Source organism: Eleutherodactylus coqui, chromosome 13 (assembly GCF_035609145.1).
Source record: "Eleutherodactylus coqui strain aEleCoq1 chromosome 13, aEleCoq1.hap1, whole genome shotgun sequence".
NCBI classification, from domain to species: domain Eukaryota; kingdom Metazoa; phylum Chordata; class Amphibia; order Anura; family Eleutherodactylidae; genus Eleutherodactylus; species Eleutherodactylus coqui.
This window is the reverse complement of record NC_089849.1, coordinates 31315146-31387234: the sequence shown is the minus strand read 5'-3', so window position 1 is coordinate 31387234 and position 72089 is coordinate 31315146. Positions and strand designations below refer to the sequence as shown.

At 47.4% G+C, this 72089-nt stretch overlaps 1 protein-coding gene across 3 annotated transcripts; it reads left to right on the top strand.

The window, feature by feature from the left end:
* The first annotated feature begins 14990 nt into the window (after nt 1–14990).
* On the top strand, nt 14991–58007 carry SPOP (speckle type BTB/POZ protein). Of its 3 annotated transcripts, none has more exons than XM_066587581.1 (11): nt 14991–15115; nt 16617–16712; nt 20161–20291; nt 20374–20495; nt 21176–21327; nt 21416–21543; nt 23676–23853; nt 36138–36193; nt 45038–45160; nt 53839–53981; nt 54246–58007. In XM_066587581.1, exons 3-11 carry the CDS (start codon nt 20214–20216, stop codon nt 54388–54390), a joined length of 1125 nt encoding a protein of 374 aa, XP_066443678.1. In that variant the 5' UTR covers nt 14991–15115; nt 16617–16712; nt 20161–20213; the 3' UTR covers nt 54391–58007. The 3 variants fall into 3 exon arrangements, with proteins under 3 accessions (XP_066443678.1, XP_066443676.1, XP_066443679.1); XM_066587579.1 differs by lacking the exon at nt 14991–15115 and adding an exon at nt 15347–15639; XM_066587582.1 differs by lacking the exon at nt 14991–15115 and adding an exon at nt 15392–15416.
* The last annotated feature ends 14082 nt before the right edge of the window (nt 58008–72089 follow it).

Below are 72089 nucleotides of genomic sequence, written 5' to 3'. Positions count from 1 at the left end.
GATGGTTGGGTTTAATTTATGTTCGGCCTTTGTGCTGAACACAATAGCGCCACATATACACGAAAAATAATTCCCCACGACTGGTCTAGTCTTTAGCGGGTGCAACAAGCCGAGATTGTCCCAAATCTCCGCCAGTCAATATTCAGACCGTGCAGATTGCGCCCCACTGGATGAGGCCTCTGAATGGGGCGTCCTTTGAAAAGTGCGTTCGCACAGCGAAATCGGATACAGAATTTTCCTTTGTGGATTCCGCCCGTAAAAGCCACAACAGAAATCTGCGTCTATACCCACGGATCCGCACGTGGATTTAGCCATTTTTAGGCCGGATTCACACAAGCATGTGCGTATTTATGTAAGCACTTGCGAAGTGATTTTTGCAAACATTTGCGCGTGTTTTACTGTACTATTCGTGCGTGCAAACTATGCTCATTTGCGTGCACAAAAAAACACGCAACCACGCTCCCATTCATTGAAATGGGCAATTAAGCAATTAAGTTAATTAGTTCAATATGCGCTATTTTTGAGCACGAAGCCTATTTTTTTTGCGCAAATGAAATGTCTAGGAAAATAGATGAAGCTGCGTATTTTTTTCGCGAACGAATTGTGCGCGCCCAACATGCGGTGTGAATGAACTATTGAAACCAACAACATGCAGCTTCTTTATTTTTCGCATGTGGATTTGAAATCCACGTGCGAAAAAAAAAACACGTGGTACTGACTATGGAGTGGATTCGCATATAGTAATGGGACACAGATTTGCCGTGGAATTCCGCAAAATTCCTCTGTGTGAACATAAACTTACGTGACCTACACACGGACGAGTACGATTTCAGGCCGAGGAACTCGGACCGACGTTCGCTTACTGGCGCCAATGTGAGGCATTTTTCTGTCAGAAACACCTCCCATTACTTTAATAAAGTAGCGATCCTTCGGGCGTGACTTTCATCCGCGTCGGACGATCAGCAAGTGTTTTCGATAGGAAACCTCGCACACCATGCGTTATTTTACGGCCCCATTGAAAACAATGGGCGATGCCTTCCGAGGATCACAAAGAGGTGGGCCGTGCATCGCTCATGTATATAACTCTCGCAGGGCACAAATCTTGCGCGAGTTTCTCGGCCGTGGGGCTCACTGACATGAGCATAATTCGCACTAAATGCGCTAAAACCCTATGGACTTACACCGGTGGGCCATTCAGACCTACGGTTTTCATACGCGTGTTTTATGAGCGTGAACAAAAATGACAATATCCCTTATTTTGGTGCAAACTAGCCTATTGAAATCAACGGAGATGCGCAAATACGCAGTTGATACGTATGATACTTGTATATTCACTGCGTATTTGTACAGGACATCCGCGGGGCATTCTTGCGAAGGAAGTAGGGTTTTTGTGCGCAAAAATAGATGCAATGCTCAGGGAATATGCATCATTCAGTCACGTAAATATGCTGCGCATTTACGCATCCAAAATACGCAATCCGCCCGTGTGAGTACGCCCTAACGCTCCCCTCCTATGTTGAAGGAGAGTACACCGAGCGTCCAGGCAGCTTCACATCTATCCATCACATGGCGGTGTAACCAGGAGACGGAGTACAGCGCCATAAACCTCTATGGAAGAAGACGAGTCCTTCATTATACCCACAAGCATGAGCTGCAGGGCGGGCAAAGAAAAACTAGCCAGCGCCGCACACTTATGAGAGCTGCCGGAAAGAAAATCTGTCTTTGTTGCCCGTAGCAACCAATCACAGCGCGGCTTTTATTCCTTAAACTGCTGAGGTAAAATGTAAGCTGCGCTGTGATTGGTTGTTATGGGCAACAAAGGCAGATTTTCTTTAAGGCTGCCTGTCCACGGGGGAGTTTTTGAATTGCGTTCCCCGCGGCGATAAACCGGACACGGGGAACGCAATGCACGCTTTCCATAGCAATTCTCCGCTCGTGGGCGGCAAATCGGAGCATGCTGCGAATTGCCGCGATTCTCTGTGGTCAGCCTCTCTGTCCGATAGGCTGACCGCGAAGATCCATCTGCAGGTTCCTGCTTCCGGGTGGCAGCTCCCGCGCAGGATACCGCAACGCCCGTGGACAGGCAGCCTAAGACAGCTTTCATGTGGTGCTGTATATATAAAAGATTCCACACGAGCGTATATAGGCTGCCTTTTTCATGGCTGACCGATATACGCTACAATCTGATTCATTGGATTCCAATGCACCACATCACATGGTTGTATTCCTGCGGCGTAAAAACGCCCAGCCGGCCAATATAACGACAGGCGCTTTCACGGCAGCCCGTAAAGATAGTCCTGGAATTATCTTTTGGGCCAGAATACGCAAACAGCTGGGGGGAGGAGAGAGGAAGTGAGGCGGCCTCGGTGTTTATGCGCCAGGGCTGTGGTGTCTGAACATGCGCACAAACGTTAGATTTGTGCGCCTGTTCCTGTGTTTTTACGGTGCCGGCGGGCGCACGTACAAATGCCTACGGCCGCGTGAGTGAGCCCTCAGGCTGTACTGGAATATGCTACACTCTTTGTGAAGAAAAAAAAATCCACTTGCTAGAAGCAGTTGCCATTTTGCCACAAAGCTCGCCCTGCAGTTCCATCTTGGGCAGATCTGTAAATGATGAGAGTTGTGGTGATTAGATGAACGGTCTTGCCACCTGAGGCTCTAAAAGTAGTTCCCCCCTTGGCCTATAAAAGGCTCTCGGAGGCTCCTTGTGTGTAGTAACCTCTTCTTCTGCTTGTGTAGAGCTTGTTGACCACTAGACGCCTCTACGACTCAGAGAAGAGATTTCACCCCTTACCAGAGGGGGGCGCATTATTGGGATGTAAGAAGCTGGATGGTCGTATCCATGAATTGTCCCCCACTGGCCGTTCTGACCAGACTGTTAGGAGGTGTTGGGACCAGTGGATGTGTGAGGGCACACAAGGTGACCGGGCTCAGGACCCTCCGACAGACCACCAGTAGAGAGGAGCATCTGATCATCCAACAAGCAAAAGCAGCTCCAACTGTTTCATTGTCCACCATCAGGAGACAGGTGGCACCATCATTACACCCCTGTGTCTGTTGGAAGTATTTCCAGGCACTTGGCTGAAGGACATTTGGTCTCACGGGCCCATTTACATGTATTTCTGTCGCCTCCGTCTGCAGTGGTGTCGTGAATGATGAAACTGGACGCTACGAAGTGGAACCAGGTTGTCTTCAGCGATTAATCCAGGATTAGTTTGGGTGCTGACAATGGCCTGTTTGTGTCTGGAGACCTCAGGGTGAGCGCCTTGCAGCGTCCAAGGAGTGGGCCCACAGCCAAGGAGACAGCAGGGTAGACCAGGGCCTTGTCATGGGGCTCTACCATCTCCTTCCTTTGGGGTAGCAGGTACCCTGTCCGAGTTACCACTGGGGGAGTTTCATATGGGAAAAGCCTTTGTTGCGGTTTACCTTAAAGTCCTGTCACTCATGACGCCATCGTTCCTTCCTCTGCGGCGAATCCAGACGGTAGAAAAATAAGTAGTCCACACACAGAGAAACGTTTAAAGCAAAGCCGGGAACGGTCGGCAGTGCTCCTTTATTTGATAAATTAGTTACAGGCCCGCAAGCAAATAATGCAAAACACTATGTGGTGCGACAGGGAGGAAATCACAGGACATCAGAAGAATCCACAGTCCATGTCATCTGCGGGGTTCTGCTCCCGGTAAGAACTCCCTCACTCTCTCCAGCTCTCTAAGAGTCGGCACACACATTCAGCAGACAGGCACTCCACACTCTATGGCGGTTCTACTCTCTCTTCTCCTCACAGTGCCCAGGGCCAACACTGGCATCTCTTGGGTAAAGCAGGCCCTGGGTAGGCTGGTGGATACCTCTCAGCCTCTTTCATTCCAGCCCACACAGAACTGATGGTGTCTGTGTGGCTTACTTGCTACACTCCAAACGCTCCTCTCTCTTGCAAGACCAAACTAGAACTCCTTGCAAAATACCTTGAAATCATATATATGAAGCATGATCACATGACATACAAAAAGATACATTTTCCAGACATCTCACATACCAGACAGTTAACCCAATCAGTGCTACAGCTATGCAATACACACCATATTGATGCAACATAAAAGATACTGACAACACATAGGCACAAGACAAATGCGTTCATACATTATGGAGGGGCCCCATTAACTACGGGCCACTACAGCCTCAATCCTGCCTTTGCTGTGGAACGGCACACTGCCCCCTGCTTGTGTGATGGTCTGGGGGGCCATCGCATACAACAGTTGGTCACCCCCAGTAGTGGTACGAGGGACGATGACCGCTCAGCGATATGTTCAGGACATCCTGCAGCCACATGTGTTCCTCTCATGGCGGCTTCCAAGGGGGTTCCAGCAGGATAATGCTCGGCCGCACACACAAGGGGGTCACAGGAATGTCCCCACAACATCCATACATATCACACTTCCATAGCTGCCCGGTCACCAGATTTATCACCAATAGAACATGTATGGGACCATCTGCCAACTTTGATAGTTTAGGAGTTTGCATGATCTAGAGGCTCAGTTACAGCAAATGTGGAGCGATATGCCGCAGGATTCCATACAGAACCTGTATGCCTCCATGCCGGCTCATATCACATCATGTATTCAAGTTTGGTGTAGTCCAAATTAGCTTGAACCAAACGGGAACTTTACCAGTACCCCTAAAAGTGGTGTATAACACTGTCCACGGCCGCAAAAAAATTGCGTTAGATTTGTGCATTGCGATGTGCACACAAGTGCGATGCAATGTTTCACACTAAAAACAATGAGAAACACTTGCCGATCCTCCAGCGCGGCTAATCTCTACTTCCCTGAATTGATGGGTGGCGTGTTTGATATGAAGACACCTTGCACCTGCAGAGACATCGCATGTTCCCGAGGGCGATATCGGGCCGAGTTTCACAGCCCAATATCACACTCGCCTGTGTAAAATTACCTAAGAGCCATAATAGTCCTGTGTAACACTCCTAGGTCACGTAAGAGTGTAGCTACGTTCTCTTGAGGTGTGCTTAAAGGCAAAGGTGATGTATAAAAAGAAGAAAATAGAAAAAAAAGGAAAAAGATTCTTTTAGCCGTTTTAGCCAAGACAAATAGCCCAAGTTTTGCGTTCTTGCTGAACCGAACTTTTAGCAAAGTTCGACTTGAAACAGGGTTCGACTGTTTTGGTTCACTGAACACTAATGAAGACCCTCCAGGGCTTCTGCCCCCTAAATTTCTTTGAGGAAGATAATGCAGCATAGAAGAGGGTGAGGGGGTAACGGCCTAGTGTTTTTTTAGATTTTGTTCTGATGTTGGTGTTTCTTTTAAGGGGTTGTCCTATCTAAACAACCCACATCTATCAGGTGCTTTGGAACGCGGGTTAATGATACTGGGCAATAAAATTGGTGGGGGTCCTATCACACCTCCGTGACCCTATCACAGCCACACATGGAAGTGGCCATGCTGCCAGAGCATGCTGCAATTTTTCCAACGCTCGCGGAATATGCAATATGTATCCGCGAATGTGAAGGAGAAAGCAAAATTACATACCTTACAATGCGTGCAATTTGCTGCAAATCCTCCGCGCGGACTCAGATCGCGGATTCCACAATAGGAATGCAGTCATGTAAAGCCAGCTTAGAGTAACCGTAAGACTTCGTATTGCCGAGAAGAACTGTCATGAACAGAGGAGATCCAGGATGGCTGTCTAATCGCACTACCAAACATTAGACCCCAGTTGTACCACATCAACTTGACGAATAGCAAAACTTCCTAACGTACTGCCTAGCTTATATGCAGCCAGTTCCCCGGGACCACCCCTGAGGAACCAACACCTGACCAATACCCAATGACTGTTCAGATAAATTATTAAATTGGGGCAACCATACCACCGAACGGCCCCAGAACCAACGTGACCTCTCTGTAACTGCCATGACAAAGCCCATCAGCCCTTATACCACTACCAACAATACCACCCTATACAGGATGGGCAGGCTACTTGCTGGTCCATGCTCCCAGAGGGCATAGTGAACTCCTCCTAACTTCCAGGAGATTCCCCTTTCCTTCTTTTCTCCCCACCTATCAGATTAAACCATCACCAAACCAACTCCTTCACATGACCTCACTAATTTTTTAACCACTTAATGTCCCATCCACAGCTCCCTTCAAACCCTGCCATAATGGGCCTGCACTATGTTGCGCCTGTTCTGGCCCTAACTCCCTTGCTATACTTACCTGTTCCCACCTGCTTGGATAGAGGGTGTCTGGTAAAATTAGCCTGCAGGCCAACAAGGTGAATGGAGGGGCAGGGAGCCAAAGGTTTTATAGCACCCACCAGTCTACTGGCTCTTGGTTGTGATTGTTACAACCTCATCCGAAGAACCAGTCCGGTCAGGGTGGGTGATGGTGGCCACCTAGGTCCCCAAGGTGGTCCTTGCTTAAAGGAGGGTGCTTAACCCTTTCCAATCCACTGTCTGACATCTAAAGACATTCTGATTGAAGGCTGTACGGCTCCGATGTCGGAAGACGTCCAGCAGGGTATTCTTACTGTGGTTTACTGGCTGCTCTGTTGTCAGGGGGCCACTCTAGCATGTCACATATCGCAGTACTGGCTCTAGCCAGCAGATGGCGCCATTGTATAATGGCAGAAAGAAAGCCCCCTAGGAAACCCTGAATCCAAAATTGGATTGCAAAGGGTTAAATTCCTCTCCTGACTAGTAGGATTACCATTTCCTGGACCTTCAGTGATCGTTGGAGGGCAATGAGAAACTGGGCAGTTCAGATAGGATAACCTTTCCATTTTGAAGTTGATAAACCTTTTAATCACACCTTCAAGTAGGGAGATCCGGAGACCACGCCGTCCTATGAGTGGATCCGCTAAATGGATGACGGCGCCTCTGACAGGCGAAGACTGTGCTCTAATGACTGCGACTTGCTAAATGTTCCCTTTCAAGTCAGAGCGAAGTGACCTAATGACAAGGATATTGTTCTCATCTCTCTTGTGAATATGACACACAGGACCGGAGAGAAGTCACCGTGACGTATTTATCAAGACTCGCTGTTCTGTTAACGATCAGTCGAGGAAATGGCTATTTATCTTTGTTTGTCTCTATTAAACATTGCGCTTGCCACATATTGATGCCGCTTCTGGGCACGGTAATTGACCCTGGGGGCAACGTCGCTTTGATCAATGTGAGAGATAACTGGTGAAATGTCATTTGAATACCATTATCTAGACTAAGGGACGATAGCGACTGCTCGGAGATTTACGGAGGAGATTAAAGGGCTATTCTGGGGTTTTAACTACTGATGATCTCTCCTGGTCATGAATAGTTGATCGACAGGGGCGCACCGCTCCGGATCCCCGCTAATCAGCTGATCGTTCAGCGCAGCGGGACAGAAGTTGTGTAATAAGGTACTTTTGCAGTCGCTCGAGTCATCGCGCTAAAGAATAATTACAGGCAACGGTTGTCCCGCGTAAATACGGGATCCGACAGAGCAAGTATCGCTCACTTGTCAGAGTCGATTGGTTTCCAATCCACCTAAAAACAAGGCGAACTTCAGCCACAGCCGGATAACAAAAGGATTGGGGTCTGAAATTCAGCATTCGGACCCTCGCTAATTGCGAGAACAGGGGTCCATAAATGGAGCAGCCCTTATACTGCTACCACCAATACCACCCTATACAGGATGGGCAGGCTACTTGCTGGTCCATGCTCCCAGAGGACATAATGAACTCCTCCCAACTTCCAGGAGATACCCCCGGCATGCACACAGTCCCTCCATTCATTTCGGCTATCTCTGGCAGTCCCACTGTAAGGAATGGAGCTGTGGTGTGCATGCTTCATGGTAGCTTATCCCCTTTGTGACCAGCCTATTGTGTACCTTAAAGGGAACCTGTTACCAGCCTAAGGCTTGGTTCACACAAGACGGATTAGCTGCGAAATTTCCGTGCGGGATGTCCTGAAGTTTCCGTTAGTACTAATTTGGAATACATACGACTTCTTGATCGATTTTTTTTTCATTGCGTTTTTTCTGGGAGACAGGGGAACTGAAAAAGTGCATTTCTGGCGTTCTTTTTTGGACGACGTTCACCGTGCGTGGTAAATAATGTGCTACTTTGATAGATCAATCTTTTACGGACGCGGCGATACCAAATATGTATTTTTATTTTATTATTTAGACTTTTTAATTACAGATATGGCAAAAGGGGGGCGATTTAAACTTTTACTACTTTTTTTTTACAATTAAAAAAACTTTATTGCTCTTTTTTCTACTTTACTTTTAAGTCCTCCTGGGGGACTACAATATGCGATACTTTGATCGCTCCAGTATGACGCAATAGCATTACGTCATACTGCATTCTGATAGGCAGTCTCCCAAGGCAGCCCTGGGGGCTTTCAGAAGGCCCCCGGCTGCCATGACACCTACACAGCTCCCTCGATCTCACAGCGGGGGGGGGCGTACGGGACCACCGAACAGCGCTCGGAGGCTTTAAATGCCGCTGTCAGAATTGACAGCAGCATTTAAAGGGTTAATAGCCGCAGCTATTGCCCGCGGGTGTCAGCTGTAATAAACAGCTGACGCCCGCGCTGTACGGCGGCCGTTAAGGGGCTTTATTCCGATGCGCCGTCTTTTAACCGTGGCTGCATCAGAAGCCTGGCACGGTCTGCTGTGCCAGGAGGAGCAGGTGCTCAGCTGTTGCATTACAGCCTGGCACCTGCCTAAACAGCAAGGACCAGAGAAGCTTTTGATCCCCGCTGTTTAACTCTTCCCATGCCGCGGTCTGTGTGACTGTGACATGTAAAAAGGCTGACAGAGGAGAAAAACATCCAGAAATTCTACCATGTTTTGGGGTTTTGTTTTTACGGCGTTCACCATTTTGGTAAAAGTAACACAATTTAATAAGACAACTTTCTTATCTGGATTAGCAGGATTACTGTGATACCAAGTTAAGGCCGGCGGCACATGACCGGGTCGGATTCTGTATGTGGGAGCCCACAGCATGATCCGATCCTGTGAGCAGCTGACGTCCGCGTGTACCTGACATCCTTCTCCTCCTGTACTGCGGATGGTCCGCATGGCGAGCCGTCGGACATGCGGGGTACAGTTTTTTGTTTTTTCTAAATCCCTGCTTTTCCCCTGTCACAGCTGTGTCAGGAGAGCGCAATTCTCTCCCTATGTATTCAATGCGGCTAGCGCTGCTGCCGCCGGCCCCATTGAAAGCAATGGGATAGAATCGCAGACCCCTGCCATAGCTATGACAGGGCATTCCTTCATCCCTGCGGTCCCCGCGGGGATGAGAGAATCCCCTGCCTTAGCTGTGTCAGGGGAGCGCAATGTACTCCCTATGTTTTCATTAGAGCTAGCGCTACCGCCGCCGGCCCCATTAAAAAAAACAATTGGCGATATCACAGATTCTTCTTTGCGATGCGAGGTTACAGTGAAAACATCGCTAATGAGAATGAAACCATTGAAAATCATTGGTTTCATTATCATGCGTTTTCACTCACCCTCGCATCGCAAGGATGTCGTATCGCCAGTGGGTGTTCGCCCTTATAGAGATTTTTTTTATATTTTTTACAACTTTTTTATGCTAAAAGCACATTTCCCCCCCCAAAAAAATTGAAATTGCATTGCCACATTCTAAGGCCTCCTACACACGGGCGAATTTTTGCTGCGAAATCCGCAGCAGTCGTCCACACTGTGGATCCTCAGCAAATACCGTCCATAGCATGCTATGGAAAAACGCTTTTTCCTGCACACTTACTTAAACCAATTCCGGTTTCTGCAAGTGGAAAAAAAAAAAACGCAGCATGCTATATTTTTGCGCGGATAGCTTTCATTGAAGTCAATGGAAGCCGTCTGACCCGCGGCCTGTCTGCAATTAACATTGTGAACAGGTTGTGGATTCCGCGCCATCGCCTATCGGTGGCATGTGAAAAAATACCGATGCTGTCGGGGTCGGATTCTGCTGCAGGCTCCCGCATGTGGAGTCCGGCTTTGCCGTGTGCCGGCGGCCTAAGGGTCTGTTTACACCAAACGTTGTGTTTTTAATTTTTGACTAGTTCTTCGATAAGTGATCGGCTGGAGCCTTGGCCGATGAGCTGATAGGGCACCCATTGTCAGCACCACTTACAGGGGTACGAGGCATTTAGCTGCTATCCCTGTGCAGTGCTTGGCACTCAGGCAGTTGTCATTGATTTTAACCCCTTAGTGACCAAGCCTGTTTGCGCCAAAATTTTGGAAATCTGACGTGTCACTTTAACATAGAATAACTCCGTAAAGGCTTTGCATTTCCAAGTGAGGCCTCCCGCATACAGGCGTTACGGTGAGTGATGCTGCGGCCGATGCTGGCTTTTAGCGCTCCTCATCATTGATGAAACGCTCAAAAATAGAACAGACTTAGCTTGAAAGTCGTGGTGCTGAAAAGCGCTGCGATCGAGTGGCTGTCTGAGCGGCTCCCATTGAAAGCAATACTGAAAGCACTGCGCTAATCGAGGGAGGCCTAATTCTGACATTGTTGTTTCGCCATGTATTGTACTTCATTTAGGTGGTAAAAATAGACCGATAGAATTTGTGTTTATTTATTAAAAGTGACAAAATTGGGAAATTTTTGAAAAAAAAATGCAATGTTTCCCGTTTTCAACCGCAACATCTCAAATATGTGCAAACATACTGTACAAATTTTTAATCTGCTATATATTTCCATCAGTTTACTTTATTCTGGACGCACATTGGAAAAACTTCAGTTTTTTTAACCATTTAGGAGACGTAGAAATTTAACATTAATTATTAACATTTTGAGGAACATTTTGTTTTTCTGCACCAAGCCAAGATTGCAAAGGCTCATAGGTGTCAGAATGATAGATACCCCCACAAATGAACCCATTGTAAATACTACACTCTTAATGTATTCACTGAGGGGGTCAGGAGTATTTTGACCCCACAGTTTTTTTCAAGGACAATGAAATTTAGAGGAGAAAAACTAAAATGTCATATTTTTGCAAATATGTCATTTTGAAGGCAGTTTTTTTTCTATAGTGCACATGAAAATGAGGATTTACACCCCAAAATGGATCCCCTGTTTGTCCCGTGTTTAGAAACATACCTATTGTGGCCCTAATCTTATGTCTGGATGCACAACAGGGTCCAAACTGAAAGGAGTAGTCGGTGGCTTTCAGATCAGACATTTCGTTTGAAAGTATTTGAGACCCCAATTGCCAACTTGTAGAGCCTTAAGCGGCCAAAATAATGGAGAACCCCCACAAATAACCTTATTTTAAAAACTAGACCCCTTAACAAGTTCATCTAGGGGTGTACTGTGTATTTTGACCCCACAGTTTTTGAATGAATCTAAGCAAAGTAGGGAAAAAATTACGAGTTTCATTTTTTTGGTAATTGTGTCATTTTAAAACCATTTTTTGTACAGTGTACATAGGAATGAAGACTTTCACCCCAAAATAGATCCCCCTGTTCGTCCTGTGTTCAGAAACATACCTACTGTCGCTCTTATCTGCTTACAGGACACATGGCTAGGCCTATAATGGAGGGAACACCTACTAAATTCCAGGGGACAACTGAATAAATTCCAGGCCCCATTGCTCACTTGTGCAGAAAAGAAATTGACTCCCTAAAAATAATCCCCCCCCCCCATCATTTTTTGGCGTTCCTCAAATCTTATATAAAAGTAATAGTGTAAACTGTGTGGTTTGTCCAAATACAGCAGTAATTACGGAGGCTGCTTGGGATGGGCACATGGGGCAATAAAACTGTGTATCCCCCCTCCTCCCATGCTTTTTTGGGGGGTATTTCTTGACCTCAGCGGCAGGGATGGGGTGTAGGGAGTGTCGCTCTGAGTCTCTGTAAGCTTGCTGAGGTGCGGCAGTCTCACACAGAAGGCGCTCAACAAGCTGCTCCTGGAACTGCAGGAAGACGAACGTTCTCGGGGCTTCTTGTAAATTACGTATTACAGGCAGCGGTCTGAATAATGCCGGGCTCTCACGGCCGGATGTGGAATCTGCTAGCGGAGGCCCGCAGCGGATCCCAGCTGTGAGCCCGGCGGTGGCCTGTGTATAACTGCCTACTCACACAGGCGGTCATGCGCAGTACACCGTTTTTTGTTTGCATTTCCCGCACCGTCGCTTAGCGATGACGTACCTGCAGCCCGTACATAATGTAGTTGCGTATGGGCTGCAGGTATATCCGTGACCATGGAGCACAACGGGCTCTATGTTGTAGATATCTACTGTAAAATAGAACCTGCTGCGTTCTCTTTTCTGCGGGTGGATTATGTAATTCCGACCCGCTAATGTGAGCGAAATTGTGTAATCCAATGCGATTGATCTGCGTATTACCGGGGATCAGACTCATGCGGAATCCGTAATTCCTATCCGGTCATGTGATACCGGCCTAAGATAGATCGCTACTAGAGATGAGCGAGCGTACTCGGTTCGGGTGTTTTCGCACTCGAGCACCGCTTTTTCAGATTCGGGGGGCGGCGTGGTGGAGCGGGGGTAGCAGTGGGGGACAGGGGGGAGCCCCCCAAATCTTTTTGTCCGAGTAGTCAGTTACTCGGAAAAAGCGGTGCTCGAGTGCGAAAACACCCGAACCGAGTATGCTCGCTCATCTCTAATCGCTACCTTTTTATCATGTGACCAGCGACCGCTCCACAAGGCCACCAGCTCCTGCTCTAGGATCTTGGCCACCGTTGTTGGCCGGGAACAAGGAGATTTTAAATTTCCCGGGCTCCCCGGCTGCTGCGGATGTGTCCGCCATTTTGCTAGTGGAGGATGATCACGTTGGGTTTCAAATATGGAGGCCTCCGGGAAGATGTTTCATCTCCTCTCACCGATCGCATCGGTGAGGGGAGATTAAACTTTACTTTTTTTCCACTTTTACGTGATCGCCATTATCCATTGGATAGCGGCGATCATGTGACCGGGGCCCGCTCACCGCGGCCCTTGGTCACTGCTCCAGGCTCTCCGCTACCTTTAGTTATCTATGAGCAAGGAGATTTTAAATTTCCCGGGCCCTCCCCAGATTCTGCGCTTGTGTCTGCCGTTTTGCCGACGGGCATATGCCTTAAAGCTGGGAAGAGGTCCGCAAGATCCAGTTGGGGGACATTGCCGGAGGCCTTAGGTAAGTGATTTCACCACCCTCACGGATCGCATCTGTGACGGGAGGTGAAAGTAACTTTTTTTTAACTTTTACATCCATTGGATAATGGCGATCACATGACCAGGGACTGCTTAACGCAGCTCCCCATGCTCTCAGCTACGTTCAGTAGCCAGAAGCAGGGAGATTTCAAATTATCCTGACAATCCGTGGCTTTTGCGCATGCGTCCACCATTTTGGCGTTTGGCACGTGCGCAGAAGCCGGGGTACAGTCCACGAATAAATCAAAGGGACTTTAAATCTTCCGGGCGCTCAGACCTTCTGCGCATGCGACTGATGTTTTACATCTTGTATGCATACGCAGACAATGGTGTCAGGTCCTGGAAGGACCAGAACTCCGCGGTCCATCACAGAGGACGGAGGTGAGCACGTTCAGCTCTCCTCATGGATCCGATCGCTATGGCGAGCTGAAACGCCGACCGTTCATGTTCTGCCGTGCACTTTCATGGGGTCGCCGATATCTGTTAGATATCGGCGATCAGATGACTGGAGACTGCAAACTGCCGCCCTTAGTGTGCCCCAGACTCCCACCTACCATCAGAGCTGTGACACCCCACACCCCGGGGCTTTATTCCACAGTGAGGCCGTCAAAAAGGCGTGTCGGTGGTCATGAAGGGGTTAATGGGACCCCAGCCTGCAGTTATCAGCGCTGACACAGGCGATCTGCTTCCACTCCATGCCTTGTGTTGTGGCGCAGGGACCCTATCAGCTGATTGGCTGGGGTCATCAATAGTATTAGCCCAGAAAACCCCTTTTATAGCCCCTTCAGGCCTCCTTCACACAAGCATTTTGGCGCGGCTATTTAGCTACGTCGGCCAAAAATCGTGCGAAGCGCTGGATTTCAATTCATTCACATGAGCGATTTTCGGGCACGTGAAAAAAAAAACCGCACGCCATCAGAAAGAGAACATTGGCGACCGTTTTCGGTCGCCGAGTTCTCACGCCGCAGGGATTGGCCTTGACCTATCTTTTGCCAAAAACCGCTGGCAGCTCCCATAGACTACTAAGGGATCTGAGAAAAAAAGGACGGGGGCGGCGATGGAGGAGAAAACGCTAATTAAGCGCTCATGACTAGTCTTCATTGATGCGATTTTCGCCCGCGATGCGACCAGCGTGAAAACACATACGCTGGTGTGAACGAGACCTAAAAGGGATGATACACAATCTAGCGCCGCCTAATATCTCCCGCCCGACCAGAAGCAAACCGTTAGAGATTAATAACAATATATAAGAAAATGCTAAAAGTGCAATTCCCTATATATTTTTTTTAACCCTTTCCAATCCAATTTTGGATTCAGGGTTTCCTAAAAGGCTTTCTCTTTTTGCTGTTATACAACGGTGCGATCTGCTGGCTAAAGCCAGTGTGTGTGTGCATCAGAGAGGCTCTGACAGCTGAGTGGCTGGCAATAGACGGTAAGAATACCCTGTCGGACGTCTTCTGACATTGGAGATGTACAAGCTTCAATCAAAATGTAGGAAGACGTCAGACAGTGGATTTGAAAGGGTTAAAGGTACTTAAATCAAGCCCCCATTGTAACCCATAATCCTCTCTGTTTCATTCTTCATAGCTCCTCTATATTCTTAAAGGGCTGTAACACCCCTCTCTCCTATTCTCCATTATGACAGGCAGCCGCCTTCTATACTCCCTATATTCTATCCCTCGGCAGCCGGGACTAATGACTAAACATCAGTGACGTGCGGATGATGTCATCACAGAGAATTGCTGGAAGAAGCACTAAAACTGTGGAAAAAGTCAGCGCGCATGCGCACTCCTCATTGCGGGCTCGAGCATGGTGCGCGATGACGTCACTAGCCCTCCACGTCCCTTCTATTATGTGTGGCGCCCGATAGAGGCTGTGAGGTAAAACCTTCGTTCCGTTCGCGGAGACGAACCGGCGCCTTTGCCGGTCGCCCGCGTTCGGAGAGACAATTGCAACAATTTCGAACCGGTAGGTGTCGCCCCCATAAGCTTATAACGCGCATGTGCTTCCCCCCCCTTCATAGAGTATTACGCATGCCCCCACCTTCTAATCACCTACAGCGCAGGCGCGCTCCCCCGCCTCTCCGTGCTCAAACTGCGCATGCGTAGCGTCTTACCTATTTTTTTTTCTCCCCATATGGAGGAAACAGCGATAATCGTCTGCGCAAGCGCATTACCGCCTATCGGCTTACGCCTGCGCAGTGCGCCTCTGCAGGGTTTCTCTTTTGCCAGATAGTGAGCATTCCAAGCTCCCCATATGCTGCCATATTGTGAGCCGCCTTTCCTGTTGACGTTCTGGGGGACCTTTAGCAGTGGGCACTAGAGGGAGCTGTCGATTACCCGGGTATTGGTACCGTGTAGCTCGAAGGGGAGTCCATTGGGGGCCCCTGGGAACCTGAAGGGGGAGGGGCTACGAACCAGGAACTGACAGCTGATTAACACTTGGGATGAACACTTCCTGTGGGGTGATCTGTATATACTGTCCTGCCTGAGGTATAGTGCCTGTGTGTGTATATGGCGTGTCTGTATCTGTCACTAGTTACATTGTGTCACCTTATATCCCCTGAAGTAGCTGATACTTCCCGGCGCCGGTGTGTGTTTATATATATACCGATCGGCTGCCGATGCCTAAATGTCACGTTTTTTCCACCCATAGACGATTGCCCGTACCTGGCGCCGCGCAGTAGAGGCCGTGGGAGGAGTTAGAACACAGCGGACGCGTTGTGATCCGTCCGTCCTTTCCGTATTTTGTATTCTCTCACCTTCGTATTGCAATTTCTTTATTATTCGCCCCATATCAATCGGCGTACTAATATGTACTAATATGCGATATATTAAACCGTGTCCAGATTGGGCGCTTTCCTGCTCCGGCAATCCCCACAGCGCCGATCGGACCGCTTCGCCTATAATGGGGTCCGTCCGTTTTCTTCTGGTATCTTGAGTCGGATCTACGACGGACCTCCGCCGGGGGTCCCAACGCCGGTGTGAGACCGGCCATATTTGAGGATAGTTTGGGCCCCGTTTCCGGCCTGCAACAGCAGCGTCATGTCTTTCCTCCGCTGCTCATCAAAGGGGTATTCCAGGCATTCATCATTGATGACCTATCCTCAGGATTGCTTATCCACAGTTGATCGGCCAGGTCTGCTGCTCCGGATCACTGCCGATCAACTGATCCATCGGCTCGCTGTCAGTGCAGCGGGGTCGGAAGTGTAATGGAAGGCATCACTCCCGTTGATTTCACTACGAGGGTAGCCATCTATTATATTTCTGGCCCTGACCACCAATAACAATGCTAACCTCGCTGTTATTACAGCGGCAGACCCCACCGATCAACTATTAATGACTGATCCTGAGGATCGGTCATCAATAGTAAATGCCTGGATACCCCTTTAATGGATGGGGTGACATAAGTGGCGTTTTCAGGGTAATCCGTTTCACATGACCGTCACTAACTTGATCCTTTTTCTCAGGTGATCGCTGTCATTGAAGACTCGGCTTGGAATTTAATCGTCGGGAGGACAACCGCTTGGAAGGTGGCTGCTCCGAGTTTTCTGCAGTATTGAAAGGTGAGTTGGAAGGAGGTTGATCAAAAAAGTGGTCCGCTGGGGCGCACGGACTGCAGCGTCGTATGGGACAAGCCCAGAAAAGCGTGTCGCCATCTGGTGACTGCGTCCGGGCTCGGTCTACACAGTTTTTGTAGGTAGATTATTTAGGGCTCGCTAGACTATGAAATGCGCGTTGCGCAAAAGAGGACTTGTGTGATCCAGGCGCCCGCTGATAGTGCTGTGGCACTCTGCAGAGGACTTGTACCCTCGTGGGTTCTGACGGCTTCATTTGGGGGGTGACGACTGTGAGGGGTCTTCTACGCCGGGCGAAATTTGCGGCACTGTTCACAGCGGAAATTCCACAATGCAAAATCCACGTCGTTTTGATGCGGAATTGACCCCCTCGTTTAAAGGGATAGGACCTGCACTGCAGATCCGCTGCAGCTAATTGACATGTTGGAAATCGCTTGTCCATGTCTGCCCGGATTTCCTCCACAGCGTGTTAACTCAACTATGACCCTGTCGTTGCTACTGTAAATGCGGACGGTCCGCATGGAAAATCCACCGTAAACCCGTCCCGTGCTGACGTACCCTAAAGCCGGCTTCACATGGATGCAAGCGTAACTGCGTGCGCCTCCATGCAATGTTTTTTGTATCAACGACGCTGTTTTTTATTTTTTGCTTGTATGTCAATGTATTTCACTGCACTTCTTCTGCCCCCGTGGCATGCTAATTTGCGCACGCCAAACAAACGCACCAATTGAAGTGGCTCATTAGTTCCAGATGTGTTCTATGGCCAGTGCAATTGCGCAATGTTTCTCGCGTCTCCTTGTTTATTGCGTGCGTATTTGCACACCCCCAACGACTTCTATGGGGAACTTTGGCGTGCAAAAAACGTAGAAAGATGGAACATGTTCTGTCTTTTTTTTTATGTTTTGTTTTTGTGTAGCCGAAATGTGGACGCAAAATCCGCTTATGAGAACGAAGCGGCCTAAGGGTTACTCTACACAAGACAACTGTCACTCCTGTGCGATCATTTAGGAGTAGAGATGAGCGAGCGTACTCGGAAAAGCACTACTCGCTCGAGTAATTTGCTTTATCCGAGTATCGCTGTGCTCTGGTCTAAAGATTCGGGTGCTGCTGCGGCTGACAGGTGAGTCGCAGCGGGGAGCAGGGGAGAGCGGGCGGGAGAGAGGGAGAGAAAGATCTCCCCTCCGTTCCTCCCCGCTCTCCCCTGCAGCTCCCCGCTCCGTGCCGGCACCCGAATCTTCAGGGACGAGCACAGCGATACTCGGATAAAGCCAATTACTCGAGCGAGTAGTGCTTATCCGAGTACGCTCGCTCATCCCTATTTAGGAGTGATGGGTCTTATTGAATAAAGACGGAGCGTGCCGGAAATCTCTTACAACCACTGGCTCCATTCACTGTGAACAGGCAGTCATTCGAAGATGAAGCTGCTTCGTATCCGTGAGCGACTAGTGACAGCCGAGTGATTTGTCGCGCAGCACCCTGTTGGGTCCTGCGTTTACATGGGCCAACTATTGCTCGTTTGAACAATTTTTCAGCCACTAGTTGCCCCATGAGAAGTATGGGACTTGTCTTCTCTCCCATGAGGAGCTGACTGGGCAATGGCAAGTATTCTGCAGAGCATCGCAGCCCTGTCATCAATGGTGGTCACAAATAAGATTGTGTTAGATTCGAACCCTATGACACGTCGGGGATCTTTTATACTGTCCAATAAACTTTTTAAAGCAAAACAAAGCAAAAAACTTTGACCCCCTGCTAATTGCTGAAATCAAGGGGCTGCAGCGCTCAGCAACCGCTCTGCCCCTTTGGCTGTCGTTGCTTGTAAGCAGCCGAAGACGGATGCACAGAAGTCTACGTGACCGTCTTCAGCTGCTGAGAAGAGTGGACAAGTAGCAATCGCAGCGCCCGGCTGAGTGCTTCTGACTCTTAATTTCCGCCATGGCAGAAGGTCGCAGCTTCCGGACGATCACTGATCAAAACCTTTGACGTGTTGCTGTGACATATCAAAGCTGTCCCATGTCTGAAAGAAGAGGAGAGGTGCAGAAGACAAGAACAGCTACCAATGGGGCACACTGTAGCCATCTCTGGGTCTCCCAGGAGAATGGGCACTCTTCACCACTGTTGAGCCTTCCAGTAAGGAGTATATCGTTGTACTTATGGGAGTTGTGAAGCGCTAGGCTGCTAGTATAACACCCATAATCTACAATGGCGAGAACCACATGCATGTAATCTCCACCTCTCCAGAGTGCTTAGGGGACAGCGGGACCCCATTCTCCCGATAGGTCCGGGTTCCACTCCTAGGACTTTCACCTACCGTGTTTCCCTGAAAAAAAAGACCCTGTCTTATATTAATTTTTGCCCCAAAAGAGGCACTTGGTCTTATTTTGGGGGCATGTCTTATCAAGCTTACCTAGCAGGCTCAGTCAGGGTCCTCCCGCTGCTCTCTGGAGCTCCAGCACGCTTGCTGCAATCCTTGGCCACCCACAGAAAACTGCTTCCTGGTTATAGAATTTATAAATCCCGCCTCCAGGAAGCGATGGCTGTGATTGGTTCTCGATTGCTGCTCAACCAATCAATGCAGCGCTCGATGAACCATTCACATCCATCGTGTTGTGCAGGCGGGATTTATAAATTGTCTGAGCTGCGGCATTGATTGGCCAACTCATAACTCCACAACGCAATGGGTGTGGTTTTGTTCTCAAGCGCTGCATTGATTGGTTGAGCAGCGCTCGAGAAATAATCACAGCCATCACTTCCCGGAGGCAGGAAGTGATCTTCTGTGGGCGGCCGAGAACTGCAGTGCTGGAGCTCCGGAGAGCAGCGGGAGGACCCTGACTGAGCCTGCTAGGTAATGTATTGTTTGTTTTTTTTCCAAAATTTAAATATAATGCAGCTAGGGCTTATTTTTGGGGCAGGGCTTATATTTCAAGCCTCTCTGAAAATCTTGAAAAATCAGGGTAGGGCTTATTTTTGGGGAAACAGGCTATCAGAAATGTATGACATATACTATTGATATGCTTTAAATGTCTCAGATGTTAAGACCCTTTAGGTTTTATTGCAGCCCCTGGGAGTGTTTGATATAAGAATGTGGCCCTCCAAGCAAAAAAGTTTGTGCACCCCTGCTATAAAGGGGTATTCTCATCTTGTAAATTGATAGCATATGTCACAGATACACCGTCCCTTTATGACGGGTGATGATTCAATCTCTGAGACTCCCATCGGATTGTCTGTATTCTGATATATTCTCCCCTGGAAATATTGCTGCAAGAGGAGACCATCTCTGTAATACGAGACGTGACTCCATTTTTTTTTTTATGCGCTTCTCCCAAATTTTGTAAGAAATTGCAGGCAATGAGAGGTACAGTATATACTCCTAGACTCTGAGGCCGCCGTATAACGGATACATAACATGACCTACAGACTATGCATTCCTTCCTTTCAGGAGAAGGCCCTTTGGGCTCCTTCCTCCGCTTCACAAACTCTTCCAAGCTGGCGATGTCGCGAGTTCCAAGTCCCCCTCCCCCGGCTGAGATGTCCAGTGGTCCCGTGGCTGAAAGCTGGTGTTATACTCAGGTGGGTGTCAGACCGCACTCCCGTAAAGCCATCCTCTTCATCACTGAGGCCGCTCATCGCTCTCCTGTATTTATCACCACAGATAAAAGTCGTGAAGTTTTCCTACATGTGGACAATCAATAACTTCAGCTTCTGCCGAGAGGAAATGGGCGAGGTGATAAAAAGCTCTACGTTCTCATCAGGAGCCAATGATAAACTGAAATGGTAAGAGAGCGCCCCTCGGCAGTCTATGTACACCAGCAGACATGTGACAACTACTTATTCTGTATAGCAACTTCCTGAACTACATATTAATATCTAAATCTCCAACTTAAGGGGACCCAAATGCCGTCTTAAAGGAGTATTCACAGTACTGAAAAATGGCGTTTTGTGCAATTTCCTATATTAGTGTAGTAAATGCATACATTTATACATAAATATGTTGGGCTGGGTGGCCACGCCCCCTCCCAACAAGCCCTGCCCACTTTTTACAAAAGTGATGAGGCCAATGCAAAAGGCTAAAAAGGTGCAAGTGGGACTAAACATTTTTATCAATGCCCCCATAATGCTCTGTATATGTTAGCATACTAGTGTGCTATACATGCTTAGTGATTGGCTAGCGCTGGTCACATGATCAGGGCTGTTAAGTCACAGAGCAATGCATAGCCTAGTTGGATCATGGCGGCAGCCTTTTTGGCCGCATAAAAGCGGGAGTGGAATCGGTGCAACGGAGGTGAAGATCAAGGGTAGGTGATCTCCACCCTCCGAATTTTGTCCCTATACTGGAGGGTTGCGTTACCACCAACAATGGCTATGGATGCACAATGAATGTGTGATTATTGGGGTCTGACCTGAGTTTCCCCCTGATCAGCACTATATCATATCTCATTCTCCTTTATCTGCAGGTGCCTACGAGTTAATCCTAAAGGTTTGGATGAAGAGAGTAAGGACTATTTGTCTCTCTATCTGCTGCTAGTGAGTTGTCCAAAGAGCGAGGTCCGCGCCAAATTTAAGTTTTCCATCCTCAATGCCAAGGGGGAAGAGACCAAGGCGATGGGTAAGTGGTTTGTCTGTTCCTCTCCGTTTTATCCCCACCTTCCTCTCCTGGTCTCCTTGTCACCTTACTGCCATGTGTTCTCTTTCAGAGAGTCAGCGGGCATACCGCTTCGTCCAGGGGAAGGACTGGGGTTTTAAGAAGTTCATTCGTAGGGATTTCCTGCTCGACGAGGCCAATGGTTTACTACCGGATGACAAGCTGACACTGTTTTGCGAGGTATGGAATTATCCTGAGCCTGGCCCCTTATATAGAGGCTGCTTTCAGTAAAAGGGGTATGTCTTAAATGTAGGGTCTCATAGTGTGAGCTTATAACATGTAATGCGTAGGCTCAATGGGGTGATACTGCAGGGGTTCTGAATACCAGGTTCCTCCATAGATTACATCAAGGCTTGGGGGTCTCAACAGTAGGACCACCTGAGATCTTCACATTGTCAATGCACCCACCTGACAAAAAAAGGGATGGTCCAAAGGGGACAACTAATTTAAAGACCTCTCTAGCTTATATGCCACGTTAGAGCTCATTAATATCATAGCGCCGGACCCTCTATGAGTTGGAACGGAGACCACTCTGTAAGAGAGTTTCTGGTCCGGGCAGTGTGTGATGTTACGACTAGAGCTGAGCGAGCGTACTCGCTAAGGCAAATTACTCGAGTGAGTATTACCATTTTCGAGTACATGCCCGCTCGTCTCAAAAGATTCGGGGGCTGGTGGGGCGGCGGGGGAGAGCAGGGAGGAATGGGGGGGAGATCTCTCTCTGCCCTTCCCCCGCTCCCCCATGCTCACTCCTGCAACTCACCGCTCACCCTCGCCGGCCCCTGAATCTTTTGAGACGAGCGGGCATGTACTCGAAAATGGCAATCCTCGCTCGAGTAATTTGCCTTAGCGGAGTACGCTCGCTCATCTCTAGTTACGACCCCTTTTAATGGTTATTACAGATTGTGTAATGAAAGTTTTGTTAAATGTTATGTAAGTGTTTATAATACACTTGTTTTTCAGTTCCTCACCGTTTTCAACATCTCTGCTTGTTGTTTCCTATGGGAAAAAAAAATTCCAGAGACTCAGGACTTATGCAGACCTAATACCTCTCACAGCTGAGGCTTTGCTGCAGTTGCATTCCGTCCAGGCATTTGTGTCAGCTAACTATATCAGCAGCACAAACCTCTCCTGTTCTGAAAGTTTGTAACAATGTATCGGTGCAGATAAATGTGTTACGCTGGCCGATTGTTGGGCACAAGCTTTCATTTCCCCAATAATTAGGCCGCCTGCAGACGGGCGGAAATCCCGCGGGAAATCCCACACTGAAAGTCTGCATAGGAGTGCATTACAATACGCACTCCTATGCAGACGGCCGCGGTTTGGCCGCGCGAAATCTCGCGCGGCAAACAAACCGCGGCATGTCCTATTTTTGTGCGGGGCACGCACTCACCCGGCCGCCGGCTCCGGTCTGCACATGCGCCGGCTGCGCCGCAGCCGGCACATGAAAGAGCCGGGGCCGCCAGGCGCGGGTGAGTACGCGCTCGTCACTGCAGGCTCTCGGGTCGGGTCCCGCGGCGAGAATTCTCGCCGCCGGATCCGACCCGCTCGTCTGCAGGCGGCCTTAGTCTGTGAAAAAGATGAGCTGATAAACACGCAAATGCTTTTTTTACCGGCTGATCTGTTCATATATGCCAGCATAACAATGCGCTCTGATCGGCTATACATGTACCAGTGTGAACAGCAGGCAAGTGAAAGCTATATCGGGACGAAAGATCATATTACCGATCTTTCATACCCATGAAGCCAATCATCTGCTGTGTGTGAAACGAGCGCCGATCGACGTGATTTGTCGATCAGAGCTCTTTACATTGGGCCATCTCACGGCCTGTGTAAACGGGCCTTCACTATGGAGTCCGGGTTGTTTATGTCACAGATGAGTGCGTAGACCACTTGCAATTGTATTTAAGCCTCAGCTGTGCTATATACAGATGTAGCAAAGTTTAGCATGACGTTTAATGTGTTGTGGCACAGTTTTCCTTTTTAACTGCTTTACAATGGCTTTTGTTGTGTTAAAATAACAATAGCTTTGTAATGTCTTAAGATAAGAAAACTTGTCACAGAAAGTTATTACAGTCAAGTTAAGCTCTGCTAGATCCGTACCGCAGTGTTCAGCCTCCGGAATAACAAAGGATTTCATTCACTGACAAGCAAGCGGAGATCTGAAAATGGTGAAGCCATGTAGCGAAAAGTATATTGGAAAGTTGTATGAATTGCATGGACAACTGCTTTAGTCAGTTATTGACCCCCTTTATAACTGTAGCCCCCTTCCCCAGGGGTCTGATGGGTGATATAACCGGTCTCTTACTCCGCAGGTCAGCGTGGTACAGGACTCTGTCAACATTTCTGGTCAGAACACAATGAACATGGTGAAAGTACCAGAATGTCGCCTCGCTGATGAGCTTGGAGGGTTATGGGAGAACTCTCGCTTCACGGACTGCTGCCTGTGCGTGGCCGGTCAGGAATTCCAGGCGCACAAAGCCATACTTGCAGGTCAGTCCAGGGCAAGTGCAGTGATCCTTCTTGTTTTACCTCCTTGTCGTTCCTGCGACCTGTCGTAATACTACATCCAGGTGAATGCCCCATCCTACAGGAAATCTGCATCGGCCGTCTCCTTACAAGCCTTATGATTAGAGAAAACTCCACAGAAGTGATGTTAAAGGGCCCTATATAGAGGGTGTATACATGCCCCTTTGGCACTACTTAGAGGTTTCTAGTAATCTGACATCGCCATTGATTTGAATGGACCTTTTGATTAGACTATTGTTAGATTGTCAGTAACAGAAACCTTTTAAGGGGAACCTGCCAATACGTCTGAGCAGGTTAGACCAGCTACAGAACAATATAACAGAGCTCTTTCCAAATCTTCTCTTGTCATGGTGCCTGAAGCCAGCATACCTTGAAGAGAAAAATGAAAAAAAAAAAAGTACGTTTTTTTTTTTTTTAAAGTTTGCTGGCTTAAGTGAAATGCTGTAACAAGATAAGACGTGGGGAGGGATCTACTGTGTTAGTCTGCTGCTGACAGGTTCACTTTAAAGGGATCAAAATATACTATGGAGGACTTCTCTTCAAGATAGGTCATCAATAGTTGACTGGCCAATGTTTGACATCCGGGACCCGGGCGATCAGCTGATTTGGCGCCAGCTATAAGCACCATAATACACAGGGGTCTGAGTGCAAGCCCCTGCTATAAACCCTGTGTAGGGGCCAGTGCGTGTAACTGAATACGCAGCTGCCATTGATTTCAATGAGACTTCAAGCTGCCAGCCCCAGGGCCAGCGCTACATGGGTCAGATAAGTGGCTTCTGCTGTTACGGCAAGCGATCAGTTGATTGGCTGGCGTCCGCCTGCTGGTACCCCTGCCAATCAATTATTGATTACCTATCCTGAGGATAGGTCATCAATAGTACTTTCCTGAAAACCTCTTTTTTTTTCTGGAAGTGAGTTAAGCTTCGAGATCTTAGAATTCACTGGTCTCCTCGTGTATCTATGACCTGTCAGAGGGTAATTTTCTCTGGACTTCTTTCTCTTTTTCAACCTGGGGGGGTGGCGCCACTTGTTATGCCTACTGTTTTCTGGCCTGCTGTCAGTGCAGACAACTATGTATGTAGATAGCGCTGTCTGTATCGTAGTGGGCCAGATTGGTATTGCAGGCACAGCTTCCATATTCCTGACAATAGGTCATCAATAGCATGTTGACCATTTCTGGATGTCCATTTCTGTGCACACAACCGCAGGTAAACTGCATGATCTCTGCTGTTACATATGTTGAGCCACAAGTACTTGTGTAGCATTCAGTAGAGAAGAGGTTTTTTGTTTTTTTTTTACTCCTGCATCATTTTATTCCCTGTGCAAGAAGAGGTTGTATTCACATGAGCGACTTTCCCGCGTGACTTCTGTCCAAAATGGACAGAACTAGAAAAATGACCCATCCATTTCAATGGGTTAATTCACATAAGCAATTTTTCTCTCAGACCAATAATCCAAGTTTGAAAAGTCACGCACGTCCTGTTTTTGTGCGATTCTTATTCAAGAATTGTTTATTATTTTCGATGGGAGTGTTAAAAAATTGGAATGCAGCGACATGCTATGTGAGTGCATATAGTGGAATCTGTATTTAACGCAATTTACTATGGGGACCGCATGGAAAACGGAAGGACAGAGAAGCAATAACGAGCGTAAAAAGGATGCCAATCACACATGAAAATCCTAGGAAAATGGTCAGTGTTTCACTGGCCAAAATTGCCCCCTCTTGTGTGAGCCCGGCCCAAGGGTCCTTTTACATGGCTCCATTTGAGCCAGTTGACAAGCATATCTGCGCTCCGTTAATGGGCATTTACACAGGCCAATGCAAATTCAACGGGGGACGAATGATTGTTAATGCGATCGTTGATCCCCCATAAACTTTCACTGTTGTCGGCAGCACATCCCTTGTTTATAGAGGAAATGTGCTGCTGATAATGATTGTCTTGGTGCCGCATAAAAGGCTCTTCTCTGTCAGCTGATTGCGGACAACTTCCCATGGGGTCATTTTTGTGGGACAGAACATTGATTAATTGATGGATTAGTTCTCATTCATTGGCTTGTGTAAAACGGCCTGTAGGTGATCCTGGCTTGACCAGCTAGTTTAATTTTCAGCCCATTAACTGTTTCCAATCCAAGTCGTATTCTGGTTTTCCTAGGGGGCTTACTCTTTTTCTGCTGTTATACAACGGCGCTATCTGCTGGCTAAAGCCAGTACTGCATGAGGTGACACGTTGGATAGGCTCCAACAGCAGAGAGGCTGGCAATATACAGTAAGAGAACCCCGACGGACGTCTTCCAACATCGGAGCTGTACAGCCTTAAATCATAATGTCTTGAGAGGGCAGACAGTGGATTGGAAAGGGTTAAATCATAATGTCTTTAGACAGTGGATTGAAGAGGGTTAAGGCCAGTCACAAACCAGAGTATTCATAGTGCCTACAAGTGTCTTGGCCTGACCCAATCTCGGAGCATTATAGGGATCTGTGATGCTCGGGGTTTGGGTCAGGATGGGACACCTGTCCGTATCACGGATGCATAAATGCGGAGAGGGTATACTGGATTGTCACTGGCCTAAGGGGGAACGGTTTCCCTCATTGAGCAGGTTTAGTGATCGTGATCTAGAACTGAGGCTGATAACATATAACAGGACATTCCTTTTAAACCAGCGTTTGATAATCCAGATTATTACCCGCACATTAATTCAACATGATTTGGGATTGCAGAAGAACGATCAGCGAGCTGCTATTAGGAAATTGCTAGAACGTGGCGATGTTAGCAGGTTCTCTGTCCTTACAGGGCGGTTTAATAGTTTAATATACTTTTCTGTTACTATCTGATAAATCCAGAATATCGGACATCCCAGCGCTAATCTGCTCTCATTGCTGTTTGGCTATTTTGCTCTCTTTTCACAGACCTCTTATCGGCCCGGTATCCTGTAAATCGATGGGTTGGTTTAGATATTTGTGACGTTTATTTTAAAGCAATTGCAGGCATTAAAGGGATTGTGCAAAGATATAAAGTTATCCTCAGGATAGGGGCCCGAAGGCCCCCATATGAATGGGACAGAAGTCACGCATGTGCACCGCTGCTCCATTTACTTTAATGGAAGGGCCAGGGATTGCCATCCATTTTGGGACCTCCATTATCTCCCAGCGGTCGGCCCTCATCGATCATAAAGTTATCCCCTTTCCTATGGATACGGGATGACTATATATCTTGGCACATCTAGCCGGAGGGGCCCCTCAGGATTAGCTATCCCGCAGGGTACCCTGGCAATGCCTTCGTGTTGAGCTCTACAGTACAGCCTGTACAATCCAGATTGAGTGTTACAACTGCCGTCTCTTGCTGGTCCCTTGAGAAAAGTTTTCCACAAAGTTTTCCCCCGTGTCTGTTCCTGCCGTCTGATTGGCTGGCCCCTGATTTCCTTTTTAATTAAATCTACGCAGTGCTAAATTATTCCATCATTATACAGAAAAGTAAGTGCTAGATGAACTGATAGGAACGGCGGCGAGGTCTCAGATCCTCCGCTTTGTTCTCTTAAATTGCAGCGTTAAAATAGCCAAGCGTCCCCCATTCTTCATAGCAGGTAATTAATTATACGTTTATAATCAGGAGGTGCCATATTCATACGTCGGGCTTGGAAACTGTTAAGTCGTATCTTGGATTAAATGGGTTGTACAGGCTTAGAAAAAGAAATGTCCACTTTCTTCCAAAAATAGCGCCACATCCGACCACAGGTTGTGTGTGTTACTGCACTGCCACAGACCAACTCACTTTAAAGTGGTATTCCCCAGATAGGATAGGTGATAAAAGTGTGATTGGTGGGGATCATACCAAAGAGACCCCTTCCGATCCTTGTTTATCCTCTCCTTTTCACTACCCCCCTCCCCCTGAAGTGAGGGCGAGATTGAAGGGAGCGGCGGTCACGCATGCCCATTGTCGCTCCATTTAGCTTCAATGGGGTTGCTAGAGACAGCTGAGTGCTTGTACTTTGCTGTTTCCATCTACCCCTTTGAAATAAATGGGATGACGCAGCGCACACACTCTTCAGTCTGACGTCATTGCAGACGGGTGCAGCGAGCCGGACATGGGACCCCAGTTCTCGGGATTGGTGGGAGTCTCGCTTGTGAGATCCCTAGCAATCAGACTTTTGGCCCCTATCCATATGATAAGAGCCCATCTTGGGTTAACCCCTTTAGTAGATCTGAACTGCAATACCAGATACAACCAGTGGGCAGGTGTGGCGCTGTTTCTAGAAAAAAACAGCTGTGTTTTTGGAATCCTGTGTGACCACTAATGGCCACCGTTACTGTGGCTTGTAAGGGGGCCGAGGAAGCCGGATGGCATATACATCTGTAGTATATACATATGTTGTGTGCATTTCAGGCTCTGTGGAAAGCTGGATGACAACTATAGCTTACAAGGAGAATATGCTCACGTCCAGTCTTAACCGCGGTGAAGCCTCTCGTTGATGTGGCACACACTCCCAGACTGGGGCTAGTTTGCAGCCTTTTGACCTACAAGCATTTTTTGGGCTGTGGGCAGAAGGGTCGGAGCCCCGAGGGAGCAGTATACAGGCTCTATGCAGAGGCTGATAATAGAGACCGGGTAATGACTGATCACATGGAAATGGAGAGGATGTCGGAGCTGCAGTCCCTTTCTTCGATTTCCTTGCACATCTACAGAAAAAATACCCTACTGGTTTACAGACGTGAAGTAAGGCCTACACGGCGGTTTCGGTTGCAGAGTTGCAGGATGCCATTACGTGTCATGACTGTCAACGGGGTCGCATTGCATCCTGCAGACTAACATGAGTGTAATACGACAGTCTTAAAAAAATTCCAAATTTTTGGATTCTTGGTTGCACGTGGCTTTGCTATTGTAGATTACAATGTAAAGCGCATGCGACTGCAACTTACCGGTTCTTGCCAATTGGTAGTGTTGTGTGTTTAAAAAAATAAATCCGCTCTAAAATAGCTGCACAATTTTAATTTTTTTTTGGTCTCGTGACTTTTCAGGGACCTGATGTCACATGACCAGAGTCTCCGTTTGGCCCTAGCCTAAAGAAGTTTTCTGAGATTGAAAAAAAAAAATCGTATGAGCGGAGAACGGGTTACAATGAAATAAAGCCACCATACCCACTGGTCAGATGTAACAACCCCCCCCCCCTTCCAGCATAAGAGCTACGGTCCCCACCGGTCGGATCCTGGAAGAAGGTGCAGCGGTCATGTGCTGTTCCTTGTACATGTGATCCCTATCTTCAGCGGTCATGTGCTGTTCCTTGTACATGTGATCCCTAGCTTCAGTGGTCATGTGATGTTCATGGCCGTATCAGCTGATTGGTTGAGCGTTCATGTGTATAATGAACTGCATGTGACTGCTGCAGCTTCTTCTGGGACTGGACCGGCGGGGATCGGGGCTCCTGTGCTGGACTAGCGGTTGGGAGTGACCTCTGACTGGTATGGCTTCTTTTTTATTTTAACCCATTCCCTGCCCACACAGGTTTTTTTGGTAAACTCTCTTTAAAGGGGTATTCCACCCACAGACTGACATTTTAAAATCGAACGTGCATTATCAACAAGTTATTTTGTAATAGCTTGACTGCACCCGGTCTAGCAACGTTCATCATTTTCTGTGTCATGTGACCCTCTGTCTGAAAAATATTACTACTTCCTCCCCTGTCCATGGTCCCCAACATCCTGTGAGCAGTGCATGATGGGAGGACAGGGGTGGAATCACTGCGCTGTATTGCTCATGCAGAGTATCGGAAGCCCCTCTCTGTCGGCTCCACCCGCCTCTCTCTGGCCCCCTTAGTGAGAGGCAGGTTGGTGCTAGTAAGTTGTAGGACCTGCGAGCTGTGGGCGGAGCTACAGCGCTGGCTGGTAAGCGAGCTCCATGCATGCTGGGAGTTGTAGTAACACTCTGCTGCTGTGTTTACTGTGGAAGTGATGCATGTAAACCCAGCGGCTGCACGGGATGAAGAAGAGCGTCCAGAGCGGCAGATAAATGATACAGGCTGCCGCTAGTTGGCTGCGCCTCCTAAATTTCAGCATTTTCAGAATTTCCAGTTTGTGCCCGGAAGACCCCTTTAACTGTGTGAATTCTGCTGGCTCTACCCCTTTTATACCACTTCCTGACTTCTGTCTTGGCTGATCAGTCTTGTCACAGGGACCTTGTAAGGCCTCATGTCCACTAGCTAAATGGAATTGCGGATTCCTCAGCGGATTTTGCCCATAGGGAATCATTGGCCATCTGCGGTCCATTAAATTGATTTTTGCACTCGCGGATGGCATTTTAAAAGAATTGCGTTTTTCACGTGCGGGAGAAAAAACGCGGCATGCTCCATTCTGCTGCGGATCGGCAACATTGCTATCACATTGATTGCAATGTTTGCGTATATCTGCATGCAAAAAAATAGCATTTAAAGCAAATCCGCACGGAAATCCGCGGCAGATTCTGCGCGGATTGTATTTTTCAAGCGGACATGAGGCCTAAAGATTCAAATATCTCCCCGTTTCCTAACAGAGCTTTGTAGGGGTTTCCTGGCCTACGCTATAGATGACTTCTAGGATAGGTAATCGATAGTTAATCAGTGGGAATCCCCAACAATCGGTTGATCGAAGAGGCTGCTGCTCTGTGGCCTCTTCTCAGGCCTGTGACGTCACATTCGTTGGTCACATGGCCTGGTAGCCGCCCGATCCTGTTGAAATGAATGGGACTACTCTGCAATGTCGGGCACAGCTGCTATATAATGTACGGCGCTGTGCTTGGTGTGGACTGAAACCGCCGTAGTGTTCACCCGTCACTTCAATCAGCTGATCGGCCGGGATCCTGACACCCGCTGCTCAACTATTGATGACCGGTCCTAAAGATAGTCCTGGGAAGCAATTTTTTTAAAGCGCGGAGTGTCTGAACGCTGAGACCACTGACTGGAATGGAGTTCCTAAGACCCCCAGACCTCTTCACTGATGCCTTCCCAGTCCGTGTTTATAGATCTTACGGCTAAGTATGGCGCTTGGCTGTTCCTGCCATAGATATTGAATAGAGCGGCTGGACGCTTGAGCGTCACAGTGAGGAGGAACGGTGGACCTGGCACCCCCATTCTTGTGATCAGGAGGTCCCCTAGATGATCCACAGGATCAGGGATACATGTCTGAACTGTGAGGCGGCGATTGACTAATTTGGACAGGACCACCTGACTAGAGTGAAGCGTGAGGAAGGAAGTGTTGTCATGGGGGCACAGAAGCTCTTCTAACAGCCATCCTCTAATCACAAACACCTTGGTATAGAAAGGTTTTCTATTTTATTTCCGACACACAAAAGGGGCTTTTATGTAGAACTGAGATCATCTTCTAAGACGAGACGGGGAACATTCATCACAGGAAGCGGAACGGGAACGTCTCTGGTTTTCGAAATTGTTGAGTCGGCGTTTGCATGTCTTTTAGATGTTCAGATGCTTTAATGTGGACTTCTAATCCTGACTGGTTGTGTGGATGAGTAAGTTAGAACCAATTCGGGGGCCACGATGCCTCCTTCAGGCGTGTCACCCAGCTTTCCTGGTCTCCAGAGCGGCAGCGATCCGTCCCCCTCCCCACCGGGTAGAGACAGATATGCTTTTAGCTTTGCTGCCGTTTTGCATCTATTGTAAGAGGCGGAGGTTTTCCTTCTAATTCTGGCATTGTTTGTCTGTAGAGCGTTTTCTCACCTTTTCCTCTTGGGTTTCGATCCGGGGGGAATAACGACGCAAGAAAGTGTTGGCAACGTACTTCTACCACCTGTGTCAGATCTGCTCTCTCCTCTGAAGAAAAAGAATAGCGTTCAGGATTAGAAAAGAAAGCGCCAACATGTTTTGTTTTTATCCCAGAAACGGCGCCACTCTTGTCTATAAGGCCATGCCTGGTATTGCAGCTCATCCCCATTTAACTTGAGGGGGTTTTCCCCACAAATATTATTGATGACCTATCCTCGGGCCGTCCTCATCTGAAAAGACAGTTTCAACTGGCAGTCTGTTGGAAGAACACTCCCAGAATGGTCTTTCATCCGTCGGGCAATGAACATGCCCGGCCAATTATGACCCTGGTGGCCAGTATGGACTAAAACGTGTACGTCTGCGTCGCCCGACGATCGATGGCTCATTCAATGGCTGTTCATTTAGCAACCTACTTGACTTAGCCACCTGTCTGATTGTGTACGGTCAGTAGAGGGGTTGTCCGGTGACTACAGGGTGGCCACGGAAAAGTAGCCCGGTACTAGTTGCAATACTAGTCGCAGTCTACAGACAAGAGTGGTGCTGTGTCTACGAACAAAGACTGCAGTACAAATAAGTATATCTATATTTTTATTAAACCATCTTTTTAGTCCCAAACTCCCCGCCGCTCGCCGTTCCCGGAGCGGTATAATGTTGCACCTGTGTATCGGCGCTTTATGCCATAAAAATATCATTTTCATTGAAATTGGAGCAGTTTTGCAGCTGGCGCTTTCAGTCACTTTATGGAGGGAATTGTCATTAAATGTGGGGACATGTAGGATTAGCATATTACACGAGGCGCATCCTGAGTGCAGGTTGATTTGGGGGAGGGGGACATTACATACTATTGTCTTTACCCCCGTAGAGAAGGTAGATGAGATTTAAGCTTCCATATACAGTCTAGAAATGAAGAAGCATCCGATTCCTGTAGGAGGGTTCTTAAAGGGAACCTGCCGCCACCATCTCATCCGTAAAACCAGCCGGCAGAGAATGAACAATCGGCCACTTTTAATGCCTTCTCTTTTCCTAATGAGCCTATGTGCCTCCATAATTAGGTGCCAAAGATGGGGGGGGGGGGGGGGGAACGATTATCATTCAAAGGAGTGAAAGTGAACCATGATCGTTCAGTCTAAATGCGAGCCATTGACTGAACGACGAATGAGAATCGGTTCATCTTAAAGGCCCCTTTTTCCACGCTGTGTGCAAATCTGCTGAGTCATCCGGCCGAGAAGAGTTACGCTGATTCTTGAGCCGCTCGGGTAACCACGCCCCCTTTCTCTGGCCACCATCCATACAGCCTGCGAGAAACCTGTCCTAGGCTGGGAGGCGGCATCTATAGACTGAAGGAGGCGGGATGGGGGAGGAGCTTAACACTGTAATTTATTCCCATTAGTCTGAATGGCAGCCCTGAAAGGAATGAACAGTGTGGTGGTAAGCTTCATTCATTCCGCAGTCTTGCCCCTTTACCATTCAGTCCAGACATGCAATCCTGCATCGTTAGATGGGTTTTACACAGGTTGCATTATTGGCGGCCATTTAGGCGAATTCCTTGACAGCCCCTTTAATAGGGTTGTCTTGTTGAGGTAACCCTAATCTGTATATCCTGTTAAGGAATATGGGCATCATAGACGGGACATCCCCCTCTTGGAAGCCCCTCTATGAGACAGAACCAATAGTCACATTAAGCATCTCCCAATCTGGCAGACTCCAGCCGGCCTTATATTTACGGTTACTCATCTTAATGGTGCCATGCATTGGTATGTTCCCGCTACAGGGGAAATGTCTGGTTGGTTGCTGTTTGCCGGAGTGTTGGGAACGGGACTTGAGGTGACCAGGTATGCTATCCTACCAAAAGTAATTGGACCCCCTAGCAATATTCAAAAAACTGTATTTCCATATGTTAGTACTTGGTGAACTCCTTTGGCCCTAATGACATTGGATACTCCCTGTGGTCTACTTTCTACTAATGTCTGATACACTTCAGCTGGTATTTCCCTCCATTCATCCTGCAAACGTCTAGCGAGTTCTCTCAAAGAAGATGGACGCTGTTCATATTTTCTGACCTGACATCCCAGTTTATCCCAGAGATGCTCAGTAGGATCAGGTCGGACTCTGAGCAGCCGGTCCAATCATGGAGCATCCATATCCTCAAACCAACATAAAACAGCGTTGCATTTGTGACAAGGCGCGTTGTCTTGTTGGAAGTATGGCCGACCATTCCCAGAGTATTACCACATTGTCAGCAGCACATTATTATCTAGGATGTCAGGGTACGCCTCTGTGTTCACGGTTCTTGCCACTACAACCAATGACTACAACCAAGTAAGACATCATCAGACCATAATGGAGCCTCCACCATACTTAAGGCAAAAGGCTTTCCCCAGTCTGGTTACATGGCTAAAGACCGCATGGTGACCCTGCAACATATTATCCTCATGTAAGTCAATGAGTTGTGTTACAATGACCAACAATTGCAAAGTATCCATTGAGTCGCCTTGTACCCCGAGCCCGACTCCTTCATGTGGCTGTAGCTTTCAGCTGATGCGCAGCTCTGTATCCTCCCCATGCACTCACTTTCTTTTACAAGTCGTCCGGTTACTTCTGCTCGAAGGAAATTCCCCACTTGTTTTCTTAAATCCCAGTTTGACAAAGTTTGTGAATGACTCAGTGTGTGCTCTGGTGTCGGCCATCGCTGTGGCTGTGGAGTATAGCTGCTGACCCTGAAACGCGTCAACAGTACAACATTATGACTATTGCTTTCCATGGAGAGTTCAACATCCCAGCAAGCACGCACTTATTACATGACTAATAATCCCGGCCTTGACTTTATATTCCGTGAAATAACGGGTTGAGAGATGGTCGCTCTGAGTTCAGTGACCCATAGGTGGTCTGTCTCAGCCCTAACGTCGTTGACTGCACTATTCTGTGCTCCAAAGAAAGAAGAAAAAACAGGAACCTCGTAAAGAGGGATCCCATTTATAATAGAAGTGAGTCGTAACTTTTTGTTTCTGTTCAGGGATTCCGTCACAGCGCGGTTTTCTCCAACTGTCATGCAACCTTCCCGAGGGCAGGCAAACAACTTGTACAAGTAGTCTGTGTGAGCGCTCCCTAGGTGATATGCAGTACCGGGCAAAAATGCTGCAAAGTAAGAATGTTTTTAAAAGCGTTACGTTTATTTTTGTCAGGTAGCAAAATAGAAAGTGAGTGAACAAAAGAGAAATCTAAATCGCAACGATATTTGGTGTGACGCCCTTTACCTTCATAACCACAGCGGTACGTTTAGGTGCACTCGCCCAAAGTCAGGGATTTTGTAGGATTACGGTCAGGTGTAGCATTAACCAATTATACAGGTGATAATGACCGTCATCTTCATATGTAGGTTAAAATACAGTCATTAACTGAAACAGCTGTGTAGGAGGCTTAAAACTGGGGGAGGAACAGCCAAACTCTGCTACAAAGGTGAGGTAATGGAAGACAGTCGTGTCACATGACATATACCATGGCAAGACAGAGCACAGCAACAAAACACAACATGGTTACATCAGCAAGGTCTCTCCCAGACAGATTTCAAAGCAGACTGGAGTTTCAGGATGCGCTGTTCTTTTGAGGAAGCACAAAGAGACGGGCAACGTTGAGGCCAGGAGACACAATGTGGGCCGCAGTGCAGCCGATGAGACAGATTGCGCCGATTAACACTTCTATTTTTGAAAGTATTCTTACTAGAGATGAGCGAATATACTCGTTTCGAGTAATTACTCAATCGAGCACCGCAATTTTTGAGTACTTCCGTACTCGGATGAAAAGATTCGGGGGGAGGCGTGGCGGAACGGGAGGTAGCAGCGGGGAATAGGGGGAGCCCTCTCTTTCTCCCTCTCCCCCCACTCCCCACTGCAACCCCCCACTCACCCCCGGCGCCCCCCGAATCTTTTCGCTCGAGTACGGAAGTACTCGAAAATCGCGGTGCTCGGGCGAAAAAGGGGCGTGGCCGAGTAGGTTCGCTCATCTCTAATTCTTACTCTACAGCATTTTTTGCACAGTGCAGTACATAATATTTTTTATTTCGGCCCGGGTCCTTTAAATCTCCAGATGATGCCGACCACCGATGTGACTTTCACTCCATAAACTTTTATTCGTATGATGCAGGCAGCAAAACTCATAAAAAGCGTCGTAATCCTGAAGTGGGTGTGGATGAGAGAGATAGTAGCCAGCTATCTGATTATGGCTGCCGCTTCCAAATGAGAGAACCAATAATTCAGCTGCCTTGGACCGCCGCCACTGAATCTCCTCAGTCTGGCTTCACACGGGCAACTAATAAGAATCATCAATTTGGCTTCGGGCAAAGCATCAGCCTTCTGTTTTCTTAATATAGATATACACAGACATGCTTGGCCAAGTAGAACTGCACCTATGTTAATTAGCTTAGTCAGTGCATTGAATGTGTAATGGATGATGATGATCAGCGGAGGAGCGTCTTATATATACGTTTTTTTTCTTCTTCCCTGTAGCTCGGTCTCCTGTATTCAGCGCTATGTTTGAGCACGAGATGGAAGAGAGTAAGAAGGTACTGTATTGTCTTTTTTTTTAAGATTTGGTCCTGTTAATTGTTCCCCTCTTTCGCTGACACTGTCGGCCGCGTTCCAGAAGCTTGTCCAGTTAAATTGTTGTTACCGATCTTTGCTGACGCTATAGGCGGTGTCCTCATCGCTATTTATCAAGACCACAGAAAAGTCTGCCCAAAGTATACATCCTTTAAAGTGGAAGAAGCACTGAAATTTTTTTATAGTGTCTCCCCCCCCCCCCCCTTCCCCCTTAAGGTCAGTCTTTTCGGAAGTGGAAAAAATTAAAGGGGTTGTCTGGGTATCTGACAATACTGCCCCTCTAGCTCCAACTGTTGAGTAACAAAAGGAGCAGTACTTACCTGTCCTCTGTCGCTGCAAACCAGAGCTGTAGCCTTATAGTAGTCCCGGTATTTGTTGTTGCCGATGATGTCATCGGAATCCACCTGACCACTGCAGTCAATCGGAGGCTGCAGCATCGCTGTTCTGAACTCCAAGTATCATGGCCCCCAAGATGTGAGCGTTGATGTCCGGAGAATGGGTGATTAGAATGCAGCTTCTGTAGTGTTCAGATGACTTCCGATGACATCATCAGCAACAAACACCGGGACCACAGCGTGACTGCAGCGCTGGATCCTTGCAGCTCAGGAGGGGTAAGTACGTCTCTTTTTTTGTTGTTTTTAACACAGTTGGGACTAGAGAGTCAATGTTGACCAGTAAGCAGTCAACCAACCCCTTTAGAGGGAACCCGTCAGGCGCTTTCTGAGAGCAGCGTGAAGTAGCGTCGGACTCGATGCCAGCGGTCTGTTACTTATGGTTCAGTGTTCTGTAATATCCAAGCAACCGCTCCCTGCATAGGATAAGCCTGGTTTCCGCAGAGATCGATGCGATGTATTTATGAGATGCCGCTTGCCGTGATTAACATTTTTCACAGTATGCAATGTAATAGCCAGAAAAATGTCAATAACAGTGGGTGACTGGAGCGAGGGGCGCCGCAGGAATATGCCGAACCGCTGTCTCGTTGGGCATTGCGGGAGCCAGACCTGTCCTGCGCCGGGAGCGAATGCTTGAGTATGTAAGGGCAGCAAAACCGCAGATCGTCGCCCCGTAAGTGACAGATCGCCGGAACGGCGTGTCTGTCACTACTGTGAGGGGAGCATCCAGTACCCGACGGGTTCCCTTTAAGCCTACTGTTTACACCGGCTCGCAGTACCGGTTTTCATCACTGCTTTAAGTTAACCCCATAGATCCCGCTGTAACACCGTCATTTTTGACCAGTTTTTTTTTTCTTTGCTTTTATGGGATATCTCCCAGAAATTGATTTTTATTAACTGGTAGCTTAAGAGTTCTCTGAAGGGGGCGGTAGAGGTGCCAAGGAGCCTCATGGATAAGAATGGTCCTCGATCTGGAGCATGTGGCACATCCATGCATTATATAGGAGGTCATCGGTTTTATTGGACACTGTCGTATTACTTTATTTTAAAGGCTGAGGACACCCCTTATAGGGCGGGGCTTTTTTCACTTGAAATGCCTGTATTTTGGGCTAATAATCAGCATTTTTAAGATTCGGTTTAACCCTTTAGTGACGAGCCTATTTTTTTGCTTTAAGGACCATTGTAGATGCGCCATAACTTCTTGACGTAGCCATATGGGGGCTTGTTTTTGGGGGCACGTTGTATTTTTAATGGAACTACTTTGGGGTACATAATGTGTTTTGTATAACTTTTATTGCATTTTTTGGGAGTAGAGATGGAAAAAAAAAAACCCTCAGAGACTCTGCCATTGTTTTGGTGGTTTATTTTACAGTGTTCATCATTCAGCACGATTACTGCGATTTTGGGTTTATATAGAGTTTTCAATTTTTTATTTTTTATTTTTTACTATTTTTGCACAATAAAAACACGTTTTTAAAGAAGAGCATTTGACTCTCTATCGCCGCATTCTGAGACCCGGAACCTTTTTTATTTTTTTAGCAACGGAGCTCTGAGAGGATCTGTTTATTACAGGAAGAGTTGTAGTTCTTATTGATACCAGTTTGAGGTCCATGTGACTTTTCGATTGCTTTTTATTGCGTTTTTTGGGAGGCGACCAAAAGAAAAAAAACAACTGTCACTTTTTTTTTTTTGTTTTAAATCATTTTTACGGTTTTCATCATGCAAAATAAAAAATATGTATTTTCATTGTCTGGCCGTTCTGAAGGCGGTGATATCTGTGTGTTGCTTTTTATAATTTCTTCATTGTATTTTATCCATTTATAAAGGGTTTTTGTGGGAAAAGAATGTGTGTATTTTTGAAACTGGATTTTTTTTTTTCTCTTTAAATTACACTTTATTGAGCTTTTTCTGACACTGCTTTTTAGTCCCTGAAGGGACTTCAAGATGTCATTGTTCGATCGCTAGGATAGTACATTGGATTACTTATGTAGTGCATTCTGCTAAGCCTTTGACAGCGGCCTAATAGACTCTGCAAGAGACGGGGCCTAATAGGCTGAGTTACATGGAGACCCTCGAGCCTATTGATACCTTGCAATTACACTGCAGTGTGCTGATGGGCGAAAGAAGGATCCCCCTGCCATCCGCTTACATGCTGCAGTCGCTACTGATTGTGGCATACAAGGGGTTAAACTGCCAGGATCTGAGGTTTCTCTGCATCTGGTGGTTAGAGCAGGAGCCTGGCTGTCGGTAGTTCGCTAAGCCACCTCCTTAAAAAGATGCATGTGCACATTAAAAGCCCACAAGAGAGGTCAGTAAACAGGCATATTAGCCGTCTTTAGGTTGTTAATTAAAACGTTTGCAGCGTTTGTCTTCTGCGGTTTCTACATATCACTGTATATAGACACTGCAGTCTGCGTCTCCATAGGAGATTCATCATTGTGCTGGTCTGACGGCTTGGTTTTTAGCCTTTAATCTGTTTTCTCCTACATGTTCCTATAAGCTAATTAATGATCACAACAGATATAAACCTTTTGAAGTCCCAGATTAGCTGATAAGACCATGCAGTAGAGGAGAGAACAGAGGAAAGTGAGTTGTCAGCCCACCCTTACTGACAGATGATCTAGCGAGATTAGGCTGGGCTCACACAGGACGCAATTGTTCCTAATCCCGGGATTAGTCAGCAAAGTGGATGAGAATTTGCAAAAATCTCGTCCCCACACTGCGGCCAATCCGTGCGGAAACGGACATGTGGTACAGAAAACATGGCCGCAGCGGAAATGCAGGTGGAGAAGTCGCTTCAAAACCCGCCGCTAAAGGCCACGGGTTTTGAAGCTGCGCTTATCCTGCGGAAATCTTGTGGGGTCTTTTTTTGTTGTGGTCATTCCGTGGGACTTCCAACCTGTGTGAACCCAGCCTTGGGGTACTTTTACATGGCAGCCAGCAGGGGGCTGAGCGAGAGGTCCCTCAGTAGTCGCTGGTCGTTCTGTGTCAGATCCCTGAAGCGAAGTTCATCTATGAACGGCTGCCTGTCCACAGTGAATGGAGGCGGGTGCCTAGAAGAGATCTCCGGCACGCTCCACCTCCATTCTCTGATCGCTCCCATGTGAAGTCCGTCCCGTCTAACGCCACCCTTAGACTGCAGTGTGTATATACAGGGATATGTAGAAGCTGCAACGTTTGGAGTCAAACCTCATTGCAAAAAGGATAATCAACCCAAAATACATGTATTTAAGTAAAAAAAAAGTCCTCCACCCCTCTTTCCAAAAAAAGGAGTCCGTAGCCTTTAATGATTTCTCATCTGTCTCTTCACACTTCTAATAACCGATTGCTAATATCTATGGTGGATTTTTCCGAAGAGGATTGGTTGTCCGCACCATCTTGCAGCATCGCCCTCTTCCCGGTATATCTTTGTTATGGGCGCTGCTGGCAGTGCTGTGTACAGCAGCTGTTAAAGGGGTGGTACCGGAATTTAAAGTTCCACAGGTTAGCTTGGTGATCGTTGGGATCTCACTGCTGAGACACCCCCCCCCCCCCACCAATCTCAAGAACAAGGGGTTCCGTTTGCCTTGCCCTCCTCACTGCGGGTTACTGCACCCCTCGCAGTGAGGAGCTGCACTGGTTGCACCATGGGACAGCTGAGATACCTGAGTGGCATCTGCCCCATTGAAATGAATGGAGCGCTGACCATGCATGTGCGATGCGTTCAGGGTGACATTACTGCGTGGGGGGGGGGGGGGAGCGACTCCCCGCAGTGACAAGAGAACGAAACGCAGGAGTCCTATTTCGAAATTGGCGGGGATCTCAGCGGTGATACCCCACCGATCAGCAAGTTGTTCTGGTACAACCCCTTTAAATGGCGCCTCTATTCTGCTGCTGCCCCCCCCCCCCCATTGCTTTATTATTTACCCTCCGTGATAAAATTTATGTTGACCATTAAGGCATTAACCCTTTCCAATCCTGTGTCGTCCGTCATCCAAGATTAAGATTATCCTACATGGCTCTGACTTTGGACGAGGTCAGGCACATGGTTCTAACAGTACGCAGGACAGCGCTCCGACGTCAGGGCTACGCAGGGAAATCTTGGTGTCAGACGAGGGCCGACACTGGATTGGAAGCTGTTAATTTTCAAAAAGTTGCTAATAAAGTCATCATTATGGGTCTTTGTTATGAGTAATTCCAAGGAATCCCCAACGAGCTTTCTCCCCCAAAATAAGAGGTGGGGAGTGTGCTTGCGGCAGGGAAAGGGGATTGGATTGGAAAGGGTTAAATCAGGAAATTACTGCTAATAGGCCTTCGGGCTCGTTCACATCAGCGTTAACCGATTTCATGTTTTTTTAAATGAATCGTATAGCAGAACAGTGGAAAAACGGACCCAAATGTAGACCGCAGTACCCGTCACTCATTGATTATAATGTTTAAAAAAAAATTGAAGGGTGTTTTTGGGGCGCCTTTCTTTTTTCGCTTAAGTTTGTGCTGTTTTTTTTGGGTTTTTTCTGTTAGGGAACGTTCACACATTGCTGATTTTTGGTGCAGATTTTGGCGCATTCTTTTTTATGCTGATCCGCAGCAGATTTCACCATTCCTCCTGCGGATCTGCACCAACATCTGCGGATTGTGACCCAGTGTTTGGTGGGAAAATTGATGCGGTTGTCGGTGCGAATGTTCCGCTGCGGAAAATGTGCGTCAATCCTGCTATGTGTGAACGTACCGCTAGGAAGGGAAACGGAACTGGGCTGAGCTCTAAAGAAAACCGCATTGAAATCCTTGGGAAGGAAGACAAAATGTTTTCCTCCGTTTTGTTCGCCACTGATGGAGCGGCAGAAGACGAGCGCCGATGTGAGCGAGCCCTTAGACACGGTCTAGGAGAGGAACGTTGTTGTCCAATCCCAGCTCAGCTTCCATTTTACCCCAGCAGTTCAACCCCTTAAGTACAACAAGGGTGTTCTAGTTCTAAAGGACCACACACTTTATAAAGATTTTACCCATTTTGAGGTTTTATGAGCCTTTTTATTTTTAAATTATTTTTCTTCAGCCACTTACATTTTCTTTTTTCCTGTGACTTATAGGGCTGTTTTTGTCTTTTTTCATTGTCCTTTTTTTTTTTTTTTTTGCATTTTTTGTTATTTTTGTTCTACTTCTAATAATTAAGTTGTTTTTTTTTTTATTTTGTAGTTAATTTTTTTCAATTTAGTATATTTGCACTAAAATAAAGTACAACGATGGGTTCCTCCATTTTGTTTTGGACGTTTTGATATATTATTTGTACAGCCTTGGATTACAGGGCGCATATGGGGAAGGTTTTGGTTGGCAGTGTGTCATATAAGACCTCTGGGGGTCATTCACATTGTCCTAGTTAGAGATGAGCGAATCTACTCGTTTCGAGTAATTACTCGATCGAGCACCGCGATTTTTGAGTACTTCAGTACTCGGGTGAAAAGATTCGGGGGGCGGGGGGAGGCGTGGCGGCGCGGGGGGTAGCAGCGCGGAACAGGGGGGAGCCCTCTCTCCCTCTCCCCCCCACTCCCCGCTGCAACCCCCCACTCACCCACGGCGCCCCCCGAATCTTTTCGCCCGAGTACGGAAGTACTCGAAAATCGCGGTACTCGGGCGAAAAAGGGGCGTGGCCGAGTAGGTTCGCTCATCTCTAGTTCTTTTAATTAATTAATTAATTTATTTTTTTACATTTTTCACATTTTCTTCACTGTAGCTGGCGTATCCATAGGACCCCTAGTTACTAGGCAAAACATCCCCCTGTAGTGACAATATTCACTAAGAGAGCTGATCTGGGTTTGCTAAGGACCCTGCAGCTCTGCTGTGACAGGAAGCACCGGACTGTCATGTGATTGCTGATTCGAAAAGTGAAAGTAAAGGAGTCTGTAAAGGAGAAGGCAGAAGCAGTTAAAAACTGCTTCTAACTTCTCCTCCGGGTCCTTGGCTGTGACCAACAGCGGAGGACCAGACCTGCTTCTGCTACGTTGCAGGAGCTTTATTCCTGCACCACATTTTTACTATCGGCCATGATTAAAGCCCAGGACCATATGTCGTAAATTTACTATGCTTGGCCCTTAAGGGGTTAAGAAATGGAAGCGGAGCTCTGATTGGTTGCTTTAGACAACGAAGATCATTTTCCTTTAGACAGTTTTGATAAATGCGTCCCAATTGGGTTTCCCTTATGACTTGTAACATGAGAGCAAGATGGCGGTCGCTCTCCAACGCCAAAGACTGGCTTTTTTGGAATTGCTTTTCCCTTTCCGTTGGAACCGCCTCCTTCGCCAAACTTGCGTTTTGCCACCGTTCTAGCTTCTTCCGGGGCAAAACCTCTGACGCTACAGGAGGCAATTGTAAGAGCTTATTTCTAGTCGCTGGTCGGACGGCGCGGCTCACCATTAAGGCCAGCTTCACACCAGTGTATTCAGGCGCCTGTAATGCAGACGAGTCCCCCGTCCTGATCGCAGGGTCTAGTGACTTTAACTTAGCGCATCGTACATCCCTATGGTGCGTTGGGTTTGGGTCAGTAGACCTACCGTCGGGCCAGGGCACTCGCTCGTAGAGCATAATTGCACTCGTGATACACTTGTGTGATGCTAGTAGGGTTGTCTCTCCGCAGGTTTCATCTGTCATGCAGACCCCCGAGCCACGGCTTGACCCGGACAGTATGGCAGCGGATGGTTGTGCATGTGAACCACTGCTCCATTCACTGCAGTGGGACTGCCAACTCGCCGCTCTCATCCAGTCCCATTAAAGTCAAGGGAGCGATGGGACGCATGCGTGACCACCTTGGATGAAACTGTGGCTGAGGTGTCTGCATGACGCACAATACCCGTCCTCTGTCATGCCAACATCCCAGTCATGGCTTGTCCTATGGCAGCAGGTGCTCACCCTTTAACCCCTTGAGTGGCACACCCGGAAATTTTCCGGGACGAGCTCCACTGCCCATAGCTATATAGCCCGGAAGATTTCCGGGCTATCTATCACTATGGGAGCTGCAGAGCACAATGCCACAAGCTGTCACAGTGTGCTCTGCCTGCACAGACCCACAGAGAACAAAGCAAGGGCTTTGAAAAACCAGCAGAAGATATTGCCGATATGCCGGCAATCTCCTGCTTTGTTTACAGGTTGCCATAGAGACCATCGGCTTGTCAGAAGCAAGCCGATGGTCTCTGTGACAGGGAGAGCTAGTGCTTGGCTGTCAGAGGACAGCTAGGTACCAGCTCTTACAACAGAGATCAGAGAAAACCTCCGATCTCTGCTGTGTTAACCCTTTACATGCTGCAGTCTATGTGACTGCAGCATGTAAAGGGCTGTCAGTGCAGCATGTAAAGGGCTGTCACCATCGGACCCCCGGAATGTGATCAGGGGGTCCTGATGGGTCCCTGTGGAAGTCCCCTAAAGGGACAAAAAAAAGGAAAAAAATTTATAAAAACACTTGTCTCCCTTTACTTTGTAAAAAATCAAAAATATAATCACACATGTGGTATCTGTGTGCGTCGTAATGACCCAGAGAAGGAAGTTTATACATTATTTAACCCCTTAATGACATGGCCCCTTTTTTTCTTTTTTCCCCATTTCTTTTTTTCCTCCCCCCTGTTTAAAAATTCACAACTTGTTCCGCAAAAAACAAGCCCTTATATGGCCATGTCAATGGAAAAATGAAAAAGTTATGGCTCTTGAGACGCAACTGCAAAATTAGTTGAAATTCAATGATTAGACCATTTTAAAAAACCTGCCCTGGTGGGCACGACAGGGTGGTAGGAAACCCGCCACTCAAGGGGTTAAAGGGAGTATGATTATACCCACCGAACGACCGCCGGCGCTGAGACACTTGTTCACACGTACTTTTGTTAACATCTTCACTGCAGAGCAAATAAAGTTGAATTCCAGATGTAAATTATGCTGCAAGTGCTTTGGCCCCGACCCTGGCCCGCGTGGGCAGCCCCGGCCCTGTGCGTTGTCTGTCGGCACTCGTTGATACAAATTGCACTACCAAGTGCTGGCACTCATTTGGTGGGCATAATTGCTGACCGACTACCTTTGAGCTATTGTACCATGTTATCAGCCACCTGGTGAGAGTCAGACTGTAGTGTTCTTCATTGTGACGAGGAGCCCCAACATGTCGGCGCCCTTGTAACTGATGGCAGCGGCTCCTGGTATGAGGTTTAGCGCTCCTTTATTAGGGGATTAGCAGTGTAAATGTAGCCGGCAGTCACCCGGTATATACGGCCAGCCTGACAGCTGTGCGCTGCCTGCCCGCTGTAATTCATGCCGGCCAAGTACTGTAGCTTTTGCAATTTCAGTCCATTCCGTTGATCTAGTGTATTTTTGCGTCTCCACTTGGACTGATGACGCCGCGAGGGGTGAGCGATGATCCTATAAGACGGCGGGCCGGGATATTTACCGTGTGTTTTTCAAACCTAGAATCGTGTTGAGATTAAAGATGTGGAACCAGATGTCTTCAAGGAAATGATGTGTTTTATATACACCGGGAAGGCATCCAACCTTGACAAGATGGCTGATGATCTCCTGGCGGCTGCAGACAAGGTACTATTATCACCGGCACTAGATTCATTAATGAAGAGTAATTATCAGGACGGAGGGGCTTAACGGGCAAGCATTAATGGACCGTCGTGGTAAGGCTGTGTTCAGACGGGCAAGTGCGTGAAAAACGGACAGTCGGTCCGAGTGAAAAAAATCACTTGTGGATTAACCCCTTCAAAGGAATGGGCTCCTTTTTCTGTGTGAGTTCTGTCCATCTCAGATAGAACTCACATGTGTGAATACAGCCTACAGCAGATCGCCACCTAAAGAGGAACCACCGGGTGCTGCTGTGCCTTGGGGGTTAGAGGGCAGGGAAGGGAGAGAACACCTGGATGCTGCTGTGCCTTGGGGGTTAGAGGGCAGGGAAGGGAGAGAACACCTGGAAACTGCTGTGCCTTGGGGGTTAGGGGGCAGGGAAGTGAGAGAACACCTGGATGCTGCTGTGCCTTGGGGGTTAGGGGGCAGGGAAGTGAGAGAACACCTGGAGGCTGCTGTGCCTTGGGGGTTAGGGGGCAGGGAAGTGAGAGAACACCTGGACACTGCTGTGCCTTGGGGGTTAGGGGGCAGGGAAGTGAGAGAACACCTGGATACTGCTGTGCCTTGGAGCAAGGAGAGCACCTCCTGGATGTTGCAGTGCATTGGAGGAGTGAGAGCAGTCCATGAATGGTGCTGGGCATTGGATGGGGGAGGAGTGAGGGCAGTCCCTGGATGGTGCTGGGCATTGGATGGGGGAGGAGTGAGAGCAGTCCCTGGATGGTGCTGGGCATTGGATGGGGGAGGGGTGAGAGCAGAGTTTGGATGCTGCTGTGTATTGGAGGGGGGAGGAGTGAGAGCAGTCCCTGGATGGTGCAGTGTATTGGAGGGGGGAGGAGTGAGAGCAGTCCCTGGATGGTGCAGTGTATTGGAGGGGGGAGGAGTGAGAGCAGTCCCTGGATGGTGCAGTGTATTGGAGGGGGGAGGAGTGAGAGCAGTCCCTGGATGGTGCTGTACATTGGACAGGGGAGGAGTGAGAGCAGCCCCTGGATGGTGCAGTGCATTGGAGGGGGGAGGAGTGAGAGCAGTCCCTGGATGGTGCAGTGTATTGGAGGGGGGAGGAGTGAGAGCAGTCCCTGGATGGTGCAGTGTATTGGAGGGGGGAGGAGTGAGAGCAGTCCCTGGATGGTGCTGTACATTGGAGAGGGGAGGAGTGAGAGCAGTCCCTGGATGGTGCTGTACATTGGAGAGGGGAGGAGTGAGAGCAGTCCCTGGATGGTGCAGTGTATTGGAGGGGGGAGGAGTGAGAGCAGTCCCTGGATGGTGCAGTGTATTGGAGGGGGGAGGAGTGAGAGCAGTCCCTGGATGGTGCTGTACATTGGAGAGGGGAGGAGTGAGAGCAGTCCCTGGATGGTGCAGTGTATTGGAGGGGGGAGGAGTGAGAGCAGTCCCTGGATGGTGCTGTACATTGGACGGGAGAGGAGTGAGAGCAGTCCCTGGATGGTGCAGTGTATTGGAGGGGGGAGGAGTGAGAGCAGTCCCTGGATGGTGCTGTACATTGGACTGGAGAGGAGTGAGAGCAGTCCCTGGATGGTGCAGTGCATTGGGGGGGGGGGGGGGGGAGGAGTGAGAGCAGTCCCTGGATGGTGCTGTACATTGGAGAGGGGAGGAGTGAGAGCAGTCCCTGGATGGTGCAGTGTATTGGAGGGGGGAGGAATGAGAGCAGTCTCTGGATGGTGCTGTACATTGGAGAGGGGAGGAGTGAGAGCAGTCCCTGGATGGTGCAGTGTATTGGAGGGGGGAGGAGTGAGAGCAGTCCCTGGATGGTGCTGTACATTGGACGGGAGAGGAGTGAGAGCAGTCCCTGGATGGTGCAGTGTATTGGAGGGGGGAGGAGTGAGAGCAGTCCCTGGATGGTGCTGTACATTGGACTGGAGAGGAGTGAGAGCAGTCCCTGGATGGTGCAGTGGATTGGGGGGGGGGGGAGGAGTGAGAGCAGTCCCTGGATGGTGCAGTGCATTGGACGGGAGAGGAGTGAGAGCAGTCCCTGGATGGTGCAATGTATTGGAGGGGGGAGGAGTGAGAGCAGTCCCTGGATGGTGCTGTACATTGGAGAGGGGAGGAGTGAGAGCAGTCCCTGGATGGTGCTGTACATTGGAGAGGGGAGGAGTGAGAGCAGTCCCTGGATGGTGCAGTGTATTGGAGGGGGGAGGAGTGAGAGCAGTCCCTGGATGGTGCAGTGTATTGGAGGGGGGAGGAGTGAGAGCAGTCCCTGGATGGTACTGTACATTGGACGGGAGAGGAGTGAGAGCAGTCCCTGGATGGTGCAGTGTATTGGAGGGGGGAGGAGTGACAGCAGTCCCTGGATGGTGCTGTACATTGGACTGGAGAGGAGTGAGAGCAGTCCCTGGATGGTGCAGTGCATTGGGGGGGGGGGGGGAGGAGTGAGAGCAGTCCCTGGATGGTGCAGTGCATCGGGGGGGGGGGGGGGAGGAGGAGGAGTGAGAGCAGTCCCTGGATGGTGCTGTACATTGGACAGGGGAGGAATGAGAGCAGTCCCTGGATGGTGCTGTACATTGGACAGGGGAGGAATGAGAGCAGTCCCTGGATGGTGCTGTACATTGGACAGGGGAGGAATGAGAGCAGTCTCTGGATGGTGCTGTACATTGGAGAGGGGAGGAGTGAGAGCAGTCCCTGGATGGTGCAGTGTATTGGAGGGGGGAGGAGTGAGAGCAGTCCCTGGATGGTGCTGTACATTGGACGGGAGAGGAGTGAGAGCAGTCCCTGGATGGTGCAGTGTATTGGAGGGGGGAGGAGTGAGAGCAGTCCCTGGATGGTGCTGTACATTGGACTGGAGAGGAGTGAGAGCAGTCCCTGGATGGTGCAGTGCATTGGGGGGGGGGGGGGGGGAGTGAGAGCAGTCCCTGGATGGTGCAGTGCATTGGACGGGAGAGGAGTGAGAGCAGTCCCTGGATGGTGCAGTGCATCGGGGGGGGGGGGGGGGGGAGGAGTGAGAGCAGTCCCTGGATGGTGCAGTGCATCGGACGGGAGAGGAGTGAGAGCAGTCCCTGGATGGTGCTGTACATTGGACAGGGGAGGAGTGAGAGCAGTCCCTGGATGGTGCTGTACATTGGACAGGGGAGGAGTGAGAGCAGTCTCTGGATGGTGCTGTACATTGGAGAGGGAGGGAGGGAGGGGGGGGAGGGAGAGCACCGTCCGGTTGGTACTGTGCATTGGAGGGGGGAGTGAGAGCACCCCCAGGATGGTGCTGTGCATTGGACGGGAGGGAGGAGTCAGTGCAGCTCCTGGATGGTGTTGTGTGTAAGGGTAGAGGGGCAGCTCTGTGGGAGGGAGGTGAGCACACACTTGGAAGAGCTCCTTACATGCATGGAAACTCACCATCCCAAAGATGGTACTATGCATGGTGGTGGGGAGAATGTTGTGGTACTGCTTGTCTGACACCATGTATGGGGAAGGGGCACCTTCTGACTGGCATTATGAATGGGTATCTGGGCGTGTTGTGACTTCCTCTGCGTAATGCCATGCTTTTGGGCAGTGTGTGTGGCTTCCCTCTAGCTGATACAATATGTCTGGAAGGGGATGTGCTTCCCCCCCCCTCCCCTGACTGGTGACATGGTGCATGGGTAGTGGGAGTTGCCATGGCTTCTCCTAGCTGGCGTCTTACATGGATTAATGTGAGTCACTCTGGGTGACACCATGCGTGGTGAAGAGTCATGGCTTCTTCTTGCTAGTGCCATGCATGAGAGAAGAGGGACATGTCCTGGATGGCGCTGTGCATGGGGAAAGGAGGATCATATCACCCCCAGGATGGTGCAGTGCTTGAGCTATATATGGCATCCAGGATGGCGCCATGCATTGGGGGAGGGAATCAAGGCATCCATGTAAACAGTTGAATCAGAGGCGTTGCTTGATCAGCCAATGAGATCGGGTGTTGGGAGTCTAACACGCATCTAACATTGATGGCCAATGCAAGGGTTTAGGCATCGATATCCCAGGCCCCCTATGTACACCTGCTGGTGATCTGGTTTGGCAGCCATTGCCGGATATGTCCTGTGATGCCATTCGTTACTTGTAGTGTATGTCCCTTTAACAAGCAGCGCCCCCCATAGTGTACAATATCGGACCGCATGTCGGATCAGCGTCAGGATTGTCTCTGCTTTACTGGTTTTTACTGGTTGATCGTTCCAATCAAATGGTTAACTCCCGGCCAGGATACACATGAATCCTCGGGGCCCGTGACAATCCCAGCCATAATCACAAATCTTCGCTGCTTCAGCCACAAGTTGAAGTACAAGGTTTTTTTTTCTCTCATCTTGTGAATCATCTCCTTGTAAACATTTTATAAGTACAGCAGAAGAAACGTTCTTCATCCTCTCCCTGCTCGTAATCCTCCACAATCTCGCCAGTCAGGAATAACAGACAGCCGGGCCCGCTCCTCCGCCAGCCTCTGGGGTATAGCCGCTGATATCTGACACTGCGTTATTGTTTGATTTGCTACATAGACCTCTCGTTTATGGAGTCTCTGAAAGAGAAGATGAAGGAGCCGAGCTGATTACAGCGGGCTCTCTACTTCCTTACCCATAATGCATTGGGAAAGAAGTATAAAAACTAGGGGAAAAATGGCGCTGTTGCCCAACGTTACGAGTAAGACTGCTCCACTATTCTTTTGCAACAGTTTTTAGTAGATTACCCCCTATCCCGGCCATCCATGTTTGGCCATCAAGGCAACCTCAGTCAATAAGTGACATTCTACTATATGGACATCACAGGGGGTGGTCTCCAAACGTCCCTCTGTGGACAGCCGCTAACAATGGCTCAGGCTGTGACTGTCCATGGACGCCCATTCGCTTACTTAAAGAGGTACTCCCATCTCGGCTTTTCGTAGCCAAGATGGGAAACCAATGCCGTGGCTACTGGCCACATCGCCGGAGTTTATGAAGAGAGCCGAGCGCCAAGCACAGCGGTACTTCTGTAGCACTCATTGAAGTGAATGGACCCTGCGGAACTAGCGTAGCTCCCATTCACATCGGTGAGAGCTACGGAAAGAGCACTGCACTAGGCAATTGGCCCTTTCCAACAGGTTGGAACAGAGCTTCTGGGGTTTCCCATCCTGGCCATGAAAAGACCAGATGGGAATAACCCTTTAAGGGGGATGGCCAGGACTTAAAAATTCCGGCAGTTTTTTTTTTTTTTTCCATTTTTTTTTTTTTTTAAGGCTCCAAACCTATCTACAGGTTGCATGTGGCAATGCACCTCAGCTGCATTCACTTCAATGAAGCTAAGCTGCAATAGACCAGACAACCCTTTATCCAACCACACCACAGATTGATAGACAATCTGCAGTGGCAGCCCTGGAAGCTTCCAAAAGACCCCCGGCTGCTATGACAACCAAACGACACCCACTATTCCATTGGGGCATTTAAATGCCCCAGTCAGAAATGACAGTTGCATCTGAAGGGTTAACAACCATGATCAGCGTGAGTGCTGATGGGCTTCCCATCCATACAAGCCCCAAATGACATAACTGTGCATCCTGGAGTGTTAAGGGGTTAATGAGACCCTCTGGCCCCAGGGACGAACTTTGTCCTAAGATCAGCGGAGTAACATTACCTGCCACTTGCAGTTTGAGTCCTTCTGCCACAGATTCACATGTTGGAAGACCAAAGAGATGCCCAGAAACTGCCAGAGCAACGCATGCAGAAAGAGCGGGTAATACACCCCCCAAATCTTGTCCTGGAGGGTCACTTTAACCAACAGTCGAATGTTTTAAACGCCACCCTGCAATAGGGGACACAACCCTGGATGAGGCGTGGCGCTGGTATTGGAAGAGAGCAGTCATTAAGCAGACCCTCTGGTCCTAGGGACCACATTTGTCCCAGAAGCAGGGGCGTAACCAACAGTTGAATATTTTAAGCCCCTCCCCTGTTCCGCCACCGAACAGCCAGAAACGTCCCCTTTTAAAGCATATTGGCATAAACCACACCCCTCTTCCCGTCCAAGTATGTGTTAATCTGAATGGCCGCTCTATTTTCTGGCCATTGCAAGGTAAAGGTCTGTCTGGCTGCGGCTTGTTTGCCGCGTGTCATTGGAGTCGGGCCGGCTCCCGAAGGGCTTTGTTTTGCGCTAATACATCCCCTTTCATTGTAATAGCAGAGACGTGGTCAGCGACTATCAAAAGCCGCCAACTGTCACACCATGTCAGCATCTAACATCGATGCTTCATAGCAGACAGGCGGAAGTAACGCGCCACCAGATAGCGGCATTTATACCTCACTTAGCGAGTCGCTGATTGATCCGGGAGCACAGGGTAATAAAGCGAGCGGCTTTGATGCCACAGCCTTATAAATAAGAGGAAGGATCGTAAAGGGGGAGATATTTCCGCTGCCGACGGGTTTAGCGGCCGTGTCAATAATGCAACAAAGTTGTAGTAATTACACCTCTTTGAGGAGAAGACTTCCAGCCGTCTTTAGAAAGCCACAGGGACGCGGCGTAAACGCTCTAAAGTAGTTATATACGAAGAGACAGCGGGGAAATTGAAAGAGACAAACATTTTTCTTCTGCTCGTCAGCTGAGAACGTGCGGAGCAGCGGGGAGAGGAACGAAGGCGGCGGCTTCTGCTATCCTTTACTACTACAGCAGGCGGGACAGAACTTAAAGGGGGGTGCAGGTTTATGTAGACTTTTCTAATGTCCGTTGCTATTCAAGATCTGTGCGAGTAGAAGCATTCTTACTTGTAGAGAAGTCCAAAGTTGGGCGCTGATTAATAACTTCATGCAGGGGATTTCAGGAAAAGGGAGCTCTGATTCTTATAGGCTTTATAATTACAAGTTCAAATTCCGGCTGCCTGCAACCACCACTAGGGGGCACTTACTGCAGACTGTTACACAGTTATACTTATCCCACAGGTCCCTGTCATCAGCTCCAGATCTCCCCTGTGACGTACGGTTTACCTGCTGCGGTAGCCTGTATACGGGACGTCACAGGCTGCTGCAGCCAATCCCAGCGCTCGTTCTGTGAACTGTACATCACAGGGAAGACCTATAGCTGTGGCAGGAGAGGTGAGTATTAGCTGTTTTATTATGTTTGGGCATGGGGCAGATAGTTAAAACATTTCTTTTAACTCTGATGGCCCCTTTGAATGCCATTAGAATGCTGTATAAAGTAAGCATCTACGCTCCCCCTAGTGGTGGTCACGGGAATTCCGAATTTTGTTATTTTAAAGGGAACCTATCAGCAGTTTGGAACTTGTTAAACCAATGGCAGCTGGAGAACAAAACCTTTGTGATCGATTTATTTATTTATTTATTTATTTTTTTGCTGCACCTCATAACTTGTAAAACTGAATTTCAGTAATTCCCTTATTGTGTGTTAATCCAACCTGAAAGCTCCAGTGGGCGGCCCGGACAATCTCTGCTGCCTGTAGTGCGTGCCAGATCCCTGTCATTCTCTCGGAGTCACATGGATGACATTGACTACATGGTTCACTCCGAGTCTCCTGTAAGCATATAGACAGATAGTGTGGCCCTACTATGGGAAGGACCAGCTGGCTCCTCAGCACATGCATCAGTCTGTGGTCGCACGGCGCATTCTCGAGATTTGGAAGGATGCATGGATGACCTAGGAGACAACATTATAGAGAGTGGCCAAGATGGAAGCGCAGCTGCGACGGTCCAAGCCCGCCCCCTGGACTCTTCAGGCTGGATTAACATACAGTGCAGGCATTATGATGCTCAGTTTTTTTACAAGGTTTGAGGCCATTAGTCACTGTGACCAAAAAATGCTCTCTAGTTTTTTGTTCTTTAGCTGCCATTGGTTTCATCTGCTTCAATGTGATGACTGATTCCTTTTTAAATTAACTTTTCAACAAAATTGTACTTATGTGATATCTAGCAAAAGTGCAAGTTACTTTATTTACTTAAAACAATGTTTTTGTGCAGAAAAAAGCCTCCTAAACTTCTGGCCACTAGGGGTCTCTCTTCCTTACAATTTGCTGTCCGCTGCCAGCTGTCATGTAAAATCTATCTCTAGCAGAAGAGGCGCCAGTACAGATTACAGGAAGTGGGGGAGGGGGTCTTTGCTTGCTGCTTTCTCATGCTGTCCATAGAAGTCTATGTGAGTGAGGAGCAGAGATTTGCTGAAGGGATACAGAAAGACACTCATAGAGACACAGCTGTACCTAATAAGTGTTTTATCTTACTCTAATGCTGCATTCACATCTACACTGCTCAGTACTGTTGTATAATGTCCTCCATGTTGCTGTTACATATGAGGGTGTGCTACAGAGAGATGGAGAGAATATATATCCTTCCTATGTGTGCACTGTATGGGAGACCTCATAGCAGCTAGTCTACACCCACCAGCTCAGGGAAAACTGTGAATTGGAGATGCAGCCTGCAAAGGGAAAAATGGTGATAAATGCAGGATACAAGTTATATAATAGCCAGAAATAGTGTTATTTCTCATGTACACTAACACATGGCGGCTTATTCTGAAAAGTTAGGTACGCTTTAACGGAATATCTATACAGGAGATTTGGAGCTGTGTATCAGACAAGCAGAGCTCCGACTGCTCTAAAAGCCTATTGGGAGATTAGTGGGCACAGATTTTGGATCTGACCTCTATTCTTAGAGGTGGATACTGCTTGCCATACTGCAAGGTTCTAAGGCAATTCTGACTTTTCGCCACAGTACGCTCTGGAACGTCTGAAGGTGATGTGCGAGGAAGCTCTCTGCAGCAACCTGTCCGTGGAGAACGCCGCTGAGATTCTGATTTTGGCCGACCTCCATAGTGCAGACCAGCTGAAGACTCAGGCGGTGGACTTTATCAACTAGTAAGTGATTTATATTTTTCCCTTTTTCAGTATGAAGTAGTTGTCCACGGGTGTAATTACCTGCAGACTTGGCAAACATTTACTTAACATTTGACACATCATGATAACTCGATTTTTCAACATTGTAGTTGAGTTATCACAATGCGCCAAATGATTGCCACATCCGCAATACGAAAATTTCTCCCATTTTGAATGGATCTGCATTACCTTCCGCTCTATCATAGGCCATCGATCTCACGGATTTCTCCTTCTCTTCTCCCACAGCCACGCATCCGATGTCATGGAGACGTCGGGATGGAAGTCAATGGTGGTCTCCCATCCACACCTGGTGGCAGAAGCATACCGTTCCTTGGCTTCGGCGCAGTGCCCCTTCCTGGGTCCTCCTCGCAAGCGCCTGAAGCAATCGTAAAGTACAAAGCTCTTGTACAGATAATCCACTGTCGATCTGGAGCCGCTCTCTCCTCTTCCTCATCGCATGAGAGACACTGGTGTAGGGAGGGGGTGAGAGAGGAGGTTTCTATCTTTACCTCCCCGACATTGTGTGTGTTGCCACCCTACTCTCCTTTGCCACGTGGCCAGACTGAGCCTTCTGTCTCCCGTATCCTGTGAGGAGCAGGGAGCATAAATAGACTTGCCCTCCCTGCGGGTGTGTGTCCCTGCTGGAACTTTACCTTAATTTATAGGGCCGGAGAGAAGTTTCCGATCTCCACGGAGGACTTTTGGATTTCGGACATTCAAGGGCTGAGACTGAGCGCTTTCCACAGCTGCCCTCCAACCGTTTTTCCCGGACAGCGTGGGGGGCTAAACTTGTGTTTATATTCTCTGGGATGCATTTTAATTTCTCTTTATTTTGCGTTCCTTTGTTTTGCTCCCCTATTCGCCTTTTTTTTTTTTTAACCCCTTAATTTTACTTCTGATCCCTTTTCTCCATACCATTAGAGCATCTCCTCCACTATCCACTTGCATCTTCCAGCCTCAGTATCGCTGACCGGTTCAGTCTGTGGTGATGTTGCTGGATACAGCCGCCTCTTCGAGGTCCTCATTTCATCAACTCTTGTACTCTCACCGTTTCTCACATGTTATTAAACATGAATATTAATTTTTTTTGGACGGGTCCTACAACTTCATTTAGAAATATTAGAACTCGAGCGGATAGGTAATATATATGCAGTTTTTGTCCAATGATTGCTAAGATGAATTTTTGGTTTTGACCAGATACCTCAGGCCTTTACGAGAGAGTGTCTGGCATTGAGATGCTGAATCCAGCAGTCAGAACCACAGACTGTGATGTTACCCCGTTTGCTTTGACCTTGTCGTTGCCCCCCCGTACGTGCAGGAGCTTCTACGTTATGTTGCACGGTTCAGCCGCCGACGCTTCGAAGGCAGTAGAGGACTTTTGTTTTCTTTTTTTGGAGACCATAAATAATTCCTATTTTGTATCGCTATCCTTAACGCATTCCATCTTAACGGAGTACTGTTGAATTAAATATGCCCGTCATTAGGCTAATCTTAGCATTGGATGGATGGGGACAGTAAAACGCGTGGGTAGGTCTTCAGAAGTGGTCTGTTCCTTCTCGTGCAAAGAATATATCACGCTCGTTCATTTGCATTCATGCAGCTATGCATACCACGCTGGCTTCTTGGGAGTAGAGCGCTTGCCCTAGATTGCTTACAACTGCAAAACCTTTCCACCTTGACAGGGATTTCGAGATTGAAGATTGCGCTATTCGTTCAACACAGGTGACGGCAGATCTGTTGAAATGTGAAAATCTCTACGAGGGGGTTTTACGCACGTTTCATAATGAAGGACATTTTAATGTCCTAGACGTTGGATTTTAACTAGGAGTAACTACTTTTTAAGAAACCCTTGGCCTGGCATTGCAACATGCAAACAAAAGTTTTGATCACTGGGGTCCGGATGCTGAGAACCTCCACTGTTCGTTGACATGAGGGGGCAGAAGTGCTCAACCTAGTTCTGTGCCCTTCGGCTGTGATTGTGCCTTGTTGGCTCGGCAGCTGAAGACCGATGCATAGAAGTCTTTACTTCCATCTTCAGTTGCTTAGAAGAGTAGAAAGGTCCATATCAAAGCTGAATGATCCTGCTGATCCTTCATTTCGGCGATCAGTAGGGGTTTCAGCACGCAGATCTCCCCTGATCAAAAAAAAAAACAGCTCCACACTTGTTCACAGGTTGTGTGTGGTATTGCAGCTCAACTCTGTTCACACCAGTGTCAATGAGCTGCAATACCCAATACAACCTGTAGACAGATGTTTGTTTTTTTTTCTGGAAAAGCAGCCATGTTTGGTTTTGTGTATGTTGTGCACAGCTTTGACTACTGTGAAGGTTATGCTGGGGTTGACATTTTTTGAAGACCTGCTCACGAAGAGGGTAAGGGGGGGCGCCATACTCCTCTCACAGGATCGCCTGCCGCTCTCGTTCTGCTGGTGCCTTGTTCCCTGCCGGTCTTCATTTTTGTCTGCAGAAAGCCACCATTTATGTCACCAAGGGGCATGTGACTGCTGCAGCCAATCACCGACTCCCTTGGCTTGTGATTTGTTGCAGTTACCGTGTGTTCCTGTGTTTGGACATCATCGCTGTAGTGCCAGAAATGAAAACCAGCAGGGAAGTAAAGAGAGGTGGGGATCCGGTGAGGCGAGTATGGCTTCTTTTATTTATATTTTTGCAGCCTTGTGATCAGTTGTGAAGAAAATGCTTTGCCCCTGGATAAGCCCTTTAATAAGCCTTCATAGTAGTCAGAGCTCCGCACAATATTATTAATATAATTATTTTAAAAAAAAGAAAAACATGGCCGCTTCCAGAAACAAATCCACATCTGTCCAAGGGTTATATCTGGTATTGCAGTGCATCCCCACTTTCAGTGTTGAGCTGCAATACTACACACAACCTGTGAACAGGTGTGGCACTGTTTGTTTTGTTGTTAATTACGCAGCCATGGTGAGCAGCTCTTGGGGGAAGAAAAGGAATTTTTTAAACTATTGATGACCGATTTTCAGGCCAGGTCATCAATGGTGGATCGTTGGCTGATCAGCTGATCGCCTGGCTTGCTGTCAGTGTAGTTGGGGCGGACATCATCATTGGGGTCGGAGCAGGAAGTCTCAGAGGCTGTTTCACTCCGGTTGGGATTAATTTAGAATTCCAACTCCTAATTGAGGTTACTACAGGAAGTCTCAGAAGGGGCTTTCAGTGAGAGTTAAAATGCCTGAGAGACTTCTTGCTCTGACCCCAATGACAATGGCCGGTCAAGCTATACTGACAGCAGGCCAGGTGATTAGCGGATCACTGGGGATTCTGAGCAGCAGATCCCCAGCGATCAACTAATGGTCACCTATCCTGAGGATAAGTCTTTAATAGTATTTGCCCAGAAAACCTTTTTTATAAGGAGTTCAAATATTAACAACTAGTTTACTCTTTTAAACCAAGTTGGTGCATTGAACATCACTAAGTTTGTAACTTTAGCCTACAGCCATGAGGACTTCATGGACTCTCTAAGCACTTGTGATTTCCCCATTTTGTTAACCTGTTTGCTTTGAGTCTATCATCAATTCTAGCTTGCAGTGATGGGGAACATTATAAATGTAATTAGTTCCATATCTACTTTCTGTCTCATGTAGCTCATTGCATTATTAGAAATATCATATTTGTATAGAAGAGCCCTCTGCCAGTCGTGTGGGCGCTTTCTTCTCATGAATCCAGAGCTCACGGTGGTATGCAGCCCTCTTGTCTCAAACCCTCTGATTATTTTCAGGAGTGGCTCGCAGAATACAATACATCCCATCACTCTTGCCCATAGGTCCAGAAACCAAGGCCATAATATAATTCTACCCGTCCCTAACTTACCTTCCACTTTTGCATTCTGGAGTCTTACCCATCAGCTCAACACGATGTACGGAATGGATTCATTACATTGCTTAATGGTTCTGTTAAGTGAAGCTGTGTTCTGTGGATGATATTGGTTTAATTTGCTTTTCAAAGAACATGTTCAAAATATAGGTTTCAATTATGAATTTTGGGTAAAATCTGTTCATGGTCCCCGCGTCAGAGTGTATTGCAGTGAATTATGGCATATGGAGTGTGCGTGGTTGCATCTGGGTTGGAGTGAGGGTGGAGAGGATTAACTTGCAGTGTGCTACGCTCTATAACTCTTATGGAGGCGTCTATCATTAACCCCATAGACACCAGGGGGGGGGGGGTTGTCAAGTTGTAAGATCTCGGGACAACCCCTTCCCCATGTAGTTAAATAACAAATAGCGATACACTCTCCTCTCCCTGTTCCCACTATGTCCCGCGCCGGTGTTTGGTCCTGCTCAGTTTACGGGACGTCCAAAGGGACTTGAGCCAATAACAAAGATCGATAATTGATCACTGAGTTCTGTTATTGGCTGCCGCCCCTGTGGCGTCCCATTAAATGGGCGGAACTACAGTTGTCAACAGAGACCAGAGCAGAGGACAGAGTAGAATCAGAGAGTGGTGAGTATATAGCTAATTGTTATTTTACTACATTAGGAAGGGGTTGTCCTGAGATCTTACAACTCGGACTACCCCTTTAACTATTGGGGTAGTTGGTGGTACTTGTGTTATTTCAAGCACTCAACTTTGATTGAATTTAAGAAGTGACTTTGCCAAAGGCTGAAAACATAATTGCCTTAATTCAAGTATCACAGAAGCGTTGGGATCATTGATCTCATTATGGTGGTCACCTGTGGACTCAATGCTTTAGTAATCGTCATTCTTCGTGACTTTTTACTTATTACAGAGACATTAAGAATGGCTCATAGGCCCGTGAAGCTTTGGCCTAATGAAAAGTCCACTCAAATGCTCATTTTATTAGTAATCACTATATAAGGGTGCTGTCATAGTCCATTAAAAGGAGGAATTTCCATCCTAAACATTTTTGGCATATTTACAGAATACTCCATAAATGCTCTATAGGTGCTGGTCCTGTGCAACCTATATCTATCCGCACTTACGAACTCCCAGTGGTGTCAGTGGAGATCTTCTGGAGGACTAAGGATAACAATGAGGGAGAATCAGAGAGAATGCTTACATTGTGGCAGCTTTTTTGACAGTTTATTATTAATGGAGCTTCTAAAGCAAAGAGAGTTGTCCTTATTGGTCAATGCCATAGCACTAGTTGTGCCCCGACGTCCGAGGTACACTTACGTTCTAAGGTCTCCTAATTTTTTAAATTAAAATACAATTTAGCCCAGAAAGCTGTAAGTATTGTCACTTCTTATAACATAACCTCCCTCTTGACATGCACATTTTTCACTACGTTGGTGCCATGATTGCATGGCTACTGGGAATACTTTTTTTTTTTAAAAGGGTCTTTTTTGACCACTGAAAAATCGATAATGCAAAAGCAGCACCCCTGGAAAATGTTCGATCATGGAGAGTGTCCTTCATCGTTGGACAAAGCAAAAATCGCTTGGTGCTAGGTCAGGTGAGTGGGCAACCGGAGGAACCACTTTCAACCACTTCATGCTTGTTGTCGTCAAGAAAACCCCGAATAAGGGCTGCCCGATGAGCAGGAGCGTTGTCTTGAAGGACTCTGGGAAGCCACCTACAGGAAACTTGTCCACATTTTTAGGTCTTCCCACAGGATGGTGTGCACAAATCCGATAGAAATTCCAACTTTACTGCAGTATTATTACAGTAGGCAGTACAAATGGATGATATGGAAGCGTAGTCAATGGAAGCCAAAGGTCAGCAGCAGCAGGTATCTATATGCTTGAAGAGGAGCTTGATCGAGGTGATGAAACACGATACTCACGCACTGAAGGAGTGGCAGAGCTAGGCTTATAGAGGAAGTCCTAATTCGTAGCAGGACGGAGCCAGAACAGGGAGACAGGAAACGTACAACAAGGCTGAGTTTCAACAAGGGACTGTCCAAGACCTGGATAGCCTAGCAGAGAGAGCTGCCGGCTGGAACACAAGAGGTTCTGGATTTGAGCCCTGACACAGATAGTTCTCGTTTTGTAACAGATGCCACAGGTTTGAGATTACTAGGAGGTATGGGCTGGAGGTCATCGCATTTTAGTGGTAATGAAGGGGGGGTATTTGCACTACTTGTGATTCAAATGTGGTAGGTTGGGAGCCCTAAATCAGTAAGCTGGGTCTGTGATTACCTTTTTTTGCTTGTTTAATATGTCGCTTCTCAGAATCTTAGTAATGTCCTTTTCTCAAAAGTCGGCAATTATGCCTTAGACACAAATTTCCAACAAAACTACGGACTATGCAAAGAATATATTACTTTTTGTCTTGACGGCAGAAGAAAGCGAGTGTTGGTGTTGGCTTACGGTAATGTTGTCCTTCACACAAGCAACTTTGTGCTCGTTCCCATTATATCCTTTAAGAGTCCTTCAGCGCAGATACTTTGGGAGTCCAGTATTTCAGAACAGACATTAAGACTCAAGTTATACGGCTATAAACAGTCAGATGTGTCTGGAACATTCAGCTCTACGCGAGATAATGCCAGGATTTGCGTGCGTTATCTACCAGGAGTGGAGGTGGTCGTTAATCTGAATCAATTTTCACGAGCTTGCAGCCTATCAATTTATGAGGAGCCAGTATCTCATTATTATTAGTCATAAAATGCCAAGCTGATGTTAATGGCCGTGGGTGAATAAGTAGGCTGTCTCCTCGTGAATACTGCTTCAGAGACGACTGGTTGCCGCTACCTTGCTTAAGGCTGGGGATCACTGGTTTTATATTTATACTTCTTATGGTCAATGGAATTATTCATGACGAAATGAGAGAGAGAGGCATCACTAGGTTCTCCAATTAAGGGTTCTTGATCGTTCTCCAATCAAGGATCTCCTTTACAATCAAGACCTTAAAGGGGAAGTTCCTATAATAGGGTTTAATGACCGAGCTGTAGCTGTCAGACCCTTAATGATCCTGAGAAAGGATTCTTCCAGGATAATGGTGGGAAGCAGACCACAAGAAAGCTGCACCAAGTCTTCCAGTTATTTTCATGTCGATAAGAACATTCCCGTGTTTGTAGGGGTTCTCCGCTTTTGGACCACCATTAAATGTGTTGTCAATGGGAAACAATCATAAGAAAAATGTTTCTATGTACCATAATTCTGTGCCTGAACCACCAAATGGAGCAAAATGTAAAGGTTTCTCCTAGATGAAAGCATCAATGGCCTATTATCAATAGGCCAGTATTGTTGGACTGAGGGGGTCCAGTCCCCGAGAGTCCCGCTGATTATTGGCACTAGGTGAGCACCATTGCCCCTTTAATGTTTACCCAGACACATTAGCTGAATTGATACCCTAAAGTAGAGAGTGGTTACAAAAAAGGGGTCACTGGTGGGCCAAACATATCAGTTCACATATGGATAACCCATTCATTTCATTAAGAACCATGTAATGATTCACCTGTAGACAGTCCCTTTGAATATAGACTATCCTACCAAAAGTAATTGGACACCTGAGCATTAATCAAAAGTAGTATTTGTTACCAGATGTTAGTACTTAGTGGGGCCCCTTTGACCCTAATGACATTGGATACTATCCATGGCACTTTCTCCTAACATCTAATAAAATTAAGCTGGCATTTCCATCCATTCATCCTGAAAATGTTTGACGAGTTCTCTTTAAAGATGAATGCTGTTCATTTTTTCAGCCTTCCAGTTTGTCCCAAAGAGGCTCAGTAGGATTCAGGTCGGATTATGTACAGGCCAGTCCAATCGTGGAACATCAATAGCCTCAGACTAAACTAGAACATTGGGTGATTTGTCACAAGGCACGTTGTCTTGTTGGAAGTATTGTTGACCATTCCCAGAATATTGCTACATTACTGGCAGTACATTATTTTCTAGTGTCAGGGTACACCTCCGTCTTAATGGTTCTTGCCATTGCAACCAATGAACCAAGACCGTTTCATGTAAAGCATCCCCAGACCATAACACAACACACTCAGGCAGAAGGTTCCCCAGACATTCGCTGCACCCAGGTAGGTCCATTTATCACGTTTCCCCGGAAAAAAAGACCCACCCGTAAAATAAGCTCTACCCTTATTTTCAGGGAGGGCGGTGGTGGGAGGGCTTGAAATATAAGCCCTAGCTACACTACCTGAAAAAAAAACAATACTTGGCAGGCGCCGTCTGGGTCCCTCCCACTGGCCCCTGCAGTTCCGTCAGGCTTCCTTGCAATTCGCAGCACTGAAAGAAGATCGCTCGCTGGTAATGGGGATTGCTCTGATTGGCTGAGCCGCGGTGCTTGAGAACCAATCTCTGCGGCACTCGAACCAATCACAGTCATTCAATGCGATGGCTGTGATTGGTTCATCGAGCGCCGCAGTGATTGGCTGAGCCACCACGCTTGAGAGCCAATCGGAGCAATCGCTTGCTGGAGGCGGGGTTTACAAACCCTGTTACCAGTAAGCGATCTTCAGTCGACGCTCAGAACTGCAAGTAAGCCTGCCGAAACTGTGAAGACCAGCGGGAGGGACCCAGACGAGACTTCTAAGTAAGTATGATAAGACATCCCCTGAAAATAAGACTCTGTGCCTATTTTCGGAGAAACATGGTAGTAGCGTGATTTGCTACTCTATAGAAACGTTCTTCCATTGCTCAACTGTCCAATGACGACCCTCCTTCCAGCATTGTAGCCGGCCACATGCATCTTCCTTGACAGAGCTCACCAGACTTTTGCAGGATGATTGGAGGGAAATACCAGCTAAAGTGTATCAGACATTAGCAGAAAGTATACCACGGAGAGTATCCAATATCATTAGGGCCAAAGGAACCCCTCTAAGTATTAACATATGGAAATTAGTACTCCTGATTCTTGCTCGGGGGTCCAATTACTTTTGGTAGAAGAGTGCATTACATATTGCAGAATTAGTTTTTCCTCTCCACAAATATCTTCTTGTTTACTTCTTATCTGGTGTTATAATGCAAAGCCTCCTGGGTAGACTGTGAAACTTTAATAGTAGGTAGCGCTTATTGGCTTGTATCCTGGCAATGTGAGGCTCTTGCAGGAAGTAGTTAGGAAACAGAGGCCAGGACTGCTGCAGTCTGTCATAACAGTACACCCCACTCTCCGCACACTGCTGCTATACGCGTGTTAGCACCATCTGCTCTGGGTAACAGCAGTTTGGAACGAGCTGCCTGCACCCTTCCCAGCATCAAACATATGAGATGCCAGCTCAGCTCTTGTGTGCTATGGGAAGTAGATGGATTTTTGCTGTTTCAGGAAAATTTTTGCCTCATTTGGAACATTCTCTTCAGTCCTCTGCTTTTTCTGCAGTGATTAGAGATGAAATATATCGGATCTCTTCTTTCATTTCATGTTCGTACAAACGAACATATGCTAGATGCAGAATCTCTTTTACTGTCATACCAGCTACCGTATGACTTGCCGATCCATTGTTGATACTTTGCATGACTAAATGTACGTTTTGCATCTCATCCATAGGATGACGATCTCCATGCAAGACTATGGATGTGCCAGGTATTCCACTACCTGCTGGCACATGGCCGCAGAGAATTGTCTGTTCAGACACAAGAGCATAAATTGCATTGGACAGTAGGGGTTTATTCACACGGGTGCGCGTGCAAATTTCGCAAGCGTATTACACTGTGAATAGAACCCATTTTTCTTCGTTTGGACATTTTAGTTCTAAAATCAGAAAGGCACTCTCCCGAAAGCTTTCATGTCTCTGGAAAGTCCTTTTACATGGTAGCATTTAAGGGGTTGCCCACTTTGGACAATCCTTTTCTTTTTTGTTTGGAGGGTGCTGTTGGGAACCCTCAATGGTCAACTAAAATCTACAGGAAAACCTGGCTGCAAGTAGTCCATTTCTCTGCAGCGCCACCACAGGATAAATTAAGTATTGCATGGTGATCACTGTGCTTGTAAGGCCAGATCATCCAAAGATGTTTTTTGGAACTGCTCCCCACACTAATTGAGGTCCCGAACAAGGGGCTCCTCTCAGCTCAAAATATATTGGGAGTATTGCCTAGTGGATTTTATTGCTGTATGTCCTCACAGATTAGAGCCCGTCAACACGGTCTTCTGCACCATATGTTAATGTGTGGAGTTCGGAAGGGTGTTCCAGCCTGATCGCGGATCTCCAGACCTGAGCTTAGAGCATCATAAGCACATATGATGCTCTCTGAGTTTGGGGGTGGAGACCTATGGTTAAGCTGGGACACACCTCTCGGCTCCATACATTAAATGTGTAGTGCAGAAGACAGTGTGGATGGCCTCTTACATATAAGTGCACTGTAATGAATTCCCCCGCAGTGCTGCCACTGGAGGGTTAAGGGAAAACACCTAGTAGGTGTGAGGAGACTTATAAGGTCATGCATGCTTCTCTGGGAAATGTATGCAAATGAGAAGTCTGAACAATGTCTCTATAGCGCCACTTATAAGAAGACAGCATTCCTGCAAGTCACTGTCAGACCTTTTAACAAGCTTTGTAACAATAACTGGGATATATGAGCCAAAGCCAGAGTCTTCTCCAGAAGGAAAAGATAACCAGGTACAGACAGACTGTTTCAGGGTTTTTGCCCCCTCCTCAGTGTGCAGTAGGTTGCTGGCTGGCTTATAGGCCTATGACATGCTCAGAAAGGGTAACACTTCCCCTTAGAGAGCAGCTTAAGTGGGAGGTCACTTATAATACCATGCATGCTCCTCTCGGAAATGTATGCAAGTGAGAAGATGCAACAATGTCTCTAAAGTGACACCTATTAGAAGGCCTGTACATGTAATGGAGTCAGGAAGGATTTTTTTTCTTTAAATGGGGAAAATTGGCTTCTACCTCATTGGTTTTTTTGGCTTCCTCTGGATCAACATTGGGGGGGGGGGGGGGGGGGTCATAGGCTGAACTGTATGGACATGTCTTTTTTTTGGCCTTACATGTTATGTTACAAAGTCTTGCTGGGACCTCCAGAAAGAGAGAGAAGGGGGCTGTTTAAACATGTTGGTGGGCACAGTGCAAGAATGTCATAAGTGGCCCTCCTACTATTTAGAAGATGAGCGATAGGAAACCCCTAATAGCTGATATTAGTAACCCTGGCCCCGAGAGGTGACACTCTTTTCTCCCTCATTGCCTGCCGCATCACACTACTCTGTCTCCTGCATGATCTCTTACCACCTCTTTAGCACACTCCTTTCCCTACTGTTGTGATAAATGTTCCACGGATCCCCACCTCCACTCCCAGGATGTTGGCACAGGACTGGTAGATGACCTGCAACAAACTGGCTGGCACCATCACTTCTATATTGCTTTGTGGGCTGCACACTTGTTGGGAGCTCTATCTGCCAACTCTGGGCTAGCTTTGCTCCTAGCTTGGTAGACTGAACACTTGGCTGGAGCCACATCCTAGCAGCACAAATGCCTGCAGAGGTTTGCATCCATGGGGCATGCACAGTTCAATGTTGACTTGAGCCATCAGTATGGAACCACTTAGCAGTTTCAGTATAACTCAGTGGTCCTCCACCGACAGCTCAAGACATGAGTAGAAACCATGGACTGCATCTAGTTCACATCCTGTGCCACAGGGACTATGTGCTGCTGCACTGTTCGCCCTTTGTTAAAATGGCCCTGAGAGACGTTCTTTTAGGCCATTGTCTAGTCCATAGAGATCTCAGTAAATCAAAATACACTAATCAAGAACTTAAATGTGTTTTCTTGGTCAAATTTCCAACTAAGGAGTCCAGCCCATTGATTCTCATTCACAAAACTTAGGCTATTGGCAAAGAAAGTGTTCCCCAAGGATCATTGAAACGTAGATTTATCCATCAGGCTGCCAGATGGTTTCCACTACTCCAGAGTCAGATGTCTGGAAATGTTCATGGTGATCTTAGCCTTGTGTACAGCTGCCTTATTAGAGGAACTTAATCCATAAATCTCCTATTATTTTGCTGACGTTCCTTACAAAGTTATTTTGGAACTTGGTAGAGATTGTTGCAACAAAGGAAGGACCATTGTATTCCACAACATGCATGTCCAGCCTCAGTCCGAGACCTCGTTTGACGTGCCAACTGATGACTAAGTTGCTGTTTACACTGGATATTTTTTACTTTAACTGTACTGGTGCAACTCTCACAGTGTAGAAATATTACAGACGGCCTTGTTGGAAAGGTGTAATTCTACAACCGTTCCATGATCTTGTTTTGCTTTCTCAAAGTCTACTTTCAAAGAGGTTTTTCGGGACTAAGGTATTGCTGGGCAGCTTCTGCTTGAAATCCCTACTGATCAGCCGTCTGGAGTAGCTGCAGCACCATGGCCGCTTTAGTTCATACCAAGCACAGGACCGTGCACTGTACACTGAACAATCACTGCATCAAGAACAGCTGGTGTGTGGCATGTTGTGGTCACTAACACGATACCACCTGTTGGCCACAAGATGATCTGCTTTAAGATAATGTGCTGACCTCTCCTCTCTGCATCAGAAGGAAAAATTCAGTAGTCATGGGTAAATGGAGTGACTTCAGTGACTGACCAAGTGCAGATCTTTGGTGGTCGGAGGTGTGGTGCCAGTATTTCTGAAATAGCTGCACTTGTTGGCTATTCCCAAACCATGGTATGAGAGTGTACCAAAACTAGTTGAACTGTAGACAGTCCAACATAAAATCACAGCAGCAGGCCACATGTGGTTGATCTTTGAGGCAAATGTCGGATGGCCCATCTGGTATCAGTAAAGATATGTCGCAGTTGACCAACTGACTCAGCAGTGCAACAGCAGGGAAGTTAGAAAAATTTCCACAATGACGACGTGGCATACATTGTGTCAACTGGAGTTCAGTTTCCGAAGACCGATGAGTGCCCCTGATGTCTTTCCTGGCCCCATGTGAGATGTTGCTGCCAGTGGCACAGGGTCATCAGTAGGCCTTCAGCACATGACTGAAAATCATCTGCAGTCACAAGTCTTGTTTCCTGCTGAATCATATGGATGGCCAGGTTGACATCTGGCGAAAACAGCATGGGTGCACCATTGCAGTTCAACAGGCTGGTGATGGCCGTGTCATGGTTTGGGGAGAGTTTTCTTGCCATAACCTATGACTATTGGTCATCATACCATAACCCTTTGAATGGTGAACGCTAAAGGGACCTGTTAGTTGATCATCTGCAAACATATATTCAGGAACTCTTCCCCGACCACAGTGCCAACCTTTTAACAGGACAATGCTTCATGTCACCGGCCTCAGATCACTAGGGAGTGGTTGGTGGAACACAACAATGAATTCTCCACACTACCGCGGCCCCCAAACTCACCGGACTGTAACCCTATTGAATATGTTTGGGATATGCTACAAAGGGCTGTAAGATCTGCTCCCACTTATCCACAAAATGTGCACCATCTGATGGAGCTGCTGCAGTGGGCATGGCTCCAGTTGAGTATGGGGGATGTTTACCACCCTGTGGAATGTGTTCCCCGATGTCTGAAAGCTATGATTACCCAAAAACTTGTACCAATCTGTTATTGAGTAGGTGTTTCTAATGCCATGATCGTTCAGTGTATAGCAGAGCTCAGTTCCATTCGCTTGAATTGAATTGAGCTGCTCTTAGGCCATGTGACCGAGGAACATGATGCCATAGACCTAAGGAGAGGCGCCAGCGATCACAGGAGTGTTGCAACCACTTCAATCAGCTTATTGGCGCCGGTTCAGAGTGGCAGACCCCCAATGCTCTTATACTGATGATCTATCCTGAAGAGAGGTCATCAATATCTTACTCCTGGAAAATCCCTTTAAGGGGTTGTCCGAGATGAGTAAGAATAGAAGGGTCTGCTTTTATGCAGAAACGGCAGCACTTTTGTCCAAGGTCTGTGTCTGGTATTCACCATTCAAGTAGAGGAAGAGATCCATGAGACTGTACAGTAGCAGCAGAAGTGACTAAATGTCATTGGAGGCTTCCTAAATGTCCCACATTATACACATGTACAGACCATCGAACACGTGACTATGAATTGATCCTTTGGCAGACATTGAAAAGGGCCTTGAGTCATTACGTCTCTCATGGCTCTTGGCAGCAGCCTGCAGTGATGGCTTTGTCACATAATATTTTAATTAGAGCAGCAGCGTTTCTGTTTGGTGAAAATACTTTTCTTTTCTCATTGTTACCTTAGCGAGTCAATAGAGCTGAGCATGATCTGTGCCGTGTGTACCTACTCCCTGGCACCATGGTAACAAGTGTTTGCCTGTAACCACCAGTATTCCTGGCAGAGCAGCAAATAAAGATTAGCCTTAAATTAAAGCAAGGCTATAAACTGTAAAAAAATCTAAATGTTTCTTTAATTTCCCAATTAGTATCCTTATAGGGGGGCATTGCCTTTTGGCCAAAACCTTTTGGTTCCGATGATAAGGTGTGGGCGTACCCAGCAACAACGCCATTATCTAACTCTGCATTAAGTCTTAATATTCTTACCCCAATCCAGCTCGGGTGCAGTGGCACCTCCACTTCACACTGACATTGGATCACATGGTGTGGCCTTCTTGTAGTCAGTGGCGCCATCATGGGGCTGGTTGACTGCATCTTTACAATAACTAAGCCGACCCCTTCTTTGTCTCTGCCTCCGCCATGAAAAAAGCTGCCTTAAATATTGAAATGCACCGAATAGCCAGCCCGCTTCAATGATGTCACTGACAACAAGAAAGAAAAAGAGAAAAAAACCGTCAGAAAAAAGGATCCGCGCTCACAAGTGAAGTGCACTGAGGACAAATTCACGTGTAGACAGTGGTGAAATAAAACACTTACTTGGAAGGAGGGGGGTATGATGTACAGATGCCCCCTCCTCAGAGTGTCCACCACAAGGTATAGAGCTGTGCTCCAAGTAGCAAGATGATTCTCCAGTTGTTGAAATCAAACAGAACTTGATGTTAATGGCTTGAGAAAGGTGCCTTATTCTGCACCGAAACGCGTTGCCGTATTAAAAGTTCTGTTTGATTTCAACAACTGGAGAATCATCTTGCTACTTGGAGCACAGCTCTATACCTTGTGGTGGACACTCTGAGGAGGGGGCATCTGTACATCATACCCCCCTCCTTCCAAGTAAGTGTTTTATTTCACCACTGTCTACACGTGAATTTGTCCTCAGTGCACTTCACTTGTGAGCGCGGATCCTTTTTTCTGACGGTTTTTTCTCTTTTTCTTTCTTTATTATATCTGGGGGAGTTCTTCATCTAGACCCCCCAGCCTGTATCTGCAGCTCTCCTTTACATTGAAGGATTGGAGCACTGAGGAAAAGACACTTTGTGACCGCATCCACACAGCTGAGCTAGTGTGGATTGGATCCACCTGTGGCGCTCTCTACTTTTTCCACTTCCACTGACAACAAGAGGTTCTTACCTTGTGACTAGAGATGAGCGAGTACCAAAATGCTCGGGTGCTCGTTATTTGAGCTTTTTGCAATATTCGAGAGCTCTGTTCGAGTAACGAACCCCATTGAAGTCAATGGGAGACTCGAGCATTTTCTCTGTCTCTCTCTGTGTCTTTCTCTGTGTCTGTCTCTCTCTTTCTGTCTCTCTCTCTCTCTCTCTCTGTCTCTCTTCAACACAAACAATGTAATACCTCACTTTCCCTGTGGAGGTGCTGTAGGAGAATTGAGCACTTAATATCAGTTTCTTTGCAGTGTATAAATGATCGTTGGAGGTCCCAGCAGCAGGGCAGCCTCTAAGCAACTTATTTTCACTGGACCCTCCTAATAAAAAGGGATTGTAATAAGGACGACCCCTCTAAGGGAAAATTCAGCACATCCTATAGTTTTACAGTGATCACCTCCTCCACTCATTCATAGTGTTGATAGGTAGAAACTTTTTGACACCTACTATTTTTTAATTCCTGACACCGCGGATGGAGCCACTATAAGTTCAGTGCTCTTGTCAAGAACTAAGAGGCTCGTTCACCTTGTTTTCTTGAAACGGAGCCACTCCTGACCAGAAACTGCAATGGAACCTCAATGTGGGATCATTCACTGGTCATGAGCCCCGTTCATGTAATAGCAAAGTGACACATCTATAATTCTTATCTTATATACTATCTTGACGTGCAACTAGTAAGATCTGCCTACACATTGATTACAGATGAGCTCATGTTTAATGCACGACCATATTTCTTAGTTGTGTATTTTCTATTTAAGATTTTTCTACCTTCCATACGATGGATAATCGGATATCTATTTTCAGACGCTTCGCTCCTTAGACATTATCTCCATTCAAAAGCTATAAAGAGAGCTGCAGATATCTTCACATTATATATTCGAGGAGCCATCATACCCTCCTCCTCCTACTACGATATGTAAAATGTTGGAGGAGTCCTACTAGAGTAAGAATGGAAAATGCGAAAACCATCGTAATTTTTTAAAGATTCTTTATAGACTCTTGTGTTAGTTGGAACTTAAATAAGACTCAACAAGAAAAGGTGCCATCCATAGGAAATGTTGGTCCATGATTTTAGGATAATCTAAATTGGATCCTTATTCCAATGGTGGCAATTTTTACAGAATAGTCAACATTTTTTGGAAAGTGAAAGATGGTAAAATTGCACACCTCCAATGGATTTGTGAAACAGACCGGGCCTCTACTGTATCTCAGTACCGGTGTGCCTTCGAATTCATAAAAATCAGGTCATGCTCAATTAGGTGTTGTAGTAATGCTCTAGGGGAATATGTGTCCCACAAAGCCTGTATGGTAGCAAATGCAGTCCGTACATCCCTTTTACTAAGGGGTTGTATAGCCTCCAGGCAGAGCTCCGTCATTCACATGAGCTCTAACCCTCATTTTTGAACAACATTAAATGATAGTAATAAGGTTCCTTTATTAGAGTCCCCGACTCTTTCATGATTGGAGCTTCCCTGTATGTAGATTCTCCCTGTGACCCCGGAGAGTGGCATAAAATCACGGGGCAAGTTTTCCGTGGATCAGTTTCACTGTGAATCCACATTAGATGGGAAAATCCAGCGATCTGAGCGATTCCAACGTGGCCGGTCATCAGTGCTAGACTAGGCGGGCCGGGACTTCACTGCCAACCACATGGGGTTTTCTCATGTAACGATATGGAGAGTATATAGAGAATGGCTTGATGGAGGAAGAACATCCAACTAAATGGGATCCTGCAGAGGTGAACAAGTTGTTGACGAGGTAAGAAGAGGATGTCAAGAATTGTTTTGACAAACAGGCGCTGCACAGTCAAGCAAACTGCAGCCAATTATAACGCTGGTGCTCCAACTAATGTGTCCAAACATACAACTGGTCGTTACTTAGCACAGATGGGATATAACAGCAGATGACCAGTTCCAGCCCAGTGTGTCTAAGAGAAGCAGAAAGGCGAGGCTCCAGTGGGCTAAAGAGCCAAAAAATTGGTTCACTGATCAGTGGAAAAACCGTGTGATCAGATAAATCAAGATTTGTGTTGCCCCGTGCTGATGGGAGGTCAGAAATTGATCAAAGCAGTATGACTCGATGAACCCTTCCTGTCAGCTGGTCAGAACATGTCAGTATTTCCATGTAATCTATATCAACTGCATGAAGCTTCCTGTCCGCAGGGGCCAATATTCCTGCAGAACGATTTTAACACCTAGTGGAATCTATGCCACAATTAATTGCTTCAGTTCTAAAGGTCAAAGCAGGTGCAACGCTCTACTACTTGGGGGCTCTAATAAAGTGTCCAGTGAGTGTATATTGGGAATTCCTGGGTGTCTGCTATCATTCCCTGGTAGAGTCCCTTATTACTATGTCGGCTGTTGTCTATACATGAGGTATTTCATTGCCGAACTCCTAAAGTCCGATATTTCCATTGCAATGTGATTTCCTGTATGTCTTAATGATTGAAGTGAGGGCTGGGCAGGATTAATTGTACATTTGCTTCTCGCTAAGTTACCATTTGTCAGGAGACCTGTTCACTTATGCTAATAGCTTTTCGCCACTTAACACAACAAGCGGAGAATGACTCTCGGAGATGGCGATAAGAAAAGAGCAATGTCCTCCATTGTCTTTTGCTGAAGAATGTGTATTTTTTTTGGCCGGTGGACTTGATATGGTAAAACAATTTTTTTTTAACAAAATTGTACATTTCTTGGAAGGGGATAGTAGCCCAACCATGAAAATAATGGCTTACTGGTAAGACACGG

What these genes read in the sequence shown, in the direction of transcription:
- SPOP (XM_066587581.1), top strand. Translation starts at nt 20,214, where the DNA reads ATGTCGCGAGTTCCAAGTCCCCCTCCCCCGGCTGAGATGTCCAGTGGT. An exon ending in GCACAAAGCCATACTTGCAG is followed by an intron (nt 23,854 to 36,137) that starts GTCAGTCCAGGG and finishes TCTTCCCTGTAG; the next exon opens with CTCGGTCTCCTGTATTCAGC. An exon ending in AGATGGAAGAGAGTAAGAAG is followed by an intron (nt 36,194 to 45,037) that starts GTACTGTATTGT and finishes TTTCAAACCTAG; the next exon opens with AATCGTGTTGAGATTAAAGA.